Source organism: Lolium perenne, chromosome 3 (genome assembly GCF_019359855.2).
Source record: "Lolium perenne isolate Kyuss_39 chromosome 3, Kyuss_2.0, whole genome shotgun sequence".
Lineage (NCBI taxonomy): Eukaryota > Viridiplantae > Streptophyta > Magnoliopsida > Poales > Poaceae > Lolium > Lolium perenne.
This window is the reverse complement of record NC_067246.2, coordinates 328201608-328272073: the sequence shown is the minus strand read 5'-3', so window position 1 is coordinate 328272073 and position 70466 is coordinate 328201608. Positions and strand designations below refer to the sequence as shown.

The following is a 70466-nucleotide window of genomic DNA, read 5'->3' as shown; positions in this document are numbered from 1 at the left end:
TATAGGAGATAGATTACATCGTGAGGGAGAGGAAAAGGTGAGTTGTATTAGGTAACAACTCCCTACAATAACGGAGATTGATTCTATCTCTAACACCCTCCCTTAATCACAACTTTCTCAAGTTGAGATTAAATCTAAACACTTCGAAGCTCCGTACTGGAAGCGGTTTGGTAAACCCATCAGCCACTTGATCTTTCGAAGGAATGAACCGAATCTCAAGTTGTCTCTTCAGCACTCGTTCTCTGACAAAGTGAAAATCTATTTCAATGTGTTTGGCTCTTGCATGAAACACTGGATTTGCAGACAAATATGTAGCTCCCAAATTATCACACCATAAACAAGGTGTTCGGTTCAGTTTCACTCCAAGTTCAGCAAGCAGTGACTGTACCCATATTAATTCTGCTGTGGCATTGGCCACTGATTTATACTCTACCTTGATCTTGGACCTTGAAACTGTAGCCTGCTTCTTGGCACTCCAAGAAATCAGATTTGGTCCAAAAAATACAGCAAAACCTCCAGTGGATCTTCTATCATCAGGACATCCAGCCCAATCTGCATCAGAGAAAGCACTAACCAAAGTAGAGGTAGACTTCATGAATGTGAGTCCCATGCTTACTGTATGCTTTACATATCTGAGTATGCGCTTTGCTGCTGTCCAGTGTACAGTAGTTGGAGCATGCAAATATTGACACACCTTATTGACTGCATATGAGATATCAGGTCGTGTGAGAGTAAGATACTGCAGTGCTCCTACCATGGATCTGCAATTAGTACTATCTTCAGGTCCTAACAGATCTCCCTCCCTTGCTGTTATCTTCTCAGAAGACGAAAGTGGTGTAGGACAGCCAGAACAGTGAGCCATACCAACACGAGCAAGAACATCCTGAGCATATTTCTCCTGACTAAGAAGAATGCCACCAGAGATCGAGTGGACCTCAAGCCCCAAGAAATAATGGAGTTGACCAAGATCTTTATTGGCAAATTCTTTGCTAAGAGCTTGGAGAAGTGCATCAGTAGCAGCTTGAGAGGAGCTAGACACAATAATATCATCAACATAGATGAGCATGAACATGGTAACATGGTGCTTACGGTATATGAAGAGAGATGTGTCTGACTTGGATGCCTTGAAACCATACCGAAGTAGCTGGGAACTCAACCGAGAATACCATGCCCGAGGTGCTTGCTTCAGCCCATATAGTGCCTTGTCTAGTTTGCAAATATAATTTTTATACCGAGGATCTTCATAGCCAGGTGGCTGACGCATATAAACGTCCTCTTCCAGAACACCATGTAAAAACGCGTTCTTAACATCCAACTGTCGCAAACTCCATCCCCTGGATACTGAAATGGCTAGGACAAGACGAACTGTAGCTATTTTCACAACAGGACTGAAAGTCTCCTCATAATCAAGGCCATACCGTTGTTTGAACCCTTTGGAGACAAGACGAGCCTTGTATCTATCAACAGACCCATCAGCCTTGTGCTTGACCTTGTAAATCCATCGACAATCAATAATATTAGTACCATGTCGTGGAGAAACAAGATGCCATGTTTGATTCTTCATAAGTGCATGATATTCTTCGTCCATGGCATGTTTCCATTTGGGATCTTGCAAAGCAACCTGAAGATTCGGTGGCTCAGTGGATATAGCAGACAAGCCCCAGCGAACAGTGCCATCGGTGTACTCACGGGGTTTACGGATACCACGAGACGCACGTGTAACTGGGCGAGGCGCAGGAGGGGCCACAGAATTGGGCGGCACAGAGGATCCAGGCGCTGTTGTCTGGGTGCGGGCAGGAGCCGTAGCAGATCCTGCAGGCGACGCTGTGGTCTGTTCGCTGGAGGAGGCGGGCGCAGATGATCCCGACGCGGAGGCAGAGCGATCCAACGCAGGGCGGGCAGACGCGCCAGATGGGCCAGACGGCCTCTGACTGGCGGGCGAATGATCCGAGGTGGATCTGGGAGACGATCCCGAGGGGGATTCTGCCAGAGAATCTTTCTCGTGTTCAGCGCCCGTGTCCTCTGCTGCCGTTATTTCATGTGACGAATTTGAGCTGCTAGAGGCATCAATTTCAGCCGAATTTTGAGGAGTATCGTGATGCTGAGTTGTAGGACCCTGCGGAACAGTAAGAGGAACACTTTGCACAGGGTTAGTAGCATGCATAAAATCATCATGTGTGTCATCAAATTGTTCGTTCTCAGGAGTAAACGGATGGAGGGATGGATCAAGCAAGAGTATCTCTTTGCGAAACAGGGCGCCAGCATTTGGATGAAGAGTTTTAAAGGGAAATATGGCCTCATCAAACACCACATCTCTGGAAATATAAACGCGCCCTGTTGTAACATCAAGACATTTTACCCCTTTATGCCGAGGGCTATAGCCAATGAAGACACACTGTTTGGATCGGAAAGCAAGCTTGCGCTTATTGTAGGGGCGCAAATTTGGCCAACAAGCACACCCAAAGACACGGAGAGATTTATATGATGGGTGAGTTCCTAGTAGGCGATGAACTGGAGTGTCATTATTGATGACTTTGCTAGGGAGCATATTGATAAGGTATGTAGCAGTTAGGAAAGCTTCATCCCAGAATTTGAGAGGCATGTGTGCATGAGCAAGCAGTGCTAGCCCAACTTCTACAATATGGCGATGCTTTCTTTCAGCAGAACCATTCTGTTGGTGGGCATGAGGACAGGAGACATGGTGAGAAATCCCCTGTGACTGAAACAGAGAGTTGAGTTTTTCATACTCTCCCCCCAATCAGACTGAACAGTGAGGATTTTAGTGTCAAGTTGGCGTTCAACCAGTTTTTGAAAATTGACAAAGGCATTGTAAGCATCAGATTTTTTCTTGAGCAAATAGATCCAAGTAAACTTGCTATAATCATCAATAAAGCTTACATAATAATCATGGCGACCTACAGAAGTGGGTGCAGGACCCCATACTTCAGAAAATATTAACTGAAGAGGGGCAGTAGAAACACTAGTGGAAATCGGATAAGGCAACTGATGACTTTTAGCTCGCTGACACGAATCACACACTGACTCAGAACTAGAATCTCTAACAGAGAGAAGTTTATTCTTGCTAATAATTTGCCTAACAATGGCTAAAGACGGATGACCTAAACGACTATGTCACCTTGCTTGTGATGGCTTGGCGGCAGTATAGGCATGCTTGGGAGACTGTGATGACGACATCAGGGATGATATGAGTGGATAGAGCCCCCCAACGCAGCGACCTCTATGAATTATTTTCCGCGTGACCTGGTCCTTGATCAAAAAGAAGAAAGGATGGAATTCAATAAACACGCGATTGTCATAGGTGAAACGATGAACGGAGAGCAGGTTTTTAGAGGCATGTGGAACATGGAGGGCATTATGAAGATGAAAATTTTGAGCAGGAGTACGAACAATTGAATGACCAACATGAGATATAGGCATACCATGTCCACCTGCAGTGTTGACCTTGTCACTGCCACGATATTTGTCGCGGACGGTCATGTTTTGGAGCTCCCCGGTGATGTGATGAGTAGCACCGCTGTCCTGGTACCAATTAGTATCAACGCCATAGGACGCAGCATGAGCTTCTTTATCATCGGCATCATCTTCGTCTTGAAACCGCCACCAGCAGTCTTTGGCAGGGTGGCCCTCTTTGTCGCAGATTCGGCAGGTGACGTCCACCCATGGTGTGGTGCGACGGCGACCACGGCCGCGACCACGGCCCCCTGCAGACGGTGCCCGACCGCCAGCACGGCCTTGACGAGGTGGGCGATCATCACGACGATCATCGCGTCGTGAGTCACGGCGATCTGAGTAGTCAGCACGGTCACCACGTGACCGGTTTGTCTGGCGCCCGCGTCCTTGACGCTGAGCGGCGTTGGCAGATGACTCAAAGTCCATGTCGGAGGAGCCGCCACCAAGCATCTCCTGGCGGTGATCATACGCCCGCAGTTGTGCATACAAGGCGGACAGGGAGATCTGGGTGGTACCGACGCTGAGGGCGGCGACAAGGGAGTTGTAGGAGCCTCCTAAGCCGGCGAGGATGAAGGAGACATGCTCCCGAGCGGTGATGACCTCGCCAGCAGTCGCGAGCTCGTCAACAATGCCCTGCATCTTGGTGAGAAAAGCATCAGTGGACATCTGCAATTTCTTGGTGTTAGCCAGTTGGATTCGAAGATTCGTGATCTTGGTCTGGCAGTGCGACGCGAACATCTCCTCAACCGCCTGCCAGACTCCGTCGGCAGTCTCGATCCGGTGGACGTGAGGCAGAACCTCAGGCCCGATCGACTGAAGGAGGTAGCCGAGGACGATTTGATCCCGAGCTATCCAGGCGTCATAGGCAGGGTTGGGAACGGATTTCTCCGTTTGATCTGCTCCATCTTTGTCAGCAGATTTCTCCGTCAGCATCTCCGGAGGTGCAGCGTCCGAGCCATCGAGGAGGCCGAAGACGCGAGCACCGCGGATCGCGGGCAGCACCTGGGCTCGCCAGCCGTGATAGTTGGTGCGGGAGAGCTTGTCCGTCAAGGGGTGCCCGAGGTTGAGAACCGGGGCAGCGGAGGACGACGCCATGAGGGAGATGACGACGAACGACGGGGACGATTCGTTGCGATCAGAGGATTCGGCGGAAGAGCCGGTCTGATACCATATAAGATCAGGTAGAAATCTCTCTACTCGGATACCGAGCAGGCAAACATTGTATTGCTTTATATAGGAGATAGATTACATCGTGAGGGAGAGGGAAAGGTGAGTTGTATTAGGTAACAACTCCCTACAATAACGGAGATTGATTCTATCTCTAACAGCATCCTCCACTTCGCCCCGCTCAAGCAGGCCGCCTCCACCACCGCGCTCTCGCGACGATGGCGCGCGCCGCTCTGGCCCTCCTCGGGCGCCGTAAACCTCGAGACGGGGCGCCGACCGCGCCCGCTTCTTCTCCGCTGCCCGGGCGGCGCTCGACGCCGCCGACGTCCGCGTCACCAGGCTCACCCTGCGCCTCGACTCCAAGTCCACGATCTTGGTCGACGCCGTGCTCTCCTACCGGGTGGCACGCCGCGCGCGTCAAGGAGCTCCGGCTTGTCGCCAAATTAAGATCCGAGTGACTATTATCCGAAATACCTCTACACGCTCACCGTCGACTCCCTGCCGCTGAAGACACTTCGGTTCCTGCAGCTCACCAAATGCAATGGATTCCTTTACAAGACGGAGGCCGCCGCCCTCTTGCTCCCGCGGCTGTCGTCCCTACGGCTGAGCTGCAGCACTCTGCACCTAAGCTCTCTCCAACGCTTCATCGACGCCGCGCCGGCGCTCGCTGCCATCCGCCTCGACCACGTCATCATCGACGCAACAGACAAGGACAAGGACGGCGCTAACCTTCCGTTGTCTCCCACTACCCGCCGCTTCGTATGCCCGGCGGCCACCGTGCTCGTGCTGGACAGTTGCACGTGGGAGGAGAAGATCCGGCGCCGCAACCACTGTACCTCTATCTACTACCATACGGTAACCGTCGATGTCCTTGGCGTGGAGATCAACGCACCGAGGCTGCGCCGCTTCAAGTACAAGGGGCTACTCCGCTCCTTCTCCTTCAGTACACGGCCGCCGGAGATCGAACAAGTAGACCTGGATTTTTCCGGGCCTGACTACAAGAGGAAGAATCTGGATCCAGACCCAGACCGTGACTTAGCAATCTTCTGGCGATTCGTTGGGAACTTCACCAGCACCAGGGAGATGAGGCTGAGGGTGAAGCACCTCGAGGAAATCGCCGTCCTCAGTGAGGCAAGGCGGGCCGAGCTCCTGCCGGCATACCGCCGCCTCCAGCGTCTCGAGGTTCAAGCAGCGCAATCAACCAAAGGCAAGTCTGCACCATTGGCCATCTTGAACCTGCTCCGCTGCTGTCCCGTGCTCTCCGCCCTTCGAATCAACCTCGCCACAAAGAACCAAAATGACGCCCCAAAGAAAGAAGGGGCACCCGAGGCACGAAATCCTCAAAAGGAAATTCAGGTCGCTGCCCTGCTGGGTCCGAGCCACCATTTCCAATGCTTGCGGAGCTCCCTCCGGAGAGTGGGCTTACGATTCCGGGTAGAGAAGTCAGACTGCCTTGGTTTGAAGCTGATGAAATTCTTCGCAGAGAATGCCATGGTTCTCGAAGAAATGCGTATTGATGGCGGGGAGAAAAAGTTTTGCGAGCACATGAATACCAAGACTGAAAAGTGGAACTCAAAAAGAAGAAAGTTGGGGGCGACATGTTTTGTAGTCTTACCTCTTAAGAGGTGACTCTACTAAGAGCCACAAATTTTTGTATGTGCTCTCTTATTACTTCATATACGAGATGCAAGGTTTAGTCTCAGCTATCTTAGGGGTTGGTTCCTTTGTCAACAATATGAACTTTCTCTGTTTGAATGACCATCGTTTTACTGCTATCTGAATCATGTCTTGAAAAATAAACATATTCGTTCAGTTGCAGATCTGTTACAAAATCAATTCAGACTGGCTCTCTGTTAATACAAGATTTATGCTCAAAATAGGCTAAATGTTAATGTACAAGAGATTGTGACCGCTAGGGTCACTATCTTATCTTACATTAAAAAACTTGATTATTCTTGCCGATATCAACAAATATTCCCACAAAATGAAGTTGTACTCTCAGTGTTCCACTCTAAGTCGTCAGTGTTTGCCTACTTTGTTGTTCAAAATTCATCTTTTCTGAAAAACTCGCCCACTATTCTCGAATTCTAGATCTTGATGCCACGATGTAACCTGGCCCAAAACTCCGTTCATAACCAAGCTTCACTCCGACTCTGCTTGGCTTGCTGGTTTCGCCAGCTGGACTAGATCTCGGAGACCACCACTACTTTGATTTCCCCACCTGGAAAGATATCATTGTAGGCTTGAATCATTCCGATCGGTCTCCAAGTTTGTTGTCGGGGATGATCTGTCTCGAAGATCCCCCCTCCACGACCGTTTTCCCAACTTTTTTCATGCTCTCAACCTTCACGTAGACGCGCCGCTCCGAGCACGGCATGGGTGGAGGACGAGGCGGTTGCGCGACGGCCACCATTGCGCCCGGAGCGAAACCATCCGCCACCCTTGGCCATGGCCTGGAGCTAGGGCACGGCTAGGTTTTCGATGATCGGTGGGACAAAGAGTGGGGACTTGGTGACTGGTATGGGCTTGAGGATAATGACAGTTCTTCATTTAAGAAGACCGTGTGGATCCATGCCGCCTCACCTCCCTAGTCTATCGCGCACACGGGTTGACGCGGCCACCGCAAACTCAACCCAAATTTGAACGAGAAATGCAGGCCAAGCAGGCACAAACCATAACATCGTCCAGATGCCGTAAGCCGTTGGGCCTTGTTTTAACCGCGACGGAAAATGCCCATTTCGGGGATCAGAGATGGCCTAAATGGATCGGGACTTGAGTACTTGACACAGCAAGAAAACGAAACGGCTCAAAACTGCAACAATTGTGCAAGATCGAGGCCCAGCTAGGAACAAGAAAAAGACCTCTGTCAAGCCCTCTGCCATCGCATGCATGCTCTCGCGCCGCCGGACGACTACGAATCCAATCGAAATCACGATCGCGTCGCATGCTCTCGCGCCGTCGGCATAGGCGATGACCGGTGGCGGTGACCGGCTATCCGAACTCCCCGACGACCTCCTCCGTCGCGTTCTCCACTTCGCCCGTGACGGGCCGCCTCCACCACCGCGCTCTCGCGGCGATGGCGCGCGCCGCTCTGGCCCTCCTCGGGCGCCGTAAACCTCGAGATGGACGCCGACCGCGCCCGCTTCTTCTCCGCGTCCCGGGCGGCGCTCGCCGTCGCCGACGTCCGCGTCACCAGGCTCACCCTGCACCTCGAATCCAAGTCCACCAACTTGGTTGACGCCGCCGTGCTCTCCGACCGGCGGCGCGCGCCGCGTGGAGGACCTCCGGCTTGTCGCCAAGAATCGGAACTACTATTATCCGGAATAGCTCTACACGCTCCCCGCCGACTCCCTGCCGCAGGAGACACTTCGGGTCCTGGAACTCACCCGCTGCAAGGGATTCCTCTACATGGAGGCCCTCGCGCTCCAGCGGCTGTCGTCCCTACGGCTGAGCCGTTGCTCTCAGCACCTAAGCTCCCTCCAACGCTTCATCGACGCCGCGCCGGCGCTGGCGTCCGTCCGCCTGGAGGATGTCCTCATCGACGCAACAGACAAGGACAAGGACGACGCTAACCTTCCGTCGTCTCCAACTACCCGCCGCTTTGTATGCCCGGCGGCCACCGTGCTCGTGCTGAACTATTGCAAGTGGGAGGAGAAGAACCGGCGCGGCGACATCTATAGCGCATGGTACTACCATACGGTAACCGTGGATGTCCTTGGCGTGGAGATCAACGCACCGAGGCTGCGCCGCTTCAAGTACAAGGGGCTACTCCGGTCCTTCTCCTTCAGTACACGGCCGCCGGATCTTGAACAAGTGGACCTGGATTTTTCTGGGCCCGACTACAAGAGGAAGAATCTGGATCCAGACCCAGACCGTGACTTAGCAACCTTCTGGAGATTCGTTGGGAACTTCATTATCACCAGAGAGATGAGGTTGAGGGTGAACCAACTCGAGGAAATCGCCGTCCTCAGCGAGGCAAGGCGGATCGAGCTCCTGCCGGCGTTCCGCCGCCTCCAGCGTCTCGAGGTTCAAGGAGCTCCTTCCACCAAAGGCAAGTCTGCACCACTGGCCATCTTGATCCTGCTCCGCTGCTGTCCCGTGCTCTCTGCCCTCCGAATCAACCTCGCCACAGAGAACCAAAATGACGCCCAAAATAAAGAAGGGGCACCCGACCCACGAAATCCTCAAAAGGAAATTCAGGTCGCTGCTTTGCTGGGTCCGAGCCACCATTTCCAATGCTTGCGGAGCTCCCTCAGCAGAGTGGCCTTGCGATTCCGGGTAGAGAAGTCGGACTGCCTTGGCGTCAAGCTGATAAAATTCTTCGCGGAGAATGCGATGGTTCTTGAAGAAATGCGTATTGATGGCGGGGAGGAAAAGTTTTGCGAGCACATGAATCCCAAGACTGAAAAGTGGAACTCGAAAAGGAGAAAGTTGGGGGCGACAAGTTTTGCGGTCTTACCTCTTAAGAGGTGACTCTACTAAGAGCCACAAATTTTTGTATGTGTACTCTTATTACTTCATATACGAGATGCAAGGTTTAGTCTCAGCTATCTTAGGGGTTGGTTCCTTTGTCAACAATATGAACTTTCTCTGTTTGAATGACCATCGTTTTACTGCTATCTGAATCATGTCTTGAAAAATAAACATATTCGTTCAGTTGCAGATCTGTTACAAAATCAATTCAGACTGGCTCTCTGTTAATACAAGATTTATGCTCAAAATAGGCTAAATGTTAATGTACAAGAGATTGTGACCGCTAGGGTCACTATCTTATCTTACATTAAAAAACTTGATTATTCTTGCCGATATCAACAAATATTCCCACAAAATGAAGTTGTACTCTCAGTGTTCCACTCTAAGTCGTCAGTGTTTGCCTACTTTGTTGTTCAAAAGTCATCTTTTCTGAAAAACTCGCCCACTATTCTCGAATTCTAGATCTTGATGCCACGATGTAACCTGGCCCAAAACTCCGTTCATAACCAAGCTTCACTCCGACTCTGCTTGGCTTGCTGGTTTCGCCAGCTGGACTAGATCTCGGAGACCACCACTACTTTGATTTCCCCTTTGGAAAGATATCATTGTAGGCTTGAATCATTCCGATCGGTCTCCAAGTTTGTTGTCGGGGATGATCTGTCTCGAAGATCCCCCCTCCACGACCGTTTTCCCAACTTTTTTCATGCTCTCAACCTTCACGTAGACGCACCGCTCCGAGCACGGCATGGGTGGAGGACGAGGCGGTTGCGCGACGGCCACCATTGCGCCCGGAGCGAAACCATCCGCCACCCTTGGCCATGGCCTGGAGCTAGGGCACGGCTAGGTTTTCGATGATCGGTGGGACAAAGAGTGGGGACTTGGTGACTGGTATGGGCCTGAGGATAATGACAGTTCTTCATTTAAGAAGACCGTGTGGATCCATGCCGCCTCACCTCCCTAGTCTATCACAAGCACACGGGTTGGACGCGGCCACCGCAAACTCAACCCAAATTTGAACGAGAAATGCGGGCCAGCGAGCACAAACCATAACATCGTCCAGATGCCGTAAGCCGTTGGGCCTTGTTTTAACCGCGACGGAAAATGCCCATTTCGGGGATCAGAGATGGCCTAAATGGATCGGGACTTGAGTACTTGACACAGCAAGAAAACGAAACGGCTCAAAACTGCAACAATTGTGCAAGATCGAGGCCCAGCTAGGAACAAGAAAAAGACCTCTGTCAAGCCCTCTGCCATCGCATGCATGCTCTCGCGCCGCCGTACGACTACGAATCCAATCGAAATCACGATCGCGTCGCATGCTCTCGCGCCGTCGGCATAGGCGATGACCGGTGGCGGTGACCGGCTATCCGAACTCCCCGACGACCTCCTCCGTCGCGTTCTCCACTTCGCCCCGCTGAAGCAGGCCGCCTCCACCACCGCGCTCTCGCGGCGATGGCGCGCGCCGCTCTGGCCCTCCTCGGGCGCCGTAAACCTCGAGATGGACGCCGACCGCGCCCGCTTCTTCTCCGCGTCCCGGGCGGCGCTCGCCGTCGCCGACGTCCGCGTCACCAGGCTCACCCTGCACCTCGAATCCAAGTCCACCAACTTGGTTGACGCCGTGCTCTCCGACCGGGCGGCGCGCCGCGTGGAGGACCTCCGGCTTGTCGCCAAGAATCGGAACTACTATTATCCGGAATAGCTCTACACGCTCCCCGCCGACTCCCTGCCGCAGGAGACACTTCGGGTCCTGGAACTCACCCGCTGCAAGGGATTCCTCTACATGGAGGCCCTCGCGCTCCAGCGGCTGTCGTCCCTACGGCTGAGCCGTTGCTCTCAGCACCTAAGCTCCCTCCAACGCTTCATCGACGCCGCGCCGGCGCTGGCGTCCGTCCGCCTGGAGGATGTCCTCATCGACGCAACAGACAAGGACAAGGACGACGCTAACCTTCCGTCGTCTCCAACTACCCGCCGCTTTGTATGCCCGGCGGCCACCGTGCTCGTGCTGAACTATTGCAAGTGGGAGGAGAAGAACCGGCGCGGCGACATCTATAGCGCATGGTACTACCATACGGTAACCGTGGATGTCCTTGGCGTGGAGATCAACGCACCGAGGCTGCGCCGCTTCAAGTACAAGGGGCTACTCCGGTCCTTCTCCTTCAGTACACGGCCGCCGGATCTTGAACAAGTGGACCTGGATTTTTCTGGGCCCGACTACAAGAGGAAGAATCTGGATCCAGACCCAGACCGTGACTTAGCAACCTTCTGGAGATTCGTTGGGAACTTCATTAGCACCAGAGAGATGAGGTTGAGGGTGAACCAACTCGAGGAAATCGCCGTCCTCAGCGAGGCAAGGCGGATCGAGCTCCTGCCGGCGTTCCGCCGCCTCCAGCGTCTCGAGGTTCAAGGAGCTCCTTCCACCAAAGGCAAGTCTGCACCACTGGCCATCTTGATCCTGCTCCGCTGCTGTCCCGTGCTCTCTGCCCTCCGAATCAACCTCGCCACAGAGAACCAAAATGACGCCCAAAATAAAGAAGGGGCACCCGACCCACGAAATCCTCAAAAGGAAATTCAGGTCGCTGCTTTGCTGGGTCCGAGCCACCATTTCCAATGCTTGCGGAGCTCCCTCAGCAGAGTAGCCTTGCGATTCCGGGTAGAGAAGTCGGACTGCCTTGGCGTCAAGCTGATAAAATTCTTCGCGGAGAATGCGATGGTTCTTGAAGAAATGCGTATTGATGGCGGGGAGGAAAAGTTTTGCGAGCACATGAATCCCAAGACTGAAAAGTGGAACTCGAAAAGGAGAAAGTTGGGGGCGACAAGTTTTGCGGTCTTACCTCTTAAGAGGTGACTCTACTAAGAGCCACAAATTTTTGTATGTGTACTCTTATTACTTCATATACGAGATGCAAGGTTTAGTCTCAGCTATCTTAGGGGTTGGTTCCTTTGTCAACAATATGAACTTTCTCTGTTTGAATGACCATCGTTTTACTGCTATCTGAATCATGTCTTGAAAAATAAACATATTCGTTCAGTTGCAGATCTGTTACAAAATCAATTCAGACTGGCTCTCTGTTAATACAAGATTTATGCTCAAAATAGGCTAAATGTTAATGTAAAAGAGATTGTGACCGCTAGGGTCACTATCTTATCTTACATTAAAAAACTTGATTATTCTTGCCGATATCAACAAATATTCCCACAAAATGAAGTTGTACTCTCAGTGTTCCACTCTAAGTCGTCAGTGTTTGCCTACTTTGTTGTTCAAAAGTCATCTTTTCTGAAAAACTCGCCCACTATTCTCGAATTCTAGATCTTGATGCCACGATGTAACCTGGCCCAAAACTCCGTTCATAACCAAGCTTCACTCCGACTCTGCTTGGCTTGCTGGTTTCGCCAGCTGGACTAGATCTCGGAGACCACCACTACTTTGATTTCCCCACCTGGAAAGATATCATTGTAGGCTTGAATCATTCCGATCGGTCTCCAAGTTTGTTGTCGGGGATGATCTGTCTCGAAGATCCCCCCTCCACGACCGTTTTCCCAACTTTTTTCATGCTCTCAACCTTCACGTAGACGCGCCGCTCCGAGCACGGCATGGGTGGAGGACGAGGCGGTTGCGCGACGGCCACCATTGCGCCCGGAGCGAAACCATCCGCCACCCTTGGCCATGGCCTGGAGCTAGGGCACGGCTAGGTTTTCGATGATCGGTGGGACAAAGAGTGGGGACTTGGTGACTGGTATGGGCCTGAGGATAATGACAGTTCTTCATTTAAGAAGACCGTGTGGATCCATGCCGCCTCACCTCCCTAGTCTATCGCGCACACGGGTTGACGCGGCCACCGCAAACTCAACCCAAATTTGAACGAGAAATGCAGGCCAAGCAGGCACAAACCATAACATCGTCCAGATGCCGTAAGCCGTTGGGCCTTGTTTTAACCGCGACGGAAAATGCCCATTTCGGGGATCAGAGATGGCCTAAATGGATCGGGACTTGAGTACTTGACACAGCAAGAAAACGAAACGGCTCAAAACTGCAACAATTGTGCAAGATCGAGGCCCAGCTAGGAACAAGAAAAAGACCTCTGTCAAGCCCTCTGCCATCGCATGCATGCTCTCGCGCCGCCGTACGACTACGAATCCAATCGAAATCACGATCGCGTCGCATGCTCTCGCGCCGTCGGCATAGGCGATGACCGGTGGCGGTGACCGGCTATCCGAACTCCCCGACGACCTCCTCCGTCGCGTTCTCCACTTCGCCCCGCTGAAGCAGGCCGCCTCCACCACCGCGCTCTCGCGGCGATGGCGCGCGCCGCTCTGGCCCTCCTCGGGCGCCGTAAACCTCGAGATGGACGCCGACCGCGCCCGCTTCTTCTCCGCGTCCCGGGCGGCGCTCGCCGTCGCCGACGTCCGCGTCACCAGGCTCACCCTGCACCTCGAATCCAAGTCCACCAACTTGGTTGACGCCGTGCTCTCCGACCGGGCGGCGCGCCGCGTGGAGGACCTCCGGCTTGTCGCCAAGAATCGGAACTACTATTATCCGGAATAGCTCTACACGCTCCCCGCCGACTCCCTGCCGCAGGAGACACTTCGGGTCCTGGAACTCACCCGCTGCAAGGGATTCCTCTACATGGAGGCCCTCGCGCTCCAGCGGCTGTCGTCCCTACGGCTGAGCCGTTGCTCTCAGCACCTAAGCTCCCTCCAACGCTTCATCGACGCCGCGCCCGGCCTCCGGCGTCCGTCACTTTGGAGGATGTCCTCATCGACGCAACAGACAAGGACAAGGACGACGCTAACCTTCCGTCGTCTCCAACTACCCGCCGCTTTGTATGCCCGGCGGCCACCGTGCTCGTGCTGAACTATTGCAAGTGGGAGGAGAAGAACCGGCGCGGCGACATCTATAGCGCATGGTACTACCATACGGTAACCGTGGATGTCCTTGGCGTGGAGATCAACGCACCGAGGCTGCGCCGCTTCAAGTACAAGGGGCTACTCCGGTCCTTCTCCTTCAGTACACGGCCGCCGGATCTTGAACAAGTGGACCTGGATTTTTCTGGGCCCGACTACAAGAGGAAGAATCTGGATCCAGACCCAGACCGTGACTTAGCAACCTTCTGGAGATTCGTTGGGAACTTCATTAGCACCAGAGAGATGAGGTTGAGGGTGAACCAACTCGAGGAAATCGCCGTCCTCAGCGAGGCAAGGCGGATCGAGCTCCTGCCGGCGTTCCGCCGCCTCCAGCGTCTCGAGGTTCAAGGAGCTCCTTCCACCAAAGGCAAGTCTGCACCACTGGCCATCTTGATCCTGCTCCGCTGCTGTCCCGTGCTCTCTGCCCTCCGAATCAACCTCGCCACAGAGAACCAAAATGACGCCCAAAATAAAGAAGGGGCACCCGACCCACGAAATCCTCAAAAGGAAATTCAGGTCGCTGCTTTGCTGGGTCCGAGCCACCATTTCCAATGCTTGCGGAGCTCCCTCAGCAGAGTGGCCTTGCGATTCCGGGTAGAGAAGTCGGACTGCCTAGGCGTCAAGCTGATAAAATTCTTCGCGGAGAATGCGATGGTTCTTGAAGAAATGCGTATTGATGGCAGGGAGGAAAAGTTTTGCGAGCACATGAATCCCAAGGCTGAAAAGTGGAACTTAAAAAGGAGAAAGTTGGGGGCGACAAGTTTTGTGGTCTTACCTCTTAAGAGGTGATTCAACTAAGAACCACAATTTTTTGTATTTGTACTCTTATTACTTCATACCATGGGAATTTGAGGCTGGAACGTGCTGGTACATCCTAGCTTCATAGGTAGGTGCTGACGATGCAAGGTTTAATCAAACTATCTGTCTCTCAGCTATCTTAGGGTTGGTTATTTTGTCAACAATAGGAAATTTCTCTGTTTGAATGCCCATCGTTTTACTGTAACTCCTATCTGAATCATGTGGAATACCAGAAGCTTGAGATGACTTGATTATATATCTTAGTACTAGAAGATTTATGCTCAAAATAGGCTAAATGTTAATGTACAATAGATTGTGGCCGCTAGGGGAACTATCTTATCTTACATTGAAAAACTTTATTATTCTTGCCGATATCAACAAACATTCCCATAAAATGAAGTTGTACTCTCAGTGTTCCACTCCACGTCGTCAGTGTCCACCTACTTTGTAGTTCAAAAGTCATATTTTCTGAAAACTCATTCACTATTCTCGAATTCTAGATCTTGATGCCACGATGTGACCGATAAATTTATATTTCGTTAATGTCTACCTACTTGGACCGATGTGTATGTCCCAAAAAAAGCTCGGGGATCTAGGTGCCCTCCGTATCCCGGCCCAAAACTCCGTGCTTCTTGCTAAGTTCCTAACCAAGCTTTGACTCGCTGGGCTTGCTAGTTACGCCGGCTGGACTTGATCTCAGGACCTCGGAGACTGCCACTACTTTGATATCTCCACTTGGAAAGATATCACTGTGGGCTTAAATCATTCCGACAGGTCTCCAAGTTTGTTGTCGGGGATGATCCGTCTCAAAGATCCCCCTCCACGACCGTTTTCCCAACCTTTTTTCATGCTCTGAAGACGAAGACACTGACCACTTGTTGTTCTGGTGCCCTCGGGCCTGGGAAGTTTGAAACTTCTTCCACAAAGACTTCTACCCCCAAGGTTTCGCCAGCTTCACCAACAACTGGCTCTCTCGCGCTACCACGCCTACGAGGAATCTATGTTAAACACCGCCATTGCTTGGAAAATTTGGAAGAGGGGGGACACTTTCACCTTCAACGATATTGTGGAGGACCTCCCCCTAGGCTCTCGCCGATGCATTAAGGATGCAAGCCCCTATTACACTCTTTTTTTTTTTTGCGAAACACCTTACATGCTACTACAACAAACATTCCAAGAAATGCACACGTCCCGCGCACGGGCATCCCATGTGCATGTTTGTGGTGTTGGATTCACCCCGTTTCACGCTTTGAAATCCGTATTACCAGATTTCATTATGTTCCTCAAGTTTCAGAATTCTGAAACAAATTGGCATTCCGTTGGATTTGCAGAATTGGAAAAACTTCAGGTGGGGTTTTCCCCCACCGTTGCGCTGACCCTGCGTACGGAGTATTATACTAGAAGAACACGATCCGGATACGTGCGAGTCTGCCACCTAGGTAGAGGTAGTTCTCTTGCCGGCCAGCCGGCCTGCCTGCCTGCCTGCATTATATACTCGCAACGCACCTACCTTCCAGACGCAGCAATCGAGCCCCCACGAAACAAAATCGAGCCCCTCGATATCGACTAATCCATCGAGCGAGTAAGCAATGGGCGCTGCTGACATTGAGAACCCCGATCCGGATGGTTGCGTCGCGGACGCGGCGGAGGAGCCCAGCTGCTGGCGGAACATCGCATCGTCCATCAGAAACCCTAAAGGTGCCGGCGACCACGTCCATCGTGAGTACTGTGGCCGGCGCAGCCGCGTGTTATACCTCTGCAGCGCCATCTTCTTCATCGTTGCCTGTTCGTTGATGTTTCCCCAAATAAGCGATGAGCAGGACGGGATCAGAGACGTACAGCACATTCTTATGGCGTGCATTGGCTTTCCTGTTAGCATTGTTTTGTCAGTCTCTCTCCTTTTTGCCGCCTTGTGCCAGGGCTACACCTAGGTTAAATTCCGCTACCGTGGATCCTGTGTTTATGTATTCATCAAGTCTCGCGTTTTTGCCATTTGTACATCGTGGTCATTAAGAAGCATTTGCATTGTGTATTGTGGGTTCTTCTCAAATTTAAGGCCTCTTAGATTCCTAGTCGTTTCCCACCTTGGGGCATCAATCTTGCGCGTGATTGTTTTATGAGCTCGTCTCAAATTCAGGGTCGTGATTGGTTGCTCATAGCGCGCTATGGGGCGCGTTGGCAGTTGCTTCTTTCGCTCAGGGAGGACTGCCCCTCACCAGGGATCCCAAAAAAAATTAAATCTAGTAAATAGGGATGGCAATTAAAATAAAATTTTCCAAATAGCAACTCAAATGTTGCCAACTTCCGACCATCAACTTGTCTTCATCGTAGTCCAGCGACAAAAAATAAACAACTTGAGTCATGGCCAAATGGATCAAAGGAAGGGCGTGAGCAGCGATGCAACATCCATGACATCCGGCTCAACGCCGATCACTGGCGGCTGGGCGTCGACCATCGGCGGCTCGGCGGCGATCACAGGTGGTGTTGCCGATGCCGCCGCCACCACTTGGGCTGCCATCACCTTCTCACCGATCATCTTGCAATACATCTCATGTCACGCTCGTGCCAATGGATCCCTGGTCGACATGTCCGCCATCAAGATCTTTACTTCTTGCGTCATCTTGGCCAATACGATGTTGGCTGCTTCATTCATGGACTTCACCATGCCGGCCTGGGCTTCTATCTTGGCAGCCTCCACCTTCTCTCTCTCTCGAGGCCAATCTTGACGTCTTTCTTGTCCAACATGGCGGCGCCCCTCTCATCCATATCCTTGTTCTTGGCGGTGAAGAAGGACACCATCTTCCTGACGGACGCGTCAATGGTAGCCAATGTTGGCGCCTCACTCCTCTCGGCCTTCATATTTTTGTTGCCAATTGGGCGCCCCGTCAAGGCTGACGCGGTGGTCACCTATCCATTTTCGACATCTTTCTTATCGTTGAGAGTGAGCCGGATGTTGTCCCATTTTTTGCAACCTTCAAGCTTTTTGAAGCAATGCATGAAGATAAAGTCATTGCCATTTTCCTGCTCCTTGTAGAAGGCAAGAGCGTCGAGCATCTACCAATTCAGAATTTCATAGCATGAACACAACGGTGAGTATAAAGACATAGGCATTGATAGATAGTGACTTACCACATCCGCCATTGAGTGCCCACTCGCCTACCGGTCCTTCGCCTTCGTAAAGCTTCCATAGAATTTGTTGCAAGCCTTTTTTGATGATGTTCCACCGGTGAGACATGGCTGAATCATTGTGGAGCATGTTGATGGTGGAGTAGCCATAGAAGTTCTTCCTGTCGTTGAATTGATCGTAGATGCGCTTGTAGTACTTGCTGGAGTTTTGGTTGGCGCCGGTTATGGGGCACAAGCTCACCGCCTTCCACGAGTCGATGAGGTACTCGTCCTCTAAGGTCTTCCACTTTGGCCCACGGGTGCCGCCGATGTCGATCTTCATGTAGACCAGCTAAGCCTCTTGCTCCTCTTATGCCTCCTCATCCTCCTCGTCGCGGATGACCGACTCGAGGTTGTGGGTGCGGTGGATCATGTCAGCTCAAGATCTCGGCGCCGATCACCTTCAGCAACAAACAAATGTTCAATCTATTGTACACAAATAGGCGTTCAAGCAAAGCAATAAAAGTGTAAACTTTACCTCATCCTCGCCCATGCGCTCGTCGAACGAATTACCGAACACATGGCGAATGTTGATATCGTTGTCGCTGAACAGGGAACGAGGCAAGCTGGTGTTATCAATCACGTGTCCACTGCCGCTACTGGACCCGCGATGCATGCCCATCGAGTGAGTGTAGTCGTTGTTGAGGTCCAGCCTGTAGCCTCGACATCCTGGCGCGGTCACCGGAAAAAACGAGGCATTCAGATCGATGGTCACATCGCTCTCACCGAACTCGAGGGAGTACCTGACGCGGCCGTCCATCTGCGCCAAGCGCATATGTGACAGTGACAAGTGCATATGCAACAACGACTGCAGTGCACTCGGCTAGATTAGTTGGGCGGAAAAGGATTGGATGCGGCTTTTCTCATATCTGTTTTTGTATTTTCAAAACAAATATGAATGTTTCCAAATACGAATACAAATCGGATGTTTTCTCAATTCGGAACGAATATGAATATAAGAAAATAATAGAGTCAGTATAATGGGCCAACTATAGAATGATAGATAGATACAAATATACGGATATAATGCATAGTCGTTTCAAATTTAATCACATAAAGGAGCATTTGATCGATTTGTTAGTTTCTCTAAGTTAGGTAATTGGCATATTGGGGCCGAATTACTAAAATTTCTTAAGGACCACATTGCTAAAATTGGCTAACATAATTTTATTCGGACACACATATATCATTTTAATGTCCAAATTCGCTTCAAAATTCAATAATACCTCTCTCCATAAAAGGACGCCACAAGTTTATCTAAATTTAGATGTATCTACATTTTAGTGGACAGATACATCCGAATTTAAACAAATCCCCGACAACTTTTTTATGGAGGAGGGAATACTATACTTGTATTTATTTCCGTAAAACGGAACTAGATATTTACCATATCTATTTCCATAGACGTTCAGATTCCAATACTTATCACTTCTATTTTTAATTTGTCAAATACGAATATCGGATAATACGGATTATCCACTGCCAATTTTCACCCCGGCCTGGATGATAGCAAGCTTGACCTGATGTAGTACTATTTTAGCTCGCCTTTCCGGAAGTGTGTTGGAACCCTTGGTCGCATGCTTTAAAAGAAAAAATACTTCAGTTAGGGGCTTTCCCTACCTTTGAGCTGACACTAGGTAGTTCGAGAGAGATTATAACACGTACGGAGTAATACTAGAAGAACAGGACCCGGATACGTGCTAAAGGCGGACCCAGCTAGGTAGGTCTCTTGCCGGCTGGCCTGCCTGCGTGCATTATATACTCGCAACGAACCTACCTTCCAGATCACCCAGCTGTAATCGAGCTCCCACGAAACAAACCCAAATCGAGCCCTCCAGATCGACAAGGAGCAATGTGCGCTGACGTCGAGAACCCTGATCCTGCTGGTTGCGTTGCGGCAGAGGAGCCCAGGCAGAACACCTTCAAGGAAAAGCTCGTCGCATCGTTCCTCGGAAACCACAACGGTGCTGGTGACGGCGACGGCGACGACAAGACAGGGAAGCCCCCTAACGGTGGCGCCGACGTCGCGGCAGCGAAGCCTCTCCAGTGTCAGAGTGGCTGGCGCAATCGCGTGTTATGCCTCTGCAGCGCCATCTTCTTCATCGTTGCCGTTTCATTCTTGCTTCCCCAAAAACGCGATGAGGTGGACGGGATCAGAAACAGACAGCACATTCTTATGGCGTGCATTGGTTTTCCTGTTGGCATGATTTTGTCGTTCTCCCTCTTTTTCGCCGCCTTGGTGCAGAACTAGTTAGGTTAGATTTTCGCTACCCTTGATCCAGTGTATTTATCACGTCCCAGTGTTACTTTTCGATTTTTTTTTTGCGAAACACAATACAAACGCAGACTTTCATATATAAGTACATATACTCACTGATATGAACGTACACTCTATCCCTATGAATACCTCTAGAGACCAAATTCAAAAAGCTTATCCGGCAGGGTTTTAAATCGTCGACGAACCCACTATATGCATGGGCATTAAGCAGCATTCACAATTTCACATTATGTTTTGTGAGTTCTTCTCAAATTTAAGGTCTCGTGCACATGCATCATGGTTATGGTACTGATTTCTTTGGGAGATTTTACGACACGCTATACTTCAGTTTTAGTGTGTACTCCCTTCGATCCGAAAAAACTATCGGACAGTCCATTTTGCAAAAACACCATCGACATTTCTTTTGCATCCCGCAGTCTACCTCACCCTCACCAACTCTGCTCCGCCTCTCATGCCCTCTCTCTCTCTGCTCCTCCGCCTCCGTCCCGTCGCCTCGCGTCGCCGGTGTGCTCCCCCAGCCCCGCCACGAGTGACACCACCCCGGCACCAGATCCCCTCCTCAACCATTTCCATGGCGCATAATCGCTGAGACGCCGCCCCCACGGCGAACCCTAAATCCCCAAGATCCCGGCGCCGCCTCGTGGCTTCCTCCTGCTCCGGCCGGTACTCTTCCTCGAACCCCATCTCCAGCCGGTCATCCTCCAACACCCCTGTCCAAGGCCGGCATCATAGCCACAGATCGAAGGTTTCTCACATGTGAATTCGTGTGACTGTGGGTGGGGGAGGGTCTCGCCTTGATGCATGAGTGGATGCGCGGAGGTAGGGGAGAAACGAGTTGTTGGTCGCTTGCCCCGGCTGCTGATGCCGGCAGTCCGGCCGGACCCTGCCGTCGTCTTCCGGCGTGTCTTCCGGCGACACCAACTCGGGAGATGACTTGTGCTTCTTTTTCGAAATGTAGAAGGGCTTAATTGTGGAACGTGATTGTACTATGCTGTCAGACGCTTTTTTCAGACTGGAGGGAGTAGTATATATAACATCCAATGGTTGAAATTGATGCTAGAGAAATTGATTGGGACGGATTTAGGCCCATGGAGATGTTTGTAAGGCATATTTTTCTTGCATGGATACCATCATCTAGCCTATAGAGATCACACCTCTACCCTCACGCCATGGTTTCTGTATAAGAGGATTAATCAAATCATTTAATTCCAGAAACTCTGCTTCCAGTTGAGGAACATCATTCACCATAGCATTATTGTCAAGTCACTACTAGAAAAACTCTCATCTGTAGCGCACGTTTTTTTAGTTTTTGTCGCGCATATCCCATGTGTTACAGAAGTCACGTGATAAAAATTAATTTATGTGGCGCATGTTGAGGTGCGCCATAGAATTCCGAGACTTTGTGGTGCATATGACCTTATGCGCCACAAAAAGGCACTAGATTCTATGGCGCATATTGATGTATGCGCCATAGAATTATGCACCAGATTCTATGGCGCATCGAAGTGTTTTTTAGGATTTTCGAATTTTTTGCAGATATGTACAAAATACATGTACATATCAGGTTTTATACAGGAAATTTCCAGAAATATCAGATTTTATACATGAAATATCCAGAAATATAAGAGAAGACATTTCATATACAAAATGACATGATACAATCACAAATGTTCATCATCACATCATTTAGAGCCGAATTATTACACAAGGGTAAAATAGAGTACAACCGCGCTTCCGGTGAGCAAGAGCTGGACCAAGAACACATTCATCACTCATCACAAATAGCCCCGATCCTCTTGAGTTTATCCTTGATTGCAAAGTTTATTTGGAGCAGATCGTATATATGTCGTACTCTAGATTTCTCTTCTCAGCCTCGAAAGTCTTTCTTTCCGCCTCCCGTTCCTGTTTCTTAGCCCTCATCACTTGTACTTTTATTCTCTACAGATTCTTGAGGAGAGCAACTTCGTTCTTCAAGTCCTCCCTCTCCTCTTGTGTCTGAACAAACTAGTGCGACTCAGCTTAATCTTTTGCACAACAACCACAACATGCTAAACCCCAACACAAAGAACCATTCCCCTCTTTGCATGCACAGCAAAATCTGACAGTTTGACCAATCCACAGTCCGATCTACGAAGGATCTACCGCGATTGGAGATTACAACAGATCTAAGCAAATCGAGACGTGAACACCAAGAACTCGACAAGAACAGCAAGCAATGGTGACGAACACCTTGCAAACATATATCCGAACCATATCTTAATGAAACCCTAGCAGATCTAATCTGCGTGTCATCGGAAATGCCCAAGCATGGCCTCTTCTAGCACAACGAGTACGATGGTGAGAAGAGGTTGTTATCGCCATTGTTCCGGTCGAGGACGAGGTCGAGTTCGCGGCCGAACTCAAGATGCCGATGAAGACCGCGGAGCAGGTTGCGGCCGATGTCGTGGTGCTGCTCGCTGTCGTCTCCTACTCCGTTACCGATGCTCCTCCTTGCGGTGGTGCGACGGATTGGTTGGCGGGAGGGGAACTGCCTAGTGATGCGACAATTTGGGGGGGGGGGGGGGGTTGAGAGTGAGGTTGCGAGTGAGATGAAGGAGAGGGGACGGTGAGGCTAGTTATGGCGCGTGTTCCCGAATGGACGCGGCATTTCTGTCTCCCTTCTCCACGTGTGCAACCTTCTCGCGACAACGAGTCTGGCTCCTATCATTCCGGGCGTTCCTTAAGGGCATGTCCTGGGGGTGCTTTAAAACCCGGTTCGTGCAAGAACGTGGCAGTCTGCAGGCAACCAAACGACCCGTTCCACGTCCCAGCCCATGTAAAAAAGGCCTTCATAGCCTACCAACCGCGCCCACAGTGCTTCTCTGCATTATCCACCAAAGTGCTTCTTCATTCCATGGTGAAGGCATTTCATGTTACTTAAAAGCACGTGCCTGCTCCTCGAGTTCATCCACAAGCTGCATCAACCTGGTTCCGCGATGTGGAAAACCTGGTTCAGGCGCTACCAAGCCGGCGACATCGGCGACATGAGCTCCAACCCATCCTTCCTGGGTCGGATCATGGGTGACGGCATTGGTTTCTACCGTGCCATTACCTGGGTCCTCGTAGGTGTAGACGAAAGAGCTTCCACGTCGTTCTGGTTTGACCGGTGGCACAACTCTGGTCCGCTCGCGTTTCGGTTCCCTGCCCTGCTGTCAACGTCTCAGTGGCCAACACCGTGCGCCTAGGTTTCTTGACGTGCTGAAGGGGAGCTCGACGTGGCACTCCAGAATCTATCTGGGCCATCTGGCGTCCTCGTGCACCGGTGAACGCCCTGACAAGTGCTCCAAGGTCTGGGGGAACTCGGCCATGTTCTCGACCTGGGCTGCAGACCGTGTGCGACATTGTCGCATTGGATCAGTTTTGGAGACATGATTTGGTCTTCCAAGCTTCCGGCCAAGATCAAGATCTTCATGGTGCTTGTTGCTGCTGATCGGCTTAGCAGTTAGCACCCGCAGCAACCTCAACAACTGCGAGCGGTGCTCTGCGGTGGAAACTGGGGACCACCTTTTCTTCGTATGTGCGCAGAGTTCAACATCTGAGGACATGCACATAGAGATTTTGATGCTTGTATTTTGCACCACACGTTTACAGAATTATATTAGTTGACAAGCACATTGTGCGTGCATAATTACTATATACTTTAAGGAGGTCGAATTCGGTGTGGTTTGACCTGATGATCGTCGATAATTACACAAAGACTGGTCCTCACTACTAGGAAAAGCCTTATAGCAGCACACCTTACCACCGGCGAGTATGGATAGAAGATGCCGGCGGTAATGCATTACAGGGGTGCCTAACTCTACCGCCGGCGAGTTTGAATGGAGGTCGCCGGGGGTGCGTGGGTTACCGCCGGCGAGTAGGGCACGAAGGTGCCGGCGATATGATGGGCTGCGGGGTCCCCGTTGGGCCTGGACTTACCGCCGGCGGTTTGGGCCCAAAGCGCCGGGGGTAGAGGGCTCTACCGCCGGCGAACCCGAATAGACGATGCCGGGGGTAATGAGTCGCAGGGTGGGCCACCCAGCGGCCACCCATCTTGCCCTTACCGCCGGCGGTTTAGCCTCAAAATCGCCGGGGGTAATGCTCCCTACCGCTGGCAACTTCGTTCGTAGGCGCCGGCGGTAACCTGGGCCATGCCTTAAGACGACCAGCCACCTACCACCACCCACACACACTCATATGTGATGGCAAATCAACCCAAGCACTAGTTAGCTCATTCCCCCACCCATTTTAGCTATTTCAACCAATAAAATATGATGTATTTGAGCAAATCATGCACTACCTAGCCCCTCTAGCATGATTTGCATAATCTAGATCTAGATCTATCTCCTTCCACCACCTTTTCCACTAGATCTAGCTAGATCTCTCCATTTCTTAGATCTCTAGATCTCTCAAGCATTAAAGTCGACGTGTGGCGTCTCTCGGGTGCTTTTGGACATCGCGTCAACTAGTAGGTACATAAACTAAATGAGTGGAATGTTTTCATGTGTTGGCGAAAATTCGCGGTTATATCACTAGTAGTACTAGTACGTGGTGGCAAAAGGCGTGGTTCCATATATGTAAATGCATTGTTTTGCATTTGTTTACGCGTGCAGGAACATTGAGTTGCCAATGTTTTGCCGGAATGTTGATTAACTTCCGTTCCGGCGAATTTTGGAACTCCAGCATGACAATATTTAGCAAAGGTCATGCCGAATTTTTTCCGTGAAAACCGAGACGGCGGTGTAATCAATTATCTTGTCTTGTAGGCGGCGATGGTCATCGCGATGAGGGAAAGCGTCGTGGATAGATACGTGGAACGCGCGACGGCCGACATGTATCGAAAAAAGCGAAAGGATATAATGTGTCCTTGTCGAAGATGCAAGCTAGGATCGTTGTTTGACCCCTTCTCAGGCATAGTGAATCAACACCTGCTCAGGTATAGTTTCATGGAGGGGCATACTCAGTGGATGAGTGATGATGGAGATGATGATATCGATGGTGATGAAGATGGATGTGATGATGGTGGAGATGATGATAACGAAGGTGATGGAGAGGATGCCCCACACGACAATGGAGAGGAGGTTGAAGAGGATGGCGCACACGTTGATGGTGATCAAGAAGGCCGGGAAGAACATGCGGCCGACGAGGACATGAGTAGAAATACCCCGCTAACCGCGGCCGTGCAGGACCGTCATGTTCAAGAACTTCTTCTTAGCAACACATCGACCGACCCCAAAATCGCTGGTAGACGGAAGGCTAAGCTGGATCAACTCGAGGTAGACTCGAGAACTCCGTTGTACGATGCAGCTCGTGGGACGGAGGAGAGCCGTCTGAGATACGCTCTCGATATTATGGAGATGAAGGCAAAGCACAAATGGACGGACACAAGCGTGGACGAACTCTTCGGATACTTGAAGATCCACTTTCCTAAAGATAACACGTGTGCCGGTAGCCTACAGGAGGCCAAGAAAATCGTGTGCCCTCTCGATTTACCGCACCAGAAATACCACGCATGCATCAGTGACTGCGTAATATATCGGAACGAGCATGCCAATCTCGATACATGCCCACAGTGTGGCGAATCTCGATACAAGAGAGGGACAAGAAAATCTCCTCGAAAAGTTGTGTGGTACTTCCCGCTCACGCCCCGTCTGCAGCGGTACTTCGTGGACCCCAAGGAAGCAAAGCTCATGCGCTGGCACGCGGAAAGAAAGGAGGCGGTGATGCGTGATGTGGAATGGGTTGAAAACCCAGTGCTAACACACCCTTCGGATGCAAGCCAGTGGAAAACATTAGACGATGAGTATTACGAAGAATTCGGGAAAGAACCAAGGAACATCAGGTTGGGTGCGAGCACCGACGGACTCAATCCGTTTGGGAACCAAAGCAGCAAGCACAAAGACTGCCCGTGTTTGTATGGATGTACAACCTCCCTCCATGGCTATGCCTGAAGAAGAAGTACATACACATGAGTATGCTAATCCAAGGGCCGACGCAGCCAGGGAGCGATATCAACCTGTATCTGGAGCTATTGAAGGAGGAGCTAGTCACTCTGTGGGAGGAAGGGACAGAAACTTGGGACGCCTACGGACAAGAAACTTTCCGTATGAAAGCCGCACTGTTGACGACGGTGCAGGACTATCTTGGATACGGATATATTGCGTGCCAGGTGTGCCACGGACACAAGGCATGTGTGAGGTGCATGGAAAAGACGCCATTTTTACAGCTGGGTAAGGAACCCGGGTTTTCAAAAACCGTCTACATGAGGCATCGAATGTGGCTTCCCAAGAATGACCCGTGGAGGAAGCGTGGAGACCTGTTCAATGGGAAGGATGAGGTCGAGGGACCTCCACCTAGGCGAAGTGGCGAAGAGATAGATACTCTGTTGAAAAACTGGAAAGACTGCCCTCCGGCGGGGAAGATAAAGATCCAGAAGCGGAAGAAAGGAGACAAGAGAAAGAAAAAGGAACCCGGGCCGCTCTTGGGGGTATGGAAAAGGAGGTCCGTGTTTTGGGACTTGCCGTACTGGAAGATCCTCGGTACGCCTCATAGCCTTGATGTCATGCATATCACGAAGAACGTGTGCGAGAGCTTGCTTGGCACTGTGCTCAACATGCCGGAGAGGACCAAAGACGGGTCGAAAGCAAGACACGACCTGATGGCCCTTGATATCAGAAAAGAGCTTCATTTCGCCCAGGTTGACCAGGAAACCGAGGAGGAGGAAACAGATGGTCGCAAACGCAAAAGGGTGGCCAAGCAGCGCGAAACTCCTCGCCCCTCCTGCTTCACTCTAAATCCCGATGAGCTCGAACAATTCTTCAAGTGCCTACTAGAAGTCAAATTTCCCCTAGGCTACGCGGGGCTGATACGCAGATGGCTGGACCCGACGAAAAAATCTTCAGCGGGATGAAGTCTCATGACCTGTCATGTCATGATGACGCAGATACTTCCGGTTGCTATCCGAGGGATAATGGAACCGCACGTTCGTGCGACGCCGATCGACCTGTAACGTCTTCGACGTCATCACTCGAAAGTCGATAACCGTCAAGAAACTCGGGAGGCTGCAGGAAGAGATCGTCACCATCCTATGCGAGATGGAGATGTACTTCCCGCCCGCATTCTTTGACATCATGGTCCATCTGCTGGTGCATATAGTGGACGATATCGAGGATCTCGGGCCTGCGTTCCTTCACAACATGATGGCGTTAGAAAGAATGAACGGCTTCATCAAAGGATACGTTCATAACAGGGCACATCCGGATGGAAGCATCGTCCAGGGCTTTCTCACCGAGGAGTGCATCTCTTTCTGCAAGAATTATTTAAACGAGGACGACCCACGTCCGGTTGGATTGCCCGCCAACAAGCACCTCGGCAGATTCGAGGGAGTAGGCCACAACGCTGGCAGGAGGGAACTCGACGCGGATCAAGATGATAGGAGAACAGACTTTAACAGGGCCCACTTAGTAGCACTACAGCACATGAACGAGGTAGAGCCTTGGGTGGATCAGCACATAAACATGATCAAGAGCAGGGCTGACAAGCCGATGACGGAACAAGAGGTATTTAGAGCGCACAACTCCTCTTTCGCGAGCTGGTTCAAAGACCAGATTGATGCCAATCCCCCACCAATGGCAAGCGACGTAGACAAAATGATATTGGCCTTGTCTTATGGGCCCGCCGCCAACCTCATGACTTATCAGAAATACGACATCAACGGTTACACATTCTCCACAGAGGAGAGAGACAAAAAAAGCGACTATCAGAACTCGGGCGTGACGATGGAATCGTACATGGGTGAAGAGAAGAAAAGGTACTACGGAAGGATCGAGGAAATCTGGGAGCTCGACTACGTCGGGGAGAAGCTACCGATGTTTCGTGTCAGATGGGCTACGGACGTCACAAAAGAAGATGCGTATGTCACCACCATGCGACTGCCCCCCAAATCCAAGACCAAGAACCCCACCGCGCAAAATGAGCCTTGGGTATTGGCTAAGCACGTCGAGCAATGCTTCTTCATAACTGACCCGTCAAGGCCCAGCCGTGTTGTCGTAAGGAGAGGAAAAAGGGCCCTCGTCGGAATGGATGGAGTTGCCGACGAGCAAGACTTCGACGGCCTCGTCGGAGACCCAATGATGGAAGAACCCGATGAAGACGATAGAACCTACACACTAAGAAGAAGAAGGACGACGCTACCTAGGTCAAGTGTTCCTCCGTACACAAGGAGTCGCGACGATACCGGTGGGGTCACAAGGACCAAGCGGAAGGGACTTTGAAGTCATTTGTGTATTTATAATAATTATCTCTCGAACAACCATTTGTCCTTCTCAAGTGTATCCTAAATTTATGTCTTGGTTTTTTATCGGATATCCTCGAAAGGACTTTGAAGTCATTCAAGAATTAAAATCATCAATTTATGTCTCGCAATTTATCCTAAATTTATGTCTTGGTTTTTTACAATTTATCTAAATAACTAGAAACAATAAAAAAAGGTCTTAAGAAAAGAAAAAAAAGTTGCCAAAGGACTTTACAATTTATCTAAATAACTAGAAACAATAAAAAAAAGTCTTAAGAAAAGTGCAAAAAATGGTGCCTTTTTGGCACCCACAGGGATTCGAACCCGGGGGGCTTCGGCTGTGCAGCGAAGCGACTGGCCGAACCACTGCGCTATCGAATCGATTCTGTGTAACTACGAGGGTTTACGGAATTAATACATAGACACCTGTTATCCCCGGCGAATTGCTCGATTTTGCTGGTGGTAAACGCTCTTGGGCCCACCTGTTAGTGGCTCAAACGTTACCGCCGGCGTTTACGGCAAAACGCCGGGGGTAAAGTGTCCACGACTTAGTCGTTTTGGCGTCTGTCGTCGTTAATTCCCCCCAAATCGACCGCCGTCGATCCGCCGTCGCCGCCTGCCTCTCCTCGCCCTGCCGTCCGTGCGCGGCGCTCCGTCGAGCTGGCCTGACCGCCTCCCGAGCCACGAGCAGGCGGCCTCCTTCCTCCTGCCGCCGCCCCTGCTGCCAACCAACCAACCTGCTCGTCCCTCTCCTCGTCGCAGGCAGGCGGGCGATCGACATCCACGGACGGAGTCCGCCTCCACCTCACCGGACCGCCTCCTTGCATGCTACGGTAATAAGCTCCCCATCTGACCACCGATTTCCCTTTCTCCTTGTTCATGCGTCTGCCCGTGCGGCCAGCGAGATCCGCCCAATCCATCCCCACCACTAGCTACGATTCGGTCTGGCCGCCCACGAGATTCAAACAAAAAAGAATTGTTTTGGCTACTGATCTTATATCCATAATTTATTTTAGGCAATAGGGACTAGATGGCATACTGATTCTTTGCAATCATTTACACTATGAGGCTTTAGTTTCAGTAGATGCGGTTTTTAATTTTTCACATCTGCTGTGTGCAAACTTACAGCATGTATCATTCACTGTCCTTGATTTTTATTTGCTTAACCAAATGCCTCTATACTGTTCTGAACTCAAGTTGGAATTTATCAATGTTTAAGCCATGAATGCATAGGTAACACAAATCAAAAGTTCTGTTAGAGTATTTCAATCTGGATAAATAGTAATGTTGCTGTTTCACGTCTTATTAATTTGTGTGTGGAGATATGGTACATTCTTGTTACGAGCGAAACTTGTGCCAGTGCTTTGGTCATGCTAGCTGTAATTCTACTTCAGAATGTACATCTTTTACACATCCATTCCATTTTATCAGTTCATTTTAGTTTGGAAGTTCAGGATGTTAGGCAGTCTGCTCTCTTAGCTCTACCTGAATCTTTTGGTGTGAAGCAGCAACAGTCCATTATTTGATTTCCTGACAGTTGCAAGATCTAGTTGTATGCTGTAGTTAGCTGTTTCGATACTGTAAGTGTGCTGCTTGGTGGGAAATGGGAATAACTGTTATTTTCCTATTTGATTTTGCATAGCCCAGTAAGTATTAGTCTAAGGCATCTGCGTGTTGTTCACACATAAGTTCTCCCAGAAGCTGAACATTAACATCCATAAAGCAATAGTTTTCAGTTTTTACTGTGAGGTTGGACTGGACACTTCGTTCCTTTTATTTTTGTGTTTCAGTTTTTACTGTCAGGTTGGACTGGTTGATATTAACAAGTGCTGTTGAGTTCATTTGTTTAAGTACGTGGCTTACATATTTAGACAGTGATGGTGCCAGCCTATCCCCACCACTAGCTAATTGCACCTATTGCTTTCAATCGGAAGCAATATTTATCCACACTTCGTTCCATTTTATTGTGTATTTCTTTCCATATTATTATGTTTGTCTATTTGGTTGGAGAAGTTCAGAAAATGAAGCAGATTTTGTGTTTGGATGGTCCAAACTCTGTCATTTCCTTTTGATGGTGGTAGACCTGAGCCTGATGTGGTGGTGGTAGACCTGAGCATGTGTTTGGAAAAGTTGTGTGAAATCTCTCTGCAGGTACACATTGAGTGTCCATGTTTCGCCGGAATGTCGATTAACTTCCGTTCCGGCGAATTTCGGGCACTCCGGCATGACCATTTTTAGCAAAGGTCATGCCGAATTTTCGCATGGCATTGTCTTGCTTCTAGATTGGCAGTGCACTAATGAATTTAGTATAGCTAGGTTCTTTGGTTTTGTCAAATTAAAAATAGGTCAATTACATCTGGTGCTCATGTGCTCTAGGTCTCTTGGTTTGGTGTTCATATTTAGACTAAACTGCAACATTAGGCTCATGGTCAAATTAATGAATTTAGTACTTACTATACTTTTGATGCTATTGTTCTCTAGCTAGCGATGTCGTCTTCTGCAGACCCCAACGAAGACGTTGACGGGTCTTCTCAGCGGAAGTTGGATGAGCACTACAGGCTCATGGTCTCGGATCAGCTGGAGGAACTTCCAGGCAGCGATAACGAGTCCTCGGAGGAGGAGGATGCTGAGATGGACAACGATGGTGAGGATGAGAGGGCCGCTGCCGACGAGACCACCGACAGTGGCATTGCCGGGGGTAGCTCGGATACTACTACCGAGGCCAAGAGGAAACGTAAGCAGCGGCGCCCAAACAGGGTCGGCACCACTCGTGACATAATCACCGCGGTGGACGCCAAGACCGGGATTCCTACTGAGCCCAAGCACGTGGCGAAGGGGTACGGCCTCCAACTGGGAGCAATCCTTCGGGACGTCGTCGACGTCAACGAGACGAAACTCCGAACCAAGAAGAAGCAGCATCTGCAGCCCAACTCCTTGCGCGGCTGCACGCACGGTATGAGTTCCCTGTGGAATACAGGAACGAGGATACCAAGGATAACATCGTGAACAGACGAGCCCTCTCTAAGTTCTCCAAGAACCTCAGCGGTTATAAAACCATGCTGAGGGGGATGCTTGGTGACAATGAGACTTGGGAAGAGATCCAGCGCCACTTCCCGCGGATGACGCTGGAGCAGTATAATAAATTCTTGGAAAACGAGGAGCTCGAGTACACCAAAAGACAATCGACCTGGGGGAAGGAGCTGGCGGATAAGAACATCGGTCACCACAATCTCGGTTGCCGTGGCTTCAAAGGCAAGCAGCCGGTATGGGACAAGGAGGACCAGGCCTACATAAATGCTGGCCTCGAGCCCCCTTTTGCCAAGTACAAAGACCCACTCTTCAGGGCATATCTCAGGTCCCGATACCATCGAGAATTGGCTGGGAAACGTGTCACGAAACCTGATGTGGTGGTGGGAGTTGAGTTGGTCGCCTACGCGAAGGTGATGGCACTAGAGAAAGCAGTGGTAAGCAATTTACCAGCTTATTAATTTGATACTGCTCACCAAGTCCATTACATTCTAAAATTGTTCATGTTACTTCTGGCAGTTGGCGGAACAAGCAGCCGCCGAATCAGCTGGCTCCTCGTCCCAGACGTCGACGGGCAAAGTCCCGTGGGACACGCCTTTTATTAGGGGTCTGAACACCGTGAAGGCGCGGCCGCTTTTGGACAAGCCCCACCGTGTCCCCGGCGCCGGAGGAGGTCGCAAGCTTGCCGACTATGGCTTGGACGTGCCCGCAAGCACTAAGGAGTCGCGGCAGCGCAGACGGACCGGGAGCACGAGGCTCTGCTGAAAAAGGTGGCCGACTTGGAAACAACCATGGAGCAACGCGTCAGTGCCGAGGTTCAGCAACGCGTCAGTGCCGAGGTTCAGCAACGAGTCAGTGCCGAGGTTCAGCAACGCGTCAGTGCCGAGGTTGCTAGCAAGGTCGATGACGCGGTGGCCACCAGGGTCAATGAAATCATCCCTGATCTTGTGTTGTCGATGAAGAATTACTTCGCCGGCGGCCAAAAGGGACCGATGCCGGTTATCAGCCTAGGCGCCAGCAACTCGGACAACCGGCCTCCAACTAGACACGCTCAATGCACACCCAACTTGGTGACTCCACCCGCCGGCAATGTGGGCGCTAGAGAGCATTCGTCGGACCTGGCGGGGGGCCACAGTACTAGCCCCTCAGTCACCTGCACGCCTGGCCTCGGTCCTTCAACGCGAGCCGAGCTCGACGCCCTCACGGTAATTAATTTAGTCTCTCAAGCTCTACAAATTAGTTACTTTGTCGTCGCCCCTCTCTGACCTACACATGTTTTCACAGGAGAACGCGACTCCTTGCACCTTGCTACTGAATGTGGACAACAAGTTGAAGGCTGTAGCGAGCGGCAGTGTCATCCTGCCAACACAGCGGATTTTCCACTGCGTCAGGATGGATGATAGCGTGAGCCGGGTTCGCGTGAACCGGTCGTTACCGGGATGCCAAGACCTCCATCCTCCTTATCAACCCCCGGAAACGGAAACCCCGCTCACTCTCGGGGACCTCAAGAATCACATCCTTCTATGGCCGAAAGCCCTAATTCGGCTGAACACCGCCGCCTCAGGTTCGGAGGCAAGCTATGGCATGGTCACTCCTCAGGATGCGACGGCTGCCCCGAGTCCTCCACCGGCTGGTGGTCCTTTTGGGCCCGATAGCCAGCCCGACAGTCAGCCCGAGAGTCAGCACGGCAACGCGTTGGACATCGATCAAGCTCCAATCGATACGTTCATCGCTGAGATGGAGGGCGACGGGGTTTCTCCTTACAAGCCACCCGCCGATCGTACGCTAAAGAAGAAGTTGTTCCTTTCACAAGAAACTCCCGAGCAGGAAGACCCTACCGCCTTCACCGCTCCACCCCGAGTTGGGCTTACCCCGAGGACACTCCTTGGTGCGACCATGGAGGGTATGAAACAAAACGCCACTCCCAGTTGCAGTAAGAAGAAGGCCAGGAAGCGGAAGAAGTCAGGAGATGTTGCCGCAAGCAAGAAAGTGGTTAATGACAAGTTGCCGACCCCGTGGAGGAAGATGCATCACCTAGGCCAGCCTATGCTGCCGGCACACATTGTCCAGCAGGTGACGCCCGATATGAGGAGCTTGCATGATGCTGTTCTAGTGAAGGAGGAACTACTTCTTCGAGATAGAAATCCCTCGTACCCGGTTTTGACGGCCAAGGTGCCCAGTGGCTTTGGCTTTGTCACCACATACCCTGCGGACTTGATGTTCATTCGATATGAAGACATCTTCAGGCTATTGAACATGCAACAGCTCGACCGAAACTTGGTCCGCCTCCTATCGCTCAGCATGGCGCACGATATCGCCATGGAGAACACAGCGGACATCGCTATCATGGACCCCTTCTACATGAATCCAACTGTCGTCCAGAACGAACAAGCGTTTCTGGCGAAGTACATCAAGGATTTCTTGGTGTTAAACAAGGATAAGAAATGCTTTGCCATACCATATTTCCGCGAGTAAGTATTTGGTTACTAGAGTACCCTCTATTACATTCATTCATGAATTTCCTTCATAGTCGATCGAGTATGATGGTTTATTTCCATTTTGCGCAGATTCAAGTACTGCACCCTCCTCCTCTTTCACCCGTATCATTCACATGTCAGTTAACTCGACTCCGGGCTTGATCCGGACAAGGACTTCACCGACCTTAAGTCTACACTTGATAAAGCCCTCAGCGGCTTCATAGCCGAGGTTGGCATCGACAAAATCAGGCATGAGAAGAAAGTGAAAGGTTGCTATGTGTGCAACCACATAACCAAGTTCCCCTGCCTCAAGCAATCGGCGCATGACAATGGGATGGAGGCCTGGTTTGCCATCCTACAGATGAGGTCGATTGTAAGGTCTCAGAACGATCTCTTGTTGCCATCCAGTCTTCAGCGGATGTTCGTGAACATGGCGGACACCACCGATGAAAACGTGAGAGCCGAGTTCCGTGCCATCCAGCGGACCATTTGCACAATACTCTGGAGGGATGTCTGCGGTAATGGTGGCTTGTTCCACTATGGTCCCGCACTTTCTAAGGCCGAGATAGAAGGCCGATTAGAAGATGGATATGACGACAGAACATTCAACACGCTTGAGGGCATCCGTCCCTTCCCGCCGAAGCCGACTTGACTCAAACACTTTTGTCCTTTGCAAATGTTAGTCATAAAATTACTTAAGTAATTTTCATGCTTTTTCTTTGCACTACTCTATGTTATATCTCTCTCTACTAATGTACTAACAACTTTCATTTCTTTTTTATGTGTTTGCATAGATGACGTACTATGTCGTCTACCACGGCAGGGTTCCTGGAGTCTACGAGGACTGGGAAGACTGTAGGAGGCAGGTCCACCGTTTCAGCGGCAACAGCTACAAGGGGTACACCACTTTGGAGGAGGCGGAAACTCGATACGCCAACTTTCGAGCGGGACAGAGGAGGGAGATGTGGAGGACCCGTTTCATCGTGATGATGCTTGCCGCTACCGCCTCTCTAGTTTACTATGTCATTGTTGTTTAGCTAGGTCGTCGACTGGACTTATATGTATGTGCTACTTCGAGTCGTGATGGTTGAACCATATGGTCGACACTTGTGTTATTGATGCATGCATGTTATCGGGACTTTCTAATGATGTGTATTGCCAATGATGTGTATCTTGCTAATGATGTATATCTTGCTGTCCTTCTTGTACTTGCCTGTATATTCTGTGTATATGCTATGAATTCTGGTGTACATATTGTCTAATTCGAGTTTTATTTTTTTGCTCCTGTTCATATTACTGCTGGCGAAATGGGAAGGCGCCGGCGGTAACGACCTGATGGTCCTATTAATATTACCGCAGGCGAAATGGGAAGCGCCGACGGTAAGGACCTGATGCTCCTGTTAGTATTATCGCTGGCGAAATGGGGAGCGCCGGCGGTAACATCCAAGCCCCGGCGAGATGGAAAGGCGCCGGCGGAAACGCTTACCCCCGGCGAATTGGGCAAAACGCCGGCGGTAACGGCGACTTACCACCGGCGAATTGGAAGGCGCCGGCGATGAGGCATTACCACCGGCGAGGTGATCGCCGGCGAATGCGAAGGCGCCGGCGGTAAGCCATAACAGGACGCCGGCGGTAAGCCTTTCCCTAGTAGTGCCTGCAACTGTCCATATGCCAATACTGTTCTTCATGTAACCTCGCTTAGCGCTATACCCGGCATTCCTAATGTATTTATAGAGAACAAGCCATACTGACATCATTATATCAAACAACCGACTAAAGGCTGTACAGAACTAGATTCTGAGGAGCTTCCTGACACGCGCATCCATGGTGGCGTGTAGGCCTTGATGGCATGATCTGAGCTGCCTTGTGCCGTCCGATCGGTTTTATCAAGTTCGTCACTCTCCTTGCAAACCTTTATAAGGCATCCAAAAGAAGAAAAAGAAAAGGTGCATGATTAATACAATTATTGTTATGCAGAGGCTGGATGTAATTGCTTATTATAAGTAATAAAGCATCCTTTATCGAAAAAAAATTAATACAATTATTTCCACTTTATGCTCTTTACAAGAATCTGGTACCATCTAATATAGATACCAAAGAAATGGAAACAACCATAAGCTTACCTGGACAGGGCGGCACTGGAAAGTTGGAAAAAACCGAACCTTGCAGTACTCATTGAACATGATGGTAAGCACAAGCAAGGGAATCGTGGCGAATGAAGCTCCTGGCTTCGACTTCAGCCCAAACAGCCCTATCATTGTAGTTTGCATGAGAGTGACCGAGAGGAATATGTAGTGGTGAATAGTAGGCCAATATTGTCCGCAGGTGTCATATGTGATCTCATATACATCTTCCATCTGTACAACATAGAACTTAATCAACAACCACAACATAATGCAGAAAAGGTCAAGGTGAGTGTTTTCCTTTTCTGAGGTAGTCAAGGTGATTGTCGGGTGATCTTAAGAAATGGCCACAGCATCTCTATGCTATACATATGAATACTTATAACATGTTATAAAAGAACACTGATATCACCAAACATATGTAACTACGAATTGTTCTTTTACAAAATATAAAGCGGCATGGTAAATACTTCGTAGCAGCCTAAACAAACTTCCCTGCTAAAGAAAATAAAGGAAATATGTACCACAACTAGCCTTATTAACTGACGAAGAAGCTACCTGGTTGATGAACACTGCATAACCGAGCAAAAAGTAGATCACAAGAATGGGAAGCAGAAGAGGTGCAACGACAGCATACACCATTCCAATCAATACTGCAAGGGAAACAATGGGCACAACTCTGTAGTAAGGGAAGCCATAAAGATATGGCTCATCAGCATGTCCAACTGAATGCGCCTTAAAGAAGTGCCATGTAAGCAAACCAAACTGGAGAACCTCGCAAGAAAACCCTGACATTCCGTTGGTCAAGATGTATGTGATGAAGAAATCTGACTGCAGTGTAAACAAGTTATAAGATAAATGCTTCATGTACTGAACATTGAACAAATTTATGGAAACATGTCTAGGAACAATAGCATACAACACTTGTTAGAACAACATGAATACAATTCAATATATTGTTTGCTCTACCTGTGCAGAAACAGCTCTTGCAAGGCGGCTAGGGATGTCTTTAGGGTGATTAAAGGACTCCCCTATCTGATCGAGTAGAGACCCCGAAAGAATACTCAGGAAGAAAACATTTCCTACCAAGAAGTAGAACACCATGTTGCAAGCCTTGATTTCGTTCTGACTTTTGGAAATGCAACCTTCAAATGATGCCATACCGAGCATTGCAAATGGAATCAAGTAGATAAACCCATTTAAAATCAAGCTTGGAAGATATCCAGTTACGACAGAATTCAGACCTGGTCTGCAAGATAGCAAAGCATCAACCTGTATTAGTGTATACCCAGGTAAATGCAAGTTGCAAACTTCCCAATGTTATTTAAAAAAATTGCCACTAACATAAGTTGCACAGCCCTAGCCAGTGGGAACCATTTTTTAATCTTCTCAAATTGCACAATCCCTTGCACAGCTGTGACAGGGATGGTGAAGAACACCGTCAGTAAAAATGCAGCAATGAAGACTCCAAGCTTGTATACAGCAAGACGGTAGAAAGGAATAGCCAGATTTGACCATATTGCTTCAGTTGGTTCAGGAGCATAACGTGTAACCAATGCCAGCGGATTGACATGCTGTTGCATTTCAGCCGCTTGGGCAGCCTCCAACCGGGACTTGAATGAGACAAAAGCTACGGGTAACTCCTGGAGTTGAAAATGATATTAATGTGTGATCCAGATACAAATACTCTGTTGTTTCTTTTGGTCTACGTAGAATATTGAAGCTGCCATTAACACAAGCAGGTGGAGTCAAAGGTACAAAACGGGTAAGGCAGTACCTTCTGTTTAAGCATATTTTTACACTGCTGGAGGCGGATAGACTCTTGAACTTCCTTCAATTTTTGTTCCTGGCTGTGAGCATCTATTGCTCCCAGTGTGAACTTAAACCAGATCCGCTGCAAAAAGTTGCATCCTCTGCTATCCCTTTTCCTCCTTATCTGTCTTTCAAGGGAAGATGCCAGTTTCTGTAATGATGATTACTTGGTTAGCCAATATCAGAAAACATGACGTGCTGACATTTCTCCTTCAAACAAGAAAGAGTAAATTGCTGATATTTATGATCGTTGAGCGCAGAACACCAATAGGAAACAGTAAGTTGTTTTTCATGTAGAATGCATCTTATATTTTCTCAGATGACATACTGACGTATAATGATGTGATGTTATGTTTTTTGAATACACATACAAGCCAAGAAGGTGGTGAAGACCAAATAAGAAAACAGAAACGAAACAACTTAATTGAGAAAAAAACTATAAAAAAAAATACGTTAGCAGAAGAATTCTGCACAAGTTCAAAGATTCCAAACTGTTCATACTTGGTCGGAGGCACTGCAAAAATATGGTTGGTGACTGACAATAATGAGTTGTGAATGATAAGAGTTATACTTCTCCCAATATCTATCTTTGAGAGATGGTCAGAAACTCAGAATATAAAGTGAACGCCAGTATCACATAACCTTCATCATAAGAACCTTCCTCTATATCCACCTCTTATATGCCTTTTTTGTTTTTGAAACTGGCTCTTTAAGACCTGAAATAGGACCCTCTACTTTTGCTATTACACCAGGGAGGCTGGGACAAACTCAACTCTATGTTTTCTTAAATGCATGACAAGTTGGAGAAACAGAACTGATATTCAGAATTGAACTCATACTGAAAATACTGTTGCAGTTCATGATGTCATAATCTATAAATAAAGACACAGATTACATCATTGCTATGCTGTACTCACCTGTAATGACTCAATGTTTCCTACATCGTGCAGTATTTGATACGATTGGTACGTCAGATAATGTTTTGAGAAGAAGTGATCAGCATGACACCCATAAGTTCCATGATCTGCGCACAGTGGAATTCCTTGAACTAAAATGGTAAACTGATCAGGTCTCTTCCTGTGATACTTCAATTGTTCAATTCTTTTCTGGGACATGTCTTTGTACTCCTGCTTGTAAGTAAATGGACAGGCAATCAATAAATATTTCAGCTTAATATCGAAGCTGAATAGTCGCAATGTTACATCTTTCAGGCAGTTGATCTAAGTGTTTAAATGAAATCAGGATCCCATGATTAGTAAAACGTACCTAGAATTTACTAAAACTCTCAAATTCTATATAAAAGAACGACACTAAAATTCCAATGCCAACGATCAAATGTTCGGAACTGGATAACTAAAACTACAGTTAATTCTTATCAAAGAGGTGATACTTAATCTAAAAACATAAGTTGATTAACTGACAGGTTTCACAAACACGAACCTTATGAAGCAAATACACCACATAAAAGGATATGAAGCAAAGGCATGAAAAATGCACCCAAAGCCTGTCAGCAAATGAGAATTGTATCAGTTACAATATTAGCACAGTTTCCAGGCAATAGCAGAATGTCCGTCAGATGAAGTCTTTCAAGGTCCTAGAACTACATTTGAAATGTACACATGTACTAGCTTAAATGCTAAATCATCAAACACCGGCATCAATTACAAAACACATAGAACTGGAACACTTTAAGGCATCTCGAACTGCACATAGAACTGGAACATTTTAACACAGTTTGTTTAAACCATAACGCTGTCTCAGTGTTCATACACTTTCGGCCACAAATCACAATTTCTACAGATTTATGAACCACCACAGAGTTTGCCTGCAAAGGTGAGAGTGGAGGTTCCATTCAGAGCTAGCAAACCTGTCAGAGCCCCTTGGCACGTTGGACACCGTGAAAAGCTCCATGGAATTTGACCACCCGATGTCGGGCGGACCTTTGCTGGTATAATTAACCGGCACAAGGATCGATACTCCGACAATTGAGCAGACACTGAAACACTTGAACCTACATTGCAATCGGACGTGTGATGATGTATGCGCTCCACTTCAGATCAACATTCAGAAACACTCGGAAGAAACATGGTGAGACGCACCCGAACTTGAAGAGGCGGATGACGGCGAGGGCGTCGAGGCCGTGGCGCCGCAGCACGTCGTCCTCGGAGAGCCGGAACGCCGCGCCGATCCACCGGAACGACGGGGTCAGCCGCCCCGTGCCGAGCGGCAACACGCCGCCGCCGCCCTCCGCCATCCGCAGCGGCCGGTAGACGGGCGCGTTCCCCGGCTGCTTCTTCAGCATCGAGAAGAGCGACAGCGCCACCAGCGCCAGCCCCAGGTTGATCGTCGCCGACGCCAGCAGCCCCTCCGCGTCCATGCCGGCCAACCCAACCCAAACGACGACCGCTCCCTCCACCTCTAGCGCCTGCGATTCCAGTCGCGCGCGCAGGTCCGTCTCTGCCAGTTTTGTTTCGACTTCGAGCTGGAGGCCGTGTGGTGTGGGTGCGGTGGCCGGAGGCGGGCGGCGACGTGGCGGCCGCAGCAGCGAGGAGCGGCCAGAGCTCGACACGTTCATCTCGCGCCGCAAATGGCGAAACGCCGAACGATAGGGTCGTCGGACGTCGGCCCATGGTATTTACCAGTCTGGGCCTTCCCAGCCCAGCCCATTGTCGCGCTCCGGCTACGATTTTTGTTTCTGTGGGAGGGAACCACCACCACTGAGAGAAGGAGAGGACGCCGGCGAACGGAGGGGGATGGCAGCGGCTGCGGCGGAGGGGGCGGTGGCGCCGGTCGCGGCGGCGATGCGGGGGGTGCTCGCGCGGGCGGGGAGGGCGGCGGAGCGGTCGGGGCGGGCCGCGGAGGCGGTGCGGGTGGTGGCCATCGGGAAGACCAAGCCGGTGTCGCTGCTGCGGCAGCTCTACGACGCCGGCCACCGCTGCTTCGGCGAGAACTACGTCCAGGAGTTCATCACCAAGGCGCCGCAGGTTACTCCCTGCTCCATCTCGATCTGCTTTTACTGCACAAAGGGTTGATTGGCTGATTCCTTCTGTTCTGCCGTCAGCTTCCGGAAGATATTCGGTGGCATTTCGTCGGGCACTTGCAGAGCAACAAGGTGAAATCGCTAGTAGGTATGACTCAATTCTTCCTTCGCTCCAGTCCACGGCGTGCTGCGTTGCTTTGTATGGCAAAATCTGACAAATGATTGTGGAAGAATTGTTCTTCTTTGCTAGACACGGCATGTCACATAGATAGTCTGTCGTATCCTGCTGCAAAAGTAGGGGAGCATACAGAATTATTGAATTATAAGATACAATGATATACCTTGTAACCAGTATCCCGTGTAATCACTCCTCACCGGCGTGCTCACCGAATGCCAACGTGGTAATTACCATGATGTTCAGATCTTCAGGACATAAGAAATTGTTTGCTGAATATCCACACACATTCAATAATAATGTTTTGTCAGCTGTTTGTTCTTTGGTTCATACATTTATCTATTTACCAAATGCTACCTAAGGAGTTATAGTTTGTGAACTCGTAGTTAGCAGTGTCGGACCCAAATTACATGATTCAAACCACGATTATGTCTCTACTACAGTTAGTCACATGATAGTCAGGCTGTTCACTCTTAGGTGTTCAACCGTTCAAGTACACAGATTGTCCTACTCCCTCCGGTCCTTTTTAATTGACTCGAATTTAGTATAAAGTTATACTAAATCTGAGTCAATTAAAAGAGACCGGAGGGAGTACTTATTAGGCTGAAATTATTGCCCAAAAATAGATGTATCTACACACTAAAACATGTCTAGATACATCCATTTTTGGACAATTATTTTGAACCGGAATGAGTATTTTAAATAGAACCTCCATTTACCACTGTAATTAAGTCCACATGTGTCCTTAGGGTTTGTTGTACTAAGCAACTAACCATTACAGACATGTATTGCTGACTGTTAATACCTATTTCTGTGGTTTTGTAGCTGCTGTTCCAAATCTTGACATGGTTGAGGGTGTAGGTAATGAAAAGGTAAGCGGCGAGCAACAAACATTCATTATGCTTAAGGGTTGAATTCATCTCAACCATAAAATGCTAGTATGTATTTCTGTGCCTATAGAAAAGGAGGAGAATACTGGTTACAGAATGTTTGTCATATGAGTTTCTTCCTTATATTTTACCCATGAGTTTTACATATTGTGAACATGCTTTCAGATTGCTAATCATTTGGATCGTGCTGTCGTTAGCTTGGGGAGGGAGCCTTTAAAAGTTATGGTGCAAGTGAACACTAGTGGAGAAGAATGTGAGTACAAAGAAGATATAAAATTGATCTAATAAATGAAGTATAGTTTTAGGATATGTCTTCCCACATTCTTCAGTAGTCATCAGTTTACTGTGTTTACTACCGCTACATTGCTATAATTCTTTCATTACTTCAGAATGCTGTAAAGTTATTTTTTAGAGTGAACTGTAAACTACATTCAAACTTTTGTCCTGATAAGCCACTGTCATGCTGTTTGTTTATATTGTTTTTTCTTTCACTATGATCATATTATAGAAGCTTTTCTTAGCAATGATGAATTCTCTGATGAAACACTGCTGTTTTGCTTCAGCAAAATCTGGCATCGATCCTTCTAGATGCGTGGAGCTTGCAAAGCATGTGAAGCTCGCATGCCCAAACTTAATATTTTCGGGCCTCATGACAATAGGGATGAAAGATTACTCCTCAACACCAGTAAATTTCAAGGTGGTTATCTAGTATAACATAATCGCAAATGCTCTTTCTGTGTTGACTCTCACAAGTTGCGTGTGATCTGAATACAGACGCTGGTGAACTGTAAGCTTGAAGTTTGCAAGGCCCTTGGGATACCCACAGAGCAGTTCGAACTCTCCATGGGAATGTCTGGTGACTTTGAGCAAGCGGTAAGAAATATTTTTGAATAATATTTTGCGGGATTACCAAACAATCAAATCGGAACCAAAAGGTGAGGTGCAAACATGAGAGAATTTTAGCAGTTGTAACATTTACTGAATTGCTTCTTTGTGCAGATAGAGCTGGGCAGCACAAATGTAAGGGTTGGTTCGACCATTTTTGGACCAAGGGAGTATCCAAACCAAAAGCAGAATCAGTAAGACTCAATGGGGAAAAATCTCACCTCAGTATGCAATACATTCAGATACAGGGCTGTTGCATTTGTTCCTCATACGGTTTGCAATGATGTAAATGTACATGTGAATATCTGATGTGTAAAAATGTATAGCAGGATATAAGATATCAGAAGAAAAAATCTGGGATATAGTGACAGGATGAAGGCCATTTTTCCTTAATAAACCGATTTGGCATATAACCTAAAATATAAGCTTGGCTTGCATTGTTGTTTGTTGCTGGATGAGAAACATATGATGATTGCACTAGCTTCAAACGCTGGCAATAGAGTGCTGCAGCCATCTGGACTTGTTTCATCGAACCATTTTTCAGAAAGTTGAAGCAATTTGTTACAATGGAAAAAAATATTACTAGATGCAAGCAAAAAAAAAAACTTACTGTGTTTGGAATAAACGTTAAATTGGACAGAAAATTTCTGTTAGATCAACAAATTCTCGAGCTGACTGAAAAAATTCTTGATTTGTTGGAGATAAAGTAACTTGTTTGTGATAATTCAAATACATTTTGAAGCAAATTCTCTAGTCAATGAGACACCTTTTATGGTTAAAAAATTATACTAGTCTGAAACAAAATTCTATTTTTTTTGCGTGAAAGAGAAGATGGACATTAGAGCAACGAACTTACAGAAAAACAAAGATAAAAATACAATCAAACCCTTCTAGACCCCCACTCTATTGCCGATGAACAAGATGAGTCGATGGCGTGCGGCGTCACTGCTACCCGTTTGAAGACCTTGAATCAGAAGCAGCCCCCCTACTAGCGAGAAGTTGCTGAACAACGGCTCCGAAGAGCCTGCACCTTGGGCTGCCCATGCCCATGTTGGCTCCGAACGCCACCGATCGTAAACCTAGTAGATGTAGCTATGTACATGCCATGATCCAGGGATTCCCCACCCTCGCGCTGCCGAAGCATCCGCCAGAGGAGTAGGGATCTCTCGGATCCCCGGCGTGCGAGCGGATCGACCACGAATCGTCTAGAAATCGCCTCCTCCTTACTGTAGCGTGGGAGGGGGACGGTCAAGGTTCCATCTAGTTATATTTGAAAAAGAATTCCATTAAATGGAAAAAAACAGATTCAGGTAAAGTATCGACCGCTCAAACAACGTCGCGATTCGTACGTATGTGCGCGCACCATTAAGTTACAGAACTAAGTTACAGAAATTGAAACTTAATTGTATGATCCGTGTATTCTGTAGCGCAAATCATGAGGATTAGGGGAGCGAAAACTTGACCGGTATGTGACGGAGCCGCTAGAAAAATCGCTTTACCGTGTCGACCCAGCATCCAGTGTTTGTTGAATAGTCCAATCTGAATAGGGCGGTGCTGAGCGTCCCCCGGGGGATCAGATCCCCGATCCCCCGGGTCGGCAGCCGCACGATTTGCTAATCACCATCGTCCACCCTGGTCAACCTTCCACGGAAGAAAAAAAAACACAGCCACAATTGGGATCTCACAGCGTCTTCCCCCACGGACTCTCGCCGCCCACACCGGCAACACGACCACCGATGGCCCTCCGTCGTGGCATCGCCGGAGGACCCGTCGTGGCATCGCCGGAGGACCCGTCGTGGCATCGCCGGAGAATCCGTTGTGGCGTCGCTAATGCAGCAGTCCTCCTCGCGCATCCGTCCTCAGCGCTTTGCCTCCCCTGATCTGCGCACGCCGACGTCGCTCCTCCGTCGACGATGGTCGTTGCCGGAGTTGCCGGAGAAGCCGGCGGCGTCGTTGATGCAGCAGCAGGTGTGGCGCTTGCAGCAACGCCGATGGGCGATAGTAGCAGCACCGATGTGCCTTGGTAGCAACTCCGGTGGGCGTCGGCAGCAATGCCGGCAGCAACTCCGGTGTCCGCCAACGCCACGATCTCCAGGTAGCGACGCATGCCACCCCCTGGAGCAACGCCTGTCGCCCATGGTAGCATACACCAGTGGCCTTGCTGCCACCGGCCAGCTCTATGTAGCAACGGTCGTGGCCCATGGTAGCAACACCCGTCGCCGATGGTAGCAAAACTCCGGTGGCCTTGCGGCTACCGGCCAGCTCTATGTAGCAACGGTCGTGGCCCATGGTAGCAACACCCATCGCCGATGGTAGCAAACTCCGGTGGCCTTGCTACCACTGACCAACTCTATGTAGCAACGGCCGTGGCCCATGGTAGCACCGCCCGTCGCCCATGGTAGCGAGATTGGCCGCCTATTGTAGCAACCGAATCATGGCCGGCGGCAACTCACCGCCCCGCATCCCACCGCCGCATCTGCAGTTGTTCCCGTGGCGGCGACGGCCTCCGCGAGCTGTGCGCGGTGGGCTGGTGACCACAGGAAGGCGCACGTGGGCGTGGAGGTGAAGAGCATGGAAGAGACATGGTTCCCGTCGCCGGCCCTGCGCGCCGAGCCCCCGACCTCACCATCTCGCGCCACCGCGTGGCGCTCCGCCTCGTAGGATGCGGTGAGCCCAGGGTCGCGGCGGGCGAGCTCCCTGCGGGGATGTGGGCGAGCACCGGCGCGGGATGGCTGCCACATGTGGCGAGGCGGAGCGAGCTCCCGGAGTTGAGGTGGACTGCGGTGGTGATGGGGAGAAGCAGATGTGAGGGAGAGGAAAAGGGGAACGAGAGGAAGACGAAGACCCGCTGTGCGTTCGGTGAGAACGCCTCGCAAAAGATAAGGTCGTTGGTGGGGGCCACCTGCTGTGCGTGGACACGTGGTGCGCTACCGACCCGGAGGACGCGAGCGCGCGATCCCCCGGGGGAAAGCCAGCGTTTCCCATCTGAATATCCCAATCTGAATTGCACAAATCTGCGGTCCGACACCAATTCGTTTTGTTCCAAAAAACTGGGATATCACCGCCGCGTTCCCACCCTACCCCTACCGCTACCGCTAGCACTCTCCCCAGCCTCGACGCCGCCTGCCCTCTGACTGCCCCTACCTCTCCAGGGCAAAGAAAAGTGTGGCAAATTATAAAATCTCCCCTGACTGCCCCTACCTCTCCAGGGAGCTCCGCCGCCACCTTCCACCCCGATCTCCGACGCCGGAAAGCGCCGCCAATCACACCATCGCCACCACCAGCCGCCGCCTTCTCCTGCCCGTCGCCGCCCAGCCCTCTTCCACCCCGACCTCGCCGCCCCCGTTGAGCTGGTAGTTCCTCTTTTTCCTGCTTGCTTCCTCCGATCCACGAGTTCTGGAATCATTCCAGCCCTCCGTTTTGGGTATGGATGGAGACAGAGGAAAGGGATTCATGTCATTTTTGTTTTTACAAAGGATTGATGTAAACTGTGGTGCTCTTCCCGAGAGATTGTTGAGATTTCCACTACTCTTAGATGTGAATAGCCCCCTTTTATGTTCATCAGCTAGCATATATAATTTCGTTACTCTCGGATCAATCAAACATTTTTTTTATGTTTGGAAAAAAGGATATGGATCCACCTCTGTATCAAGTACAAGTACAGTGATATGAGCATTCGTTAAGAAGGGGATTAAAAGGAGAAGGGGTCCATGTAGTAGCAGCTACGTACCTCGAGCTAGGTGGCTAGCTAGTAGAGCCGTTTGGAGTTGATCAAATAAAAATATTGTCACATGTCATTTCACATGGAGTATTTGGCGTTAGTGATGAAGCCTTTTAATGATACAGATGGGGAAAATAACAGTTAACGTATAAAAAAGAAAGGGTTTATGGTATTGTGTGATATGAGGGCAATGAACTAGAGGGAAAGTTTACCTGCAAACAAAAAAGAACTAGAGGGAAAGTATGTTGCTACTACTTGTCAACTGACCATTCTCCTTGGTGCTTCATCTTTCAACTGCAGATGGGTTTCACAATGACCGGCTCCGAGGACGTGAAGGGTTTGGCATCGTCGCTGGGAGACCTACAAGTAGAAGCATCACCATCGAGGGAGAAAGAAATAGATTGGCTTGGTGCGTCCTAGCCTTGTTCTGATGTAGTATTCTGTAATATACCTTTTCCCCAAAACTTCTCTTGCCAGACCAACCCACCGAAATGCAAATAGGGATCAGAAATGTGGTCAATACCCGGAAGAACTCTAGATTTTGGAACATTCTATCTGTCTATTGCTGCCACATCTACGTAGCTTGGATACACTTTCTGTTTAGTTAAACAACACAGGTTCTGTTTGAACATGCATTCCATCTCACAACCAGTTGTTTTCCTCCTATTTTGATTCAGACAATGGTGATGATGCTGCTATCGATGATGACGTTTGGGATGACGCTGCAATCTTAGACAGGGATTGGGCCCACAGGAAGAACCAGTTCGTTAAGGTATATATCAATTTTGACTTCCATGGTTATTGGTTATAATCATGAATCATGAGTTTGCATTGATATAAAAGTACGGCTTTTCGATTTCTCCGTAGATGGGCTATAGGGATGGCATAACTGAAGGGCAGAAGGATGCTGCTCAAGAGGGCTTCAATATTGGGTTTGAGCAATCAGTGCATGTTGGATACAAGTGGGGTCTCGTTCGGGGGATCACTAGGTAATGTGGAACACTGGTTGTGCTAATAACAGTTATCTTGTATATAGACTTTCTCTTGCAACATCCTCATTTATTGTATCTACTTTTTGTTGGTTTCCTTCAAGCAGTGCACTAGATAGTCTTCCCGACAGTCTAAAAGAAAAGTTGTTGCTTGATGGCCAGCGTAAAGGAAAACTTGAAGATTTGCACAATTCTGTGCAAGGAATTTCATCCGACGGTGCACTGAGGCTGTTTCATGAGAGTATTCTGCAGGATAATCCTCCATCGGAGGAAAACAGGCTTCAAAGTGTTCCAAACGACCTTCTTCTATTGTTGAACGAATGCCCAGATGTTCGGGTTCCTGAAGAGTTGACACGAGTTCCATAAGCAAGGTTTTGAATGTAATGGCAAGCACCAATGACTTGGAAGTCTGGCAGAATCACTTAGACTGAGTTCTTATGTATGTTGTAACTGTAAATCATGTGATACTAAGCTATTTTTAATCACACCAACCTTTTTCGCTATAAAATCATGTAAATTCGCAGTATGAATGTTTATAATTATTTCTCTTCCAGAGTTTTGCGTCTTGCTGTTCTTCCTTTACCATGCTCTGGTTTGTTTGAGCCTTTGGCATCTGCTAATGGACTGTTGGTATCCTCCATTGAGTTGATCCATGGTGATATTTTTGGGGAACTCTGGATAATTGTTGGCGTCGGTGCAGGATTGATTACATATTCTACTCTTGCTAGTTATAAGCTTCAAAAACACTATGTCATTTTGTCATGCTGATAACATGGTTAGCCTGTATAGTTAAAAGCATAGATATAGTAGTGTTTGATAAACCTCCTGTCTACCTTTTTTTCCTTCATTTCTGAGCATTTTACAACATGTTCTTTTTCATGTTTTGTGTCGACAGAAAAATGCAAAGGTGTTGGCTCTGCATCAGCTGGCTTCAGCAAATGCACTCAAATTTGCTCAACTGAAGACCTGATCCACTTTTCAACGTTGCTATGCCCTACACTACTGCTGTTAATGTGATGTTAACTGCACGCTAATAGTCAGATCGCACACCATGGCAGTGAATAATCTGATTCTATTTCAGTTAGAGGGGGTTGGTGTGATTCGAACATCAAGCTGAGAATCAATCCTTCAGGTTGGTGATAGTAATCAAACCTTGTATCCGCTGTGATGTGAGATTTGGTTTCCAGTATACATGGCACTTATTCATGGCGTTGCATGCTTGATCCATCTGCCTTCTAGTATCCGTTCGCAGTGCTTCTTGTTGTTTTTATTCATTGTGCTTCTTGTTGTTTTTATTCATTGCCATTTACTTGGTACCATCGAATGAATGAATACCTGGAATGCAAATGTTTGTTTGTTTGTGGTATCCCTGCCTCCCAGGGGGCATCTTTTATTCATGAGCAATTGAGCTTCTTTCAGTGTACCAAGAGCTCAATAAGGAACAGACGTAATAATAATTCATAAAAGCTTGTCAGGCCTAGCAATTCAGCAAACCTCTATACCTAAATGTTATCAAACTTTTCAAAACCCTTCTGTCTATGTTAGCTGTCAGCCCTTGGCAATTCAGAAAACATCTATACAAAATATGATCAAACTTTTGGAAACTCTTCTGCTATTGTTACCTGCAATGCCATTAGGCTTCATCCATTCTGTTCTCTCCAGCAGATTTGGCCTCTCTGTGTATGAATATCAAAACACTCTGCTGGCACCTGAATTTCTGATGCCAGTTCAGGCTAATTGACACCAAAGTAGACAGCCGACGAGTCTCAGCAATCACCAGTTAGCTTCATTGGTTACTCCAAAGTCACCACTTATTTTAGACAAATTACCTTGTGATTCAGAAAGCAAAACTTGAGGTCAACTTGTACAGTCAAAAACTGAAGATAAATGTTAGTCCCTCAGTTTCATACTAGTTATCGCTGATTACTTTGGACTAGATCAGCGATAACTAATATGAAACAGAGAATATATATTACTACTGAACATGTTAACTTAAGGTAAAAATAAAGTTGAGGCATAGCTTGTCTTTGAGTCTCAGATTGACACCAAAGTAAACTATCCACGAACAGTTTTTCGTCGCCAATTAGCTTCATTAGTTACCGAGCAACTTTCGACTTACTTCGGGGAAATTAGCTTATTATTATTCAAAAAGCAACACTTGTGAGTTCAACTTATACAGTCAAAGACTGAAAGGGACATGTCAACTGCAACAGAAATGACACAGGCTGTCAATAAGAGTTTTATTGGACTTTGTCCAACTGTCCAAGAAATATATCCGGATACTCTTGCCAGTTTGCAAGTATGAAATTTCTCTCATCACTAAAATATCAGCATGGGCACCTGAGGTCTATGTCACATTGCACTATGCCACTACACTAAACTCAAATCAGATTCCTAGCTGCTATCTGAATCTGCACCAGTACGAGCTAAAGACATCAGGTGGTAGTAAGCAGCTCCCTATCCTACCTGAGCAGGTCTCTGGCACTAATATTGCAGTGACCACCGAGTTAGAACCCCAATTATCATGGTCTGCTCTAGCAGTCTAGCTTGAACCCCAAAATGCATATAAAACAGACAACACTGCAACACTAGTCGAACCAACAGCATACAAAAAACTGTGCCATGTGCCAGGCTGCCGTGCAGTCGCGGAAATAGCGCCATATGTGCCAGATGTTTTCATGTTGGCTTTGCATCAACCATCAGGTGGCTTCAGCAGATGCACTCAAAATTTGTTCACCTGCAGGGCCCGCTACTCCTCATAGTTGCTATGCCCTACTGCCGTGAATAACTGCTTGCTGATATATTCTTGATGGTGCACGGTTGTTGGATTGCACGACAATGTTGCTTTATTTCACTTGCAGATGTGCATTTCAGGTTGGTGAGATTATCAAACCTTATATCCGTTATGATTTTGTGAGATTTGGTTTCCAGTGTAAATGGCACTTATATCATGGCGTTGCATTCTTGATCCATCTGTCTTGTATCCGTTTGGAGTGTTTCTTGTCCTTGGCATTGAAGTGCCATTTATTTGGTTTCATGTGTCCTCTTGCTTGATTGCTCCTACAATCGAATAGATGCTCGGCATGCAAATAGTATTACTGCTTGAATTATCCAAGGGTGTATCTTATCTTGTATTTATGAGCAATGCAGACCAAATCTAGCTTCATTCAGAGTACCGATAAGGAGTAGACATAATAAAGCGTCAAAGCTTGTCTTTTTTTGAAACGAGGGCAAAAGCTTTGCCCTAATCTATTAATTAAGAAGAGTTTTGGAGTTTACAAAAGGAACCCGGATTACACGCATGCCATTACTCTCCCGGCATGATATTACCCAAAACCGCCTTCCTACAAGGAGTGTCGCCGCCCGCCATCAAGTTCCACCAAGAGTCCATGGAGAGACCAAGCCATTGCGTAGGTTGAATGAGAGGGATGCCGACCCAATCTTTGATTGTGGCCCAAATGCGAGCCGTGTAGCGACAATTGATGAAGAGGTGCTCCACGGTCTCAAGAGTTTGGTTGCATAGAGTGCAACGGTCACAATTTTGCCACCCCCTAGCTTGTAAACGATCGGCCGTCCAAATCCTATTTTGCAAAAGAAGCCACGCAAAAAACTTCACTTTCGGCGGCGCCCAAGCCTTCCAAACCAACTTGTTCATGTTCGAAGCAATGGCTCCAATGAATTGAATCTCATAAGCCGATTTGGAGGAATATCTTGTCAGCCCTAGGAAATTCAGAAAACATCTAATGTATCAAATATAATCAAAATTTTGAAAAAACTTCTTCTATTGTTACATGTAATGCTATTAGGCTTCAATTCATCCATTCTGTTCTCGCCAGCAGATTTGGTCTTTTTATGTATATATCAAAACAGCCTGCTGGCACCTGAATTTCTGGTGCCAGTTCAGGCAATTGACACCAAAGTAGACAACCGACGAGTCTCAGAAATCACCAGTTAGCTTCATTGGTTACTGCAAAGTCTCAATAATTTACAGACATTGCCTTGTGATAAAGAAAGCAACACTTGAAGTCAACTTGTGCAGTCATCAAAAGGCTAAAGGTAAATGCTATATTATTACTACTGAACATGTTAACTAAAGGTAAAAATAAAGTTATTCGCTGCCATCACCAACCTCAGACACATTACCTCATTATTCAGAAAGCAACACTTGAGGTCAACTTGTACAGTCAAAAATCAAAAGAAAATGTTCCATATTGCTACTGAACATGTTAACTACAGCAGAAATGGCACATGTTATCAATAAGAGTTTTATTGATTGATATTTGTCCCAGGAAGGAATACATCTAGATACTCATGCCAGTTTGCAAGCCTGAAATTCTTCTCAGCGCTACAATATCAGCATGAGCACAGGAGGCCAATTTACATATGCACTACGCCACTACAGTAATCAGCTGACAAAGTGATATCCCTGGTTGCTATCTGAATCTGTAACTATGAGCTAAAGACCTCAGGTGCTAGTAAGCAGCTTTCTATCCTAGCTGAGCAGGTCTCTGGCACTAATATTGCAGCGACCACCAAGTTAGAACCCCAGTTATATGATCTGCTCCAGCTTGATCCCCAAACTGCCTGCGAAAACACAAGGCACCGCATCATGAGTCGAATCTACGGCATCCAAAATGTGTGCCACATGATTTCTACTACTACCTGAAATTATTTTACACAATTGTTCTTACCGCTAAACTCTGTCAGCTGAGTGCCTGCCATGTCCTTGTCAGTGTGAAGCCTTTCTTGTCACCTTCTTGTTGCATGGCGTTGTTCTCCCCTGGAACTGGTGGTAGAACAGCTTCAAAGGCCTGGACGAGCATCTCCACCTTCCTCTTCTGAGCACGAGCTAGTTTCTTGACCGTCCTCCTAAGCGCATAATCAACCATCCACTCCTCTGCATTCTTGCGATCATCGGTCTCCTGGTGCCTGAGATCAACCTTCTCAGCATCTGCATCAGGCTCTACCTGAAGAAAGTTTGGAGCCCTGGGATTGAATGGCCGAATTCGCTCCTCGTCTCTAGGTGCTGTTCCCCTCCTGGACATGGTCAACTTGTTCCTCTGGCCATCGGTAGGATCAGAACCTGCATCTTCGAAGCACATCCCACCGAACGCACTGGATATGTCGTCCATCGAGGATTCCACTGAAGTGACGCCGCTGCCATGATCTGCACAATTGCGATATTGCTGGTCATCTATCAGATAGTGGTTAATGCAAACCGATACGTATAAGGAAAGAATCAACTTGAGTGAGAAAGAGAAATTCCACCTTTGGAGGACGTGTTGCCTTGGTACCTTGCACCCAGCTCCTCCGAGATATCGGACCTGCAGCAGCCGCCAGAGTCCTCTGCTTCTTCTTGATCTTGACGACCCCAAGCGTCCCCGTCTCCATCAACCTCATCTTTGGGTCTGCGAGACCTCGCCGTCACCGTCGCCGCCGTCTCGGCGAAACCATCCGAGATCACGTCGCTGGAGCCGCAGGAGCCGTCGACAGAGCCGTCCGGACCGCCCCACTTGCCCTGCGCTTCCCGGCGCCCGAAAGCGACCGCCGCTTCCATCTCCTCCGCGGAGAGGCCGCTGCAGCTCGAACCTGAGCTCGCCGCCTTGGCGCTGGCGTTGGAGTTGGGATATACCTGGACGAAGAAACCGTGGCCGCCGAGGCCGGCAGCATTGTTGGTTTTGGTGTTGCGGAACGCGGAGACGCCCCTGTGCTTCATGCGCTGCTCCGTCTTGATCAGCCGCCTCCGCGCCGCCACGAAGGTCCCGAGCGGCGGCGCGGCGGGGGCGTGGGCGTGGCCCTTGAGCGAGCAGTAGGCGTACCGGCACACGCGGCCGCAGCCAGGGCTGCCGCCGCGGGCAAGTGCGCTCTTCAGGGCGGAGGAGCACGTCGCGCGGGCCGCGCTCGGCATCCTCGCGCCGGGCGCCGCGGAGTCCCGCTCCGGAAGGGGAGCGGCGGAGGGGGCGGTGGTCGACTCCCGGCCAGCCCTGGCGCCGGAGCTGCTGGTCGGCCTCATGTACCCGGGGAGGGGCGCGCGTTCCCGGTTCTTGGGGGCATCGGCGGCGCCTTTGGGCCTCCTGCGCGCCTGCTTACAGTGCACCATGGCCGTTCCTTCCTTCTCGGCGGCGGCGGCGCGCAAAGAAGGAAAGAATCCAAGAAAACCGGCGCGGCGCGACGGGATCACGAGCCCGCCCGCGGGAACAAAGAAGGAAGGTTGTGATTGCGGCGAGGCGAGGCGGCGACGGGGTGGTGGCTGGATTCGATTTCGTCGGGGGTGGTGGTGGGGCGGCGGCTGGGGCGGATCGATGCGTTTGGAGGAGGCGAGGTGGCGAGATTTTGAATGCTCGCGCAGGAAGGAAGGAATCCGCTGTGGCCGTGGATCCCTGTGTGCCCCACACCGCACCGTACGGCTGTTTCTTTCTGCTTTGAGTTCAGGGGGTTTTGCGGCGGCCCTGCTGCTTTGTTGAGGTTTTTATGGTAACTGAGGCTTTTTTGTGGGGATTATGGTAACTGAGCTGGGATTGAAGATAACCTTCCATCCTGGATAAAAAAGGAATATAAATGAAAAAAACGTTACTTTAAATGTGTACTGCATGATACTCATTGCTGAAATATCCTTTCATATATTCCAGATCCTTTTCGCAAAATGAAATATTATATCTTGTTTTTTCTATATAATTGGTTAAACATTATTGAAAGGATCGTATGCCGCACCTAGAGGGGGGGGGGTGAATAGGTGCTAACCAATTTTTAGTTCTTTTTCAATTTAGGCTTGACACAAATGGTAAATTCTCTAGATATGCAACTAAGTGAATTTACCTATATGACAAGGCTACCAACTAAGCAAGATAACTAAGCAATAGAGAGAGAATAGGATAGAGGTAACCGAGAGTGGAGCACGCGATGACACGGAGATGATTCCCGTAGTTCCCTTCCTTTGCAAGAAGGTACGTCTACGTTTGGAGGAGTGTGGTTGCTACGAAAGCCAAACCAACAGCCACGAAGGCTTCACTCAGATCTCCGGTGAGCAACGCCACGAAGGCCTAGCCCACTTCCACTAAGGGATTTCCTCGAGGCGGAAACCGGGCCTTTACAAGGTTCTTGGGGCACACATCCACAACCAAATTGGAGGCTCCCAAATCTGTTACAACACAACAATCAACAACAATACATCAACACGAATCAACTAGGGAACCAAATAGGACACTAGCATGAGATCCCCTCAACAAGAGAGGGGGAAATGAAGAACGCTTCGGTGAGGATGTAGATCGGTGTCTTCTCCTTCGAATCTCCAAAGATCAAGAGATTTGGTTGGGGGAGGAAGGAGATCTTGCAAATCTTGACTTTCTTTGAGTTGGCTCTAATGGAGGTGGCTTGGCAGAATTCTTGTGCAATGATTGAGCGAAGAGGCAAGGAGGAAGAAGGGGGTATTTATACCCCCACTCAAAATGGAGCCGTTGCGATTTCGGGGGCCGGATAATCCGGCCTAAGTAAGGGCGGATAATCCGCCCCCGGATAATCCGGTCTTCGGGGCAAAAGAGTGACAATGTCCGGCCAAATGTCCGGCCTCCTTCCGAGTTGATTTTCTTCCGAGTCCTTAGCGAAAAACGGGGGCCGGATATTTCCAAAATATCCGGCCCGGATAATCCGGCCCTGGTACAATACGGGACATTATCCGGCCAAATGTCCGGCCCCTTCCGAGCCAAAATTCTGAAACACTTAGCCAAAAACAGGGGGCCGGATATTTCGACAATATCCGGCCCGGATTATCCGGCCTGGCCAAACTTTTTCGAAACCTTTTTGACACACGATCAAATCCAACACACATGAATAAATATCTATGTAATCCTGTACCACTTAAACAAACATTAGTGTATCATATATATTGACATCAAACACACAAAACATAATGTGAGAGATGTTCTTTCAATCTCCCCCTTTTTGGTGTTTGATGACAATATATGGATTTGCAATAGAATCACTATAGAGACAAGCATGATGGCAAAACATAGAGGCACTCCCCTACATGTGTGCATATAAGTAATTTGCATTTGAATACAAATACACAACACATAGAAGTATGGTGCCTCAACACAAGAGATATCCAACATGAGCTCTAACAAAAGACATTGACACATAAGAAGTTGAGATAGGATGAAGGAAGTCATACCCATGTGTAGATATATAATACGGTGTTTTGAACGGCACACAAATAAACCAAATAGTTCAAATAAGCGGGAACACAAGCAATATAAGAAAGATAAACGCATATGCTTGTGCCCAAACCATGCAAATCCCCGAGAATCCTAATAGAACACTTCTCCCCCTTTGGCATCGAGACGCCAAAAAGGGGACAAGCGCGATGCTACACGTCCCATGGGAATCACTCGGAGGCATAATCACCATCGGACTCTTGCACCTCTTCTTCTTCTTCTTCCTCTTCATCAGTGTCAGGAGCATCCGGAGAGCGACGAGAGGTGTTGGACCTTTGAAGGCAATCATCAAGATCACTCCATGGAACTGTGCGAGTGCCACCTAGTGTAACCCGGGTGAGCTGGAGGCCGAGGCGGGGGACCTTGTTCACCACCGAGCTTGTGAAGAATAACCGCCTGAGTATGCTTAATCTCGTAACGCTCACGGCTAGCTGCATAGTTCTCCTTATGGATCTCAATGTTCATGCAAAGGATGTGACGCCGAAACCAACTAAGCCGGGTCACTTGCTTCCTCATAGCCGGGACATCGGGATGACGACCAGGAGCAACACCACTAGAGCGAGCATCACCCATGAAAGAGTCGGGTGCGAGGCAATGAAGAGACTGGCTTGAGCTTGTAGGCCTTCTTGACATGGTGCTTCACCAACGGATACCCACCCAAATCTTCACTCACAGACACAGAGTTGTTGATGAGAAGCTGGATGTAGGGTGCATAAGGTATGGTGGTCCGGGAGACCATGGCATCACGGATCTCATGGAAGATAAAGTCCATGATATCAAGAGTGTAGTCCCTCACTTCATCACCATCACGAGCACACTTATAGCTGAGGTGCATAAGATCTACAAGAACTCCCGGATAGCATCATTGTTACCACCACTTGGGCAAATGGTTGCCCGAAAGAACCGAAGCAACTGACTGTATATGAGAAGCAGCCCCTTTGTATAACCAATCCTTCCCTCTGAGGTATAGAGATTTGCAAGTGCATTCTTATCTGCCTGTTGTGGTCCATGAAGACGACGACCCTCATCAATAGGGACTCCAAGAATATCGGCAAAGCGGCGCGAGTGGCACCTGCAGTGTGTGGAGCCGGACATCCATTCCATAGTGCGTTCCTCATCGGTCTTGATTGCCAAAGTGGCAAAGAATTGCTTCACCAACTCGGGCTATAGTCACATTGAATCTTCATGATATCTTTCAAGCCCATTCTTCCAACAACCCGAGATAGCATCTTCAAAGTGATCGTTTTCAGCTAGAATGTCCACATCAATGGCTTGCATGGGTCTCGGATTCTTCATTGGCTCATAGATGTCCTTGTAGATGTACATTTGCTCCATGCACCAATATCTCCTGCCCTCTATCTCTTCATCCCTTGGCACATCTTCATACCGGTTCTTCAAGCGGATAGCGGAATAAGAAAGCTGGATCCATGGCCTTGTAGTTCTCCCTCACTTCCTTGTTCTTCCTTCTTGAAGTGACCGACTTGCGAGGAGCATTGGGTGCAAACTCGTCACTAGATCGATCATGCCTGCAGCGTCTCCGACCACCCCGAGAAGCACCACTGAGAGAAGCAAAGACGGGTAGCAAAGAGAAGGTAATGCTCATAAGTCATGTAAGATATAGTAAAATACTCGAGAAGCATGCTATAAGTTGGTACAAGTCTAGACATGATAGATTGAAGCAAAGCTGCCGGCGATGAAGCTCAGGCCGGATAATCCGGTGCCACAGGGCGGATAATCCGGCCCGGCCGGATAATCCGGCCTGCTCGAGAGCGGATAATCCGGCCATGCGAGATGTGCAGATTTCCAATCAAAAACATGTCTAACACTAGATCGGCCTCATAGCATGCAAAAGGAGTACACTACTCATGGTTTGGAACAACTAGACACCAATTCCACCAAGAAAATAGCACATATAAAACACAACATCTAGGGTTAGAGATTGTGAATCATACCCACATCCATTGTGGAAACCGCTTGGAGGAGAAGGTAGCTAGGGAGGAGATGCACCCAATCCACCCAAGAACTCCGAGAGGGGCGGATGGAGCGTCTCCGGCGAGGAGGAGGAGATCCGGCGGCCTTGAGAGGAGAAAGAGGAGAGAGGCGCGAGGGGGATGGTTTGAACCGTTTTGCCCCCGTGCCCTCGACTCAACCCTTTCAAGATCTGCCCAGGCCGGATAATCCGGCCCTAGCTTAGGGCGGATAATCGGCCGGGCCGGATATTCCGGGGTGTCTGGGGCCGGATTATCCGGTGTTCGGAACATTCCAGAATCACCGGGAATCCGGCTCATCTTTCGTTGGTTATTTGCAGGTCCCATATATGATGTAATAAAGTATCACATCACATATAAGGTACAAATTTGCCAATAAGATGGAGCACCCTAGATCATCCGACCGAAAAACCCTCAAACTCCAAGTTTTTACCAAACATGACAAATGAGCAAGATGGAAATGGCTTATAGGGGAGAGTAGGCTTAGGTTTTAGAAGATACAAACTGTTAATGGTACATGGTCACTCAAGTTTGCAAGATATGAGCAAATAAGGCCAAACTAGAGTGATTTCCCAGGAAGAACATGGAGATGTCAATAAAATCCAATGAAAAACCAAACAACTCCAACTCCTCACAAAGAAGAGTGTGGTGGCCTAGGCCACCATATATGAGTGTTATGGTATGGCACCGCGAAGATATATCTTGGGTCCAAACCAATACTCATCATTTAAGCTCACATATCAAAATATGATATAACGAGAATGAAATCTTTAATGTTGGCATTATGGGGGGAGGGATAGCTCAATAATTTAAACCGCACTCCCCCTATTTCCATGCCCACATCTAAACCAAATAAAGTTTTGAGACGAAGGTGTGTTTGCAAGATGGTCAAGCTATACTCCTTGAATCAATGATATTTAGCTCATTCCTCAAATAAGTGAACCTTGCTTCATCAAGAGGCTTTGTGAATATATCGGCAAGTTGATCCTTGGTAGGAACATAGATAAGCTCAATATCACCCCGGGCAACATGATCCCTAATGAAATGATTCCGGATCTCAATATGCTTCGTTCTTGAATGTTGCACCGGATTATAGGCAATCTTGATAGCACTTTCATTGTCACATAATAGAGGCACTTTGTCACAAATGACACCGTATTCCTTTAAAGTTTGCCTCATCCATAACAATTGAGTGCATCCACTTGCGGCGGCAACATATTCGGCTTCGGCGGTGGAGAGAGATATGCAATTTTGCTTCTTAGAAGACCAACACACCAAGGATCTACCAAGGAATTGGCAAGCCCGGAAGTTGATTTCCTATCATCCTTGTCACCCGCCCAATCCGCATCGGTATATCCATTGAGAATAAAACTTGAGCCTTTGGGGTACCAAATACCATATCTTGGGGTATCAACCAAATATCGAAAGATTCTTTTGAGAGCCATCATGTGGCTCTCCTTAGGAGAAGCTTGATACCTTGCACACACACCAACACTCAACACTATGTCCGGTCTAGATGCGCAAAGGTAAAGCAAGGATCCAATCATGGAGCGATATACCTTTTGATCCACTTCTTTACCATTGGGATCAAGTGCAAGATGACATTTGGTAACCATAGGAGTGGCCACACCCTTCAACTCGGTCATCTTGAACCTCTTGAGCATGTCTTGAAGATATTTTGCTTGGTTGATGAAGGTTCCTTCTCTCAATTGCTTGATCTCAAAACCAAGGAAAAACTTCATCTCTCCCATCATAGACATCTCGAACCTATTGGTCATAAGCTTTGAGAATTCATCATTGAAAGCTTTGTTAGTAGAGCCAAAGATAATATCATCAACATATAATTGGCAAACGAAAAGCTCCCCATTGACCCTCTTAGTAAAAAGAGTGGGGTCGATTAGCCCAACATCAAACCCACGGTCTACCAACAATTCCTTAAGGTGCTCATACCAAGCTCTAGGAGCTTGCTTGAGACCATAAAGTGCTTTATCAAGCTTGTAGACATGGTTAGGAAAGTTGAGATCCTCGAACCCCGGGGTTGCTTAACATACACCTCTTCATGCAAAGGACCATTAAGAAAAGCACTTTTCACATCCATTTGTTGAAGCTTAAAGTTATGATGCGATGCATAAGCAAGAAGGATACGGATGGACTCAAGACGAGCCACGGGAGCATAGGTCTCTCCAAAGTCAATTCCTTCAACTTGAGAGAAACCTTGAGCCACCAATCTTGCCTTGTTCCTCACAATATTTCCAAACTCATCTTGCTTGTTCTTGAAAATCCATTTAGTGCCTATAACATTGCGGCACTCCTTTGGCTTCTCTACTAAGGTCCACACTTTGTTGCGCTTGAAGTTGTTGAGTTCCTCATGCATAGCTTCCACCCAATCCGAATCTTCAAGAGCTTCAAACACTTTCTTGGGTTCCACTACGGAGATATAGGCATGATGATTGCTAAAGTTAGCCAATTGCCTTCTTGTGGAGACTTTTGCTCGAACATCACCGAGGACCTTATCATGAGTGTGTCCACGAATTTCAAGGGTCCTATCTCTTCTTGCTAAACGACGGGCCTCGATCTCCTCCTTGGTTCTTCTTGGCCTTGGAGGTGTCACTTGATCATCTTGACCATTTGGGTCCCCGTCTTGACCTTCAACATGAGCTTCCTCAATTATTTGAGGTTGCTCATCCTCATGTGCTTGATCTTGAATGTTGAAAGGATACTCATCGGATCCATCATGAACCCGTGGTTGATCTTGACCTTGATCTTGTTCTTGATCTTGTCCTTGATCTTGCACACTAGGGGGAGGGTTTTGTTCTTGTTCTTGGGTTGGTGCATCATTTGCTTCACTTGATGGGGTTTGTTGATGTTGAGAAGATGAGGGCTCCACCGAGGTAGAGCATAGTCCTTCCCGAGACGCCACACCGTGTCCCTCAATGGGGCGGAAAAATCCCACACCCATTCTTACTATGGCATCTTGAGGTATTTCATCACCTGCACAAACATCAACTTGCCCCACTTGGGAGCCATCATTTTCTTCGAACTTCACACTACAAGATTCAATGATAATCCCGGAGGATACATCAAAGATTCTATAAGTGTGAGATTCGGCACCGTAACCAACAAATATACCCTCCAAAGCTTTAGGAGCAAATTTAGACAAACGAACTCCTTTGATTTGGTAGAAACACTTACACCCGAACACCTTGAAGTATGAGATATTAGGCTTGTTCCCGGTGAGTATTTCATATGGAGTCTTGTTCAAGCCCTTGCGGAGATAGAGCCGGTTGGAGGAGTGACATGCGGTGGAGATGGCTTCGGCCCAAAAGTTATAGCGGGATTTATACTCCGCCATCATAGACCTTGCCATATCCATAAGAGTCCGGTTCTTCCTCTCCGCAACACCATTTTGTTGAGGGGTGTAAGCAGCGGAATATTGATGACGAATCCCCTCATCACTAAGAAAATCATTGAGTGTGTAGTTCTTGAACTCGGAGCCGTTGTCACTTCTTATTGCCATAATGAGGAGGTTGTGTTGGCGTTGCACCTCGGTAGCAAAGTCAATGAATATTTGTTGAGTCTCATCTTTCGTCTTGAGAAAGTAGACCCAAGTGTATCTTGAGTAGTCATCGACAATCACCAAGCAATGTTTCTTCGCACCAAGACTTGCATGAGTAACGGGACCAAAGAGGTCCACATGAAGGAGCTCCAAGATCCTCTTGGAAGAGATGATGGTCTTGCTTGGATGCGGAGAGTCATGCATTTTGCCTTCAACACAAGCCCTACAAACACGATCTTTGGCAAAAGACACATTTTCCATTAGTCCCACAATATGGTTCCCCTTGTGAAGACTTTGCAAAGTTCTCATGTTGACATGGGCTAGGCGGCGATGCCACAACCAACCCACGTCCGCCTTTCCGAATAGGCACATCGCACTTGACGTGGTGGTCCCGAAAAGTCCACCACATACAAGTTGTGTTCGCGATACCCAACGAATGCGACTTTTAGAGTCTTGCTCCACAAGAGGACCACAATATCATTATCAATAAAGACGGCGAAACCCATCTTGCCAAGGGCGGAAACGGAAAGCAAATTGTAACCAAGGGTTTTGACAAGCATGACATCCACAAGAGTAATGTTGTGTGCAACCACAACCTTGCCAAAACCCAATACCTCGGATGTAGAATTATCGCCAAAGGAGACGGTGATATCATTTATGTTAGGCCTCAACTCCTTGACGAGGTTCTTGCCGCCGGTCATATGACTTGTACATCCACTATCAAGTACCCATTTTGAACCTCCGTGACATAGTCCTACATGAGATCAATTCTTGGATTTAGGTACCCATTTTTCAATGGGTCCTCTTTTGTTAGCAACAAGGGTCTTTGGGACCCAAATAGACCAAGCAACATAACCATCATATGGACCAACATACTTAGCATAAACATCACCATAATAATCTTTAAAGAGAACATAGTGAGGATTATCTATTCCCGCACCATCATCATTAATGGTGTTGCCCTTTCGGGTTCACCATTAGCTTTCTCATGTGCGGGCTTGGTCTTTTTCTTGCTTGCCTTTTTAGCCTTGGAATTAAAACCAAGTCCCTCCTTCCCATTGTTTGATCTTTGCTTACTCAAAAGATCATCCAACGAAAGTTTACTTTGGGGAGAGGAGGTCCTAGCAAGTTCATCTTTCAACCTAGCATTTTCCTCAATAACATTTGCATGATCACATGAAGGAGTAGAGGAGCTAGGCACATCATATGAGGCAAGCCTAATTTGAAGTTGCTCATAAGACTTGGATAAGAGAGTGTATTCACTCTTCAAAGCTTTGTGAGCTTTGTCTAGTTCATCTAGACCTTTCACAAGTTTCTCATGATCAACCTCAAATTGAGCCTTTTCCTTTTTAAGCACTTTAGACTTAGCCCTAGCAAGATCTCTAGCTTTTGTGAGCTTGTTAATTTTATCTTGAGGCTCTTCAAGAGTTTCTAGCCTCTCCTCAAGAGAGGCTATAGTTTCTTGACTTTCCTCAAGAGCATTTTTAAGAGCATGGATTTCAAGAGAGTCTTCTCTCTCTATTTGACCCTTTTTCTCAAGCAAATCACCTTGTTGAGCTATACGAACCATGAGGCTAGAAACATGCTTCTTAGTGTTACCTTGTAGGTTAAGAATGAAATCATCAAACTCTAGCATTTCTTGTTTCACTTTTAGACTATCATCATCAACCCCTAGATCACTAGATAAGTTAGGCATAGAGGGGTTAGGGGATGATACCTCGGAGGATTTAGCCATAAGGCAACTTTCTTCCTCCACATGAATGACCTCATTGGGGGATTCACTTGGTGATGAAGAGTTAGTGGAGAGGGAGGCAAGAGCGACCAATCCATTAGAGGTTGCATCTTCTTCATCATCAACATCATCATCTCCGGAGGTATACTCTTCTTGAGTTGATAGCACAATAGGTGTGTCCAAGGAGGACCTTGCCATGAAGCAATGTGCATTCTTGATATGAGGGTTCTCATTGGGAGATTCAAAGAGAGATGAAGAGGGGTGTTGGTGGTGGCGATGGCGGCCAATTCCTTTGAGCTTTCTTCATCTTCATCACCACTAGAACTTTCAACTTCATCGGTAGAATATTCTTCCCTTGTTACTAGCACAACTCTTGAGGGCCTCTTGCCCTTCTTGGTCTTGTTGTTGTAGAACTTCTTGTTGAGGGGCTTTGAATATTTGCCCTTTGAATCTTTGCTCTTGTCCTTGGGAATGAGCCTCCCATTATGAAGCTCTCTATTTTCATAGGGGCATTCGGCAATGAAGTGGCGCTTGTCATCACAATTGTAGCATGATCTTGTCTTTGGGCCAAAGCTAGTGAACCCACTTTTGTTGTTCCTCTTGATGTTGTCTTCCTTGGCCTTGGAGGGATCAATCCAAAACGACTTTGCATGGAAGGCCATGTGGTCATGGTAGTGGCATTGCAAATCTTCCGGATAGGTCATACTCCAAGATGCTCTATAAGATTCTTGAGGAACCACTTCTTCAACGGAGTTGACCACCAAGGCAAGGTTGGAACCTTTTGCCATTCCAATAGCACGATTGCGAGAGTCATGAGAGGTTTCCTCAAGCACCTTGAGAGCTTGCAACTCGTGCACAACTTGTTGAGAGGTGAGAGAGGAATAGCATTCCCTTCCCACAAGGGTCTTGACATCAATGGGTACAAATGGCATCATGCATTCAATGTACTTCTCCTTGATCCAAGAATCATTGATGTGGGTGGCACCAACAAGCCGGAAGGCATCGGCAACGGTGAGAAGTCTTCCATACATATCTTCATGATCTTCATCCGGGAGCCTCATGAACCCTTCGGCTTTATTCTTGAGAGCATTATACTTGTTCCTTCTTGTGCTCTCACTTCCAATGCAACTCGAGGTCAAACCATCCCAAGCTTCCTTGGCGGTGGTGTAGTTCCGGACACGATGCAATTCCTTTGTCCCCACACTAGTTTGAATCATGTGCAAGGCGGTGACGTTGAGTTGACTATCAACCGCTTCTCTTCTAGTCAACTTGTCGGGGTTGTATGGCTTGAAGCCCTCCATGATGATTCTCCATAATTCATTGGAGGCACTACAAACATGAGAGCGGAACTCAAATCGCCAAGTATCGAAATTTTCAATAGAAAACTTAGGTGGGTCGCCCTAATATTCAAATGAGGCATGGGAACCGGTATGTCGGGTGATTGGAAAGGTGGAGGTACTCGATTGTAGCTCTCACTTCCATTGGTTCCCCTAGGAGATGCAATGGGAGACTTATTAGAGTTTAAGTTATCACCTTCCACGGGTTTGGTAGATGAGGGTAAGTCCGAAGCCTCTCCCTCATGTAACACACCTGTGTCTTTTACCTCTACACTAGGAGCCTTGGGAAGGGCCGGAGCCAAAAGCTCGGCAATCATCTTTTTCATGCTTTCCATTTGGGCTTCCACGGAGGACTTCAACGAATTGAAGTCTTCCACGGAGACCATCTTGGCGGCCCCTTCCGAGGACTCCTCGTCCGGCATACTCTTAGGCGGTTAAGCCCGAAATAAGAGCCGAGGCTACGATACCAATTGAAAGGATCGTATGCCGCACCTAGAGGGGGGTGAATAGGTGCTAACCAATTTTTAGTTCTTTTTCAATTTAGGCTTGACACAAATGGTAAATTCTCTAGATATGCAACTAAGTGAATTTACCTATATGACAAGGCTACCAACTAAGCAAGATAACTAAGCAATAGAGAGAGAATAGGATAGAGGTAACCGAGAGTGGAGCACGCGATGACACGGAGATGATTCCCGTAGTTCCCTTCCTTTGCAAGAAGGTACGTCTACGTTTGGAGGAGTGTGGTTGCTACGAAAGCCAAACCAACAGCCACGAAGGCTTCACTCAGATCTCCGGTGAGCAACGCCACGAAGGCCTAGCCCACTTCCACTAAGGGATTTCCTCGAGGCGGAAACCGGGCCTTTACAAGGTTCTTGGGGCACACATCCACAACCAAATTGGAGGCTCCCAAATCTGTTACAACACAACAATCAACAACAATACATCAACACGAATCAACTAGGGAACCAAATAGGAACACTAGCATGAGATCCCTCAAACAAGAGAGGGGGAAATGAAGAACGCTTCGGTGAGGATGTAGATCGGTGTCTTCTCCTTCGAATCTCCAAAGATCAAGAGATTTGGTTGGGGGAGGAAGGAGATCTTGCAAATCTTGACTTTCTTTGAGTTGGCTCTAATGGAGGTGGCTTGGCAGAATTCTTGTGCAATGATTGAGCGAAGAGGCAAGGAGGAAGAAGGGGGGTATTTATACCCCCACTCAAAATGGAGCCGTTGCGATTCCGGGGCCGGATAATCCGGCCTAAGTAAGGGCGGATAATCCGCCCCCGGATAATCCGGTCTTCGGGGCAAAAGAGTGACAATGTCCGGCCAAATGTCCGGCCTCCTTCCGAGTTGATTTTCTTCCAGTCCTTAGCGAAAAGCAGGGGGCCGGATATTTCCAAAATATCCGGCCCGGATAATCCGGCCCTGGTACAATACCGGGACATTATCCGGCCAAATGTCCGGCCCCCTTCCAGAGCCAAAATTCCTGAAACACTTAGCCAAAAACAGGGGGGCCGGATATTTCGACAATATCCGGCCCGGATTATCCGGCCTGGCCAAACTTTTTCTGAAACCTTTTTGACACACGATCAAATCCAACACACATGAATAAATATCTATGTAATCCCTGTACCACTTAAACAAACATTAGTGTATCATATATATTGACATCAAACACACAAAACATAATGTGAGAGATGTTCTTTCAATTATGAATTCTAACTTCGACAAAAACTAATATGCACCATATTTTGGCGTAGAGGGAGTATCTTCTCACCATATATTGGGGCTATACCTAATAGGAACATCATAGTTGTGGTAAGTGGTAAGTGCGTCCTTTGCGGGGATTATGGTAAATAGTACCACAATAAAAAAAATTATTAGTAGTAGAGCAATTCAAGCAAAAAAATTATGTTTATGAACCTAATTCATAATTGTGTTGAAACACATCTTTTAGGGTTTAGAGTTTAGAGTCTTGAACCTAATTCATAGTCCCAAAATAAAATATTTGTCCATAGGCATATATTAGGGAATATCTTCAGTGGTGGTGGTGGTGGTGGGGCGGCGGCTGGGGCGGATCGATGCGTTTGGAGATTTTGAATGCGGGCAAGCAGGCAGGAATCCGCTGTGGCCGTGGATCCCTGTGTGCCCCACACCGCACCGTACGGCTGTTTCTTTCTGCTTGGCTTCAGGAGGTTTTGCGGCGGCCCCCCTGCTTCTGCTTTTGTTGAGGTTTTTATGGTAACTGAGGCTTTTTTGTGGGGATTATGGTAACTGGCTGGGATTGAAGATAATCTTCCATCCTGGAGTAAAAAGGAATATAAATGGGAAAAAAACGTTGCTGAAAATGTGTACTGTATGCACTACATTGACTGTATGATACTCATTTTTCATATATTCCAGATCCTCTTCGCAAAATAAAATATTAGATCTTGTTTTCTATGTAATTGGTTAAACATTTTGGATTCTAACTTTGACAAAAAACTAATATGCACCATATTTTGGTGTAGAGGGAGTATCTTCTTACCATATATTTGGGTCTCTTGCGGGGATCACGGTAATAGTACAAGTTTTTTTTATACTAGTCGAACAATTCTACCAACTAATATCATGTTTATGAACCTAATTCAGGGTTGTGTTGAAAAACATCTTTTAGGGTTTAGATTCTAGAGTCTTCAACCTAATTCATAGTCCCAAAATAAAGTATTTGTCCATTTAGATACAAAAATAAATTTTGACTTTGAATACGCACCATATTTCGGCATATACTAGGGAATATCTTCTTTCCATATGTTTTGGGTAACCTAATAGGAACCTCGTAATTGTGGTAAGTGGCACCTGAGTTTCTTGTTCTTTGCAGTGATTATGGTAACTAATACTATGTTCTCTATGCTAGAATAATTCTAACATCATATAGTTAATATCTTTATGAACCTATAATTCGCGGTGCGGTGAAAACATCTTTTAGAGTGTAGATTGTAGGTTTCTATGAACCTATAATTCATAGTCCCAAAAGAAATGTGTGTCCATTTAGATACAAGGGTAAATATGAGCAAAGACAATACTACATTTATTTTCATAGAGCTCATCTTATTTTATATTTTATATAAACACCAATAAGCATATAAGCCCTCACTCACGCAGCTCACACCCAAAGTCGTTGAGCGGCCAAGATACACATGACACCAAATGCAAACCTAGTTTTTGATCCCTCGACATTGGGGTTCAAACTATTTCTACCAGTCACCCAACTATCGCTAGGAACCTCATAGCTGTGGTAAGTGCGTCCTTTGCGGGGATTATGGTAAATAGTACTACAATAATTCTTTTATTATTAATAGAACAATTATAGGTAAATATTAACATTTTATGAACCTTATTCATAATTGTGTTTAAAAACATCTTTTAGGGTTTAGAGTTTAGAATCGTGAACCTAATTCATAGTACCAAAATAAAATATTTAGAGTTTAGAGTCGTGAACCTAATTCATGCTATTTGATATAAACACCAAATATAATATATGCATGCTCACTCATGGGACCCTTGACTGGAGTCTTTGAGCGGGCAAGATGCGCATGACACCAAATGCAAACCTAATGATTGATCATCAATCATGTGCTATAGACACTAGGCTCAAGAAAGAACTCAGCTTTGAATTAGCGAAGCCATAACCGGCTAGGGATTACGTAGGTAAGCCTCGCCACCACCATCAGAGAAGGCCCAAGGGTGGGGGCGGGGAGGGGAGGAAGAAGGGGTAGTGGGGTAGGGTCGGGGTTGAGGATCTTTTTTTTTGTGAAACACAATACTCTCACATATACGTATATACACTCACCCCTATGAACTACTTACACCCTACCTTATGAGCATCTCTGAGAAACTGTGTCAAATAAACTGATCCGGTGGATTTTGAGATTGACGAAGTCACCATAGACATTTCGTTGTCGACAGAAACGTTGCCTCCTACTGAAGACTATTCCACCTTTATGAGACACCAAAATCTCAAATCTTAGATTTGAACTGCGGTGAACTAAGGGTGTCACTGCTCTCTTAACGATCCAACCACATCACATATTAGTTCTCGGGTTGAGAAACTCGATCATTTGGTTAAAGCCACTTCTCTCCATCACCCAACTAGAGCATTTTTTTTTGAGATTAACTAGGGTATCATCCTCATTGGTTCGTGTTTGTGATTGCTTCATGCGTGATAGTGCGCGAGTATGACCTCCAATTTTTTTTAAAAAAGTGGATGACCTCCAAATTTGGATATGGCGACGGAATTTTTACAAACCCGGTAGTCCCAGTGAGGAAAAAATCTCATACTACACATACCATACACGACGCCCACATTGTTCTTGTGTTATTACCTCACATGTGGTGGTAGTATTTGAAACGCGAGAGGGCAGTGCAGGATGCAGCGTCCCAAGGGAACACGGTCAGACCGAATTCAATTTTTTTCTTCTCCACGCGTTGAGATAGTGGGCCACGGAGCAGAGAGAATCACGCAGCACACGTGACGAACGCACCTGCCGTCGGCTCCAGACTCCTAGGCCGTTCCTATCCGAACTGAATGCTTACATGTGGGCCCGGTTTCCCCTTATCTCATCTACTCCGTCAGCTGATCGAACTTGGAGGAGCACCTCTATCATGCTCCAACAGCAAAACGGCCAAGAGCAACACCGTTGCTGGCGGGGCCTGGTTGTCTCTTTGCACTTTGCAGGTCCATGTTGCAGCATTATGGCGGTGAAATATCTGATCCATCCAGAGCAAAGGTAAAAGAGCGTTTTATTCCAAACATAACTTGCACAGTGACAGTGAAAAGATTCACGCGTACGGTTCTACTCAAACTGACAGTGAAAAAGTCCATCTTGTTCTGTCTTTCCGAACCTTGAACTAAACTAGTCTCCCTGTTTTGTACTCGATCCTGTTGCCGGCTGTCCGTGCCCGGTCATGGAGGCTCGATCGAGAGAGTTGACAATTTCAGCTCCCGATCTGCGATCAGCTCCCGAGATCACCATCCACGAGCAAGGAAATGAGAAATGAGATCTTCACCCGCTGCTGACAGTCGGACGGACAGTGAACGTGCAGTCAAGCAAGTGCTTCGCATTAGCAAAAGCTCACTTAATAATAATGGCCGAGTCAAACAAGGCACAAGCGCTGGCGACCATGGCGGTGTCGGCATACGCAAACAATCATCCAGCCACCGGTTTATAAATACAGTAGAAGTTAAAGTACTAGCATAGTGTCTGATGGCGAGTGGCGTTAGGCCGGTACGTACGTGCTTCAGGCGTGGCCATATGGAGCGACCTCCCAAGTTACAGACGATGGAGCTATCTATATGTACATGCACCCATATACATCTGGGCATGGGCAGCCCGGCCCGGAGGGTCCGGCGCGACCCGGCCCAAAAATCTCGGACCGGGCCGGATCGGGCTTGCACTTCAGGCCGGACTCGGGCCTAAAATCTGAGCCCAAACGTCGGGCCGGGCCGGGCTCGGACCTTCATTTTCATGCATTTTAGCCTGGTTGGGCTGGATTTCTCGGGCCAGGCTGGGCTTTTTGGTCGTTCGGGCCGGGTTCAGGCTTAAATTACAGGCCCGAAGCCCGGCCCGGCCCGAGCTTTGCCCAGGTGTACACCCATAGGCCATAGGACATAGATACCAGATGGACCTTACCAAAGTGTTGTCGAGAGCAAGTTAGAAGATGTGTGCATACAGTGTTTCTGTAGTCCCCAAGAAAGAAAGAAAAAAAAACTGTTGGTTTCCTGCTTGCCATTGTCTGCTGCTAGAGACCCGCAAAAAAAAAAAAAATTAGTCAGAGAGTGAGGTTCACTTGGTGTTCAACTTCCCAGGAGACCTGAATCTGGAAAACACCGTCAACAAATCGCCGCAAGTTTGTGTTCCAGCAAAGATGTTGAGGTCGATACCATGCCGGACGGTTATGCATCTCTAATGTGCAGACTTGTAATATGTTAACCTAAAATGGTTTGTATCAGGTCG

At 48.2% G+C, this 70466-nt stretch overlaps 5 protein-coding genes across 5 annotated transcripts; 2 read left to right on the top strand and 3 right to left on the bottom strand.

Moving 5' to 3' along the window:
* Positions 1–106: 106 nt before the first annotated feature.
* LOC139838278 (uncharacterized) lies at positions 107–4566 on the bottom strand. Its single transcript, XM_071827676.1, has 2 exons — positions 3441–4566; positions 107–2334 (listed from the first exon to the last, which is right to left on the bottom strand). The coding sequence occupies exons 1-2, from the start codon at positions 4564–4566 to the stop codon at positions 107–109; spliced, it is 3354 nt and encodes a 1117-aa protein (XP_071683777.1).
* A 31161-nt stretch (positions 4567–35727) lies between these two features.
* Positions 35728–40617, bottom strand: LOC127345774 (CSC1-like protein At3g54510). The gene is made up of 10 exons (XM_051372293.2): positions 40104–40617; positions 39872–40015; positions 39445–39508; positions 38922–39131; positions 37970–38155; positions 37537–37835; positions 37162–37441; positions 36751–37023; positions 36193–36426; positions 35728–35981 (listed from the first exon to the last, which is right to left on the bottom strand). The coding sequence occupies exons 1-10, from the start codon at positions 40577–40579 to the stop codon at positions 35826–35828; spliced, it is 2322 nt and encodes a 773-aa protein (XP_051228253.1). The 5' UTR covers positions 40580–40617; the 3' UTR covers positions 35728–35825.
* A 120-nt stretch (positions 40618–40737) lies between these two features.
* On the top strand, positions 40738–43359 carry LOC127345775 (uncharacterized). Its single transcript, XM_051372294.2, has 7 exons — positions 40738–40988; positions 41066–41132; positions 41985–42031; positions 42215–42302; positions 42613–42746; positions 42824–42922; positions 43049–43359. Exons 1-7 carry the CDS (start codon positions 40758–40760, stop codon positions 43130–43132), a joined length of 750 nt encoding a protein of 249 aa, XP_051228254.1. The 5' UTR covers positions 40738–40757; the 3' UTR covers positions 43133–43359.
* A 2750-nt stretch (positions 43360–46109) lies between these two features.
* On the top strand, positions 46110–48199 carry LOC127345773 (uncharacterized). Its single transcript, XM_051372292.2, has 5 exons — positions 46110–46287; positions 46956–47064; positions 47333–47427; positions 47523–47644; positions 47752–48199. Exons 2-5 carry the CDS (start codon positions 46956–46958, stop codon positions 48008–48010), a joined length of 585 nt encoding a protein of 194 aa, XP_051228252.1. The 5' UTR covers positions 46110–46287; the 3' UTR covers positions 48011–48199.
* Positions 48200–51893: 3694 nt separating this feature from the next.
* On the bottom strand, positions 51894–53989 carry LOC127345772 (uncharacterized). The gene is made up of 3 exons (XM_051372291.2): positions 52913–53989; positions 52336–52811; positions 51894–52228 (listed from the first exon to the last, which is right to left on the bottom strand). Exons 1-2 carry the CDS (start codon positions 53742–53744, stop codon positions 52348–52350), a joined length of 1296 nt encoding a protein of 431 aa, XP_051228251.1. The 5' UTR covers positions 53745–53989; the 3' UTR covers positions 51894–52228; positions 52336–52347.
* Positions 53990–70466: the final 16477 nt, after the last annotated feature.

Excerpts from the sequence above, each read along its gene's own strand:
- LOC139838278 (XM_071827676.1), bottom strand. The coding sequence starts at position 4,566 with ATGGCGTCGTCCTCCGCTGCCCCGGTTCTCAACCTCGGGCACCCCTTG. Across the intron at positions 2,335-3,440 it reads CAACACTGCAGGTGGACATG|GGCGCGTTTATATTTCCAGA; the intron begins GTATGCCTATAT and ends ATGTTACAACAG.
- LOC127345774 (XM_051372293.2), bottom strand. The coding sequence starts at position 40,579 with ATGAACGTGTCGAGCTCTGGCCGCTCCTCGCTGCTGCGGCCGCCACGT. Across the intron at positions 37,442-37,536 it reads GCTAGGGCTGTGCAACTTAT|ACCAGGTCTGAATTCTGTCG; the intron begins GTTAGTGGCAAT and ends GCTATCTTGCAG. Across the intron at positions 37,024-37,161 it reads CAAGAGCTGTTTCTGCACAG|TCAGATTTCTTCATCACATA; the intron begins GTAGAGCAAACA and ends TTTACACTGCAG.
- LOC127345775 (XM_051372294.2), top strand. The coding sequence starts at position 40,758 with ATGGCAGCGGCTGCGGCGGAGGGGGCGGTGGCGCCGGTCGCGGCGGCG. Across the intron at positions 40,989-41,065 it reads TCATCACCAAGGCGCCGCAG|CTTCCGGAAGATATTCGGTG; the intron begins GTTACTCCCTGC and ends TTCTGCCGTCAG. Across the intron at positions 42,747-42,823 it reads CAACACCAGTAAATTTCAAG|ACGCTGGTGAACTGTAAGCT; the intron begins GTGGTTATCTAG and ends ATCTGAATACAG.
- LOC127345773 (XM_051372292.2), top strand. The coding sequence starts at position 46,956 with ATGGGTTTCACAATGACCGGCTCCGAGGACGTGAAGGGTTTGGCATCG. Across the intron at positions 47,065-47,332 it reads GAAAGAAATAGATTGGCTTG|ACAATGGTGATGATGCTGCT; the intron begins GTGCGTCCTAGC and ends ATTTTGATTCAG. Across the intron at positions 47,645-47,751 it reads CTCGTTCGGGGGATCACTAG|TGCACTAGATAGTCTTCCCG; the intron begins GTAATGTGGAAC and ends TCCTTCAAGCAG.
- LOC127345772 (XM_051372291.2), bottom strand. The coding sequence starts at position 53,744 with ATGGTGCACTGTAAGCAGGCGCGCAGGAGGCCCAAAGGCGCCGCCGAT. Across the intron at positions 52,812-52,912 it reads AGGCAACACGTCCTCCAAAG|ATCATGGCAGCGGCGTCACT; the intron begins GTGGAATTTCTC and ends GCAATTGTGCAG.